At 54.2% G+C, this 69,251-nt stretch overlaps 5 protein-coding genes across 5 annotated transcripts; 3 read left to right on the top strand and 2 right to left on the bottom strand.

Annotated features, from left to right (window-relative positions):
- Positions 1–23,233: 23,233 nt before the first annotated feature.
- On the top strand, positions 23,234–24,295 carry TPBGL (trophoblast glycoprotein like). Its single transcript, XM_054270470.1, has one exon. The coding sequence runs from the start codon at positions 23,234–23,236 to the stop codon at positions 24,293–24,295; it is 1,062 nt and encodes a 353-aa protein (XP_054126445.1).
- Positions 24,296–32,202: 7,907 nt separating this feature from the next.
- PGM2L1 (phosphoglucomutase 2 like 1) lies at positions 32,203–51,941 on the bottom strand. The gene is made up of 14 exons (XM_054270315.1): positions 51,628–51,941; positions 45,476–45,643; positions 42,341–42,447; positions 41,663–41,747; positions 41,012–41,095; positions 39,090–39,283; positions 38,241–38,430; positions 37,980–38,077; positions 37,048–37,228; positions 35,438–35,531; positions 34,902–35,031; positions 34,311–34,500; positions 34,015–34,148; positions 32,203–33,171 (listed from the first exon to the last, which is right to left on the bottom strand). The coding sequence occupies exons 1-14, from the start codon at positions 51,736–51,738 to the stop codon at positions 33,069–33,071; spliced, it is 1,869 nt and encodes a 622-aa protein (XP_054126290.1). The 5' UTR covers positions 51,739–51,941; the 3' UTR covers positions 32,203–33,068.
- Positions 51,942–53,965: 2,024 nt separating this feature from the next.
- Positions 53,966–55,033, top strand: LOC128933359 (pre-mRNA-splicing factor 38A-like). The gene has a single exon (XM_054270316.1). The coding sequence runs from the start codon at positions 53,966–53,968 to the stop codon at positions 54,872–54,874; it is 909 nt and encodes a 302-aa protein (XP_054126291.1). The 3' UTR covers positions 54,875–55,033.
- A 5,250-nt stretch (positions 55,034–60,283) lies between these two features.
- Positions 60,284–61,421, top strand: LOC128933360 (pre-mRNA-splicing factor 38A-like). The gene has a single exon (XM_054270317.1). It carries the CDS (start codon positions 60,284–60,286, stop codon positions 61,190–61,192), a length of 909 nt encoding a protein of 302 aa, XP_054126292.1. The 3' UTR covers positions 61,193–61,421.
- Positions 61,422–66,999: 5,578 nt separating this feature from the next.
- On the bottom strand, positions 67,000–67,362 carry KCNE3 (potassium voltage-gated channel subfamily E regulatory subunit 3). Its single transcript, XM_054270318.1, has one exon. The coding sequence runs from the start codon at positions 67,360–67,362 to the stop codon at positions 67,072–67,074; it is 291 nt and encodes a 96-aa protein (XP_054126293.1). The 3' UTR covers positions 67,000–67,071.
- Positions 67,363–69,251: the final 1,889 nt, after the last annotated feature.

Genomic DNA, 69,251 nt, shown 5'->3' with positions numbered 1-69,251 from the left:
CATCACATCATCCTTCGGGGTCCCTGTCCTGCCTTTGGGAAGGCACACGCTCCCTGTTTGGCAATGGGGAATATGGGAAGGATGAGGAACCCGGTCTGGCATCCTCCTTCAACTCCCACAGGAAATTCCAAAATAACCTTCCAGGTTCTTCCCAAGCCGTCCGAGGGAGGGGGTTTTCTCCTTCCCCTGCTCAGATTCCAGCCAAAAGCAGACTGATGAGAAATCCCTGGGGTGGGAAGGGGACGACCCAGCACTGCATCACCACAGCGCTGCTCCCTGCAGACACATTCTCTGCATGGGAAAACATGCAGAACTTCTTATTTCTATTTCTATTTCTATTTCTATTTCTATTATCTATTTTTTTTAATTTTCTTTTATTTTAATTTTTATTATCTTTTTTCCTATTTATATCTATTTTTCCCTTTTTTTTCTTTATCCTTTTCTTTTCCCTCCTTTTTTTTTCTTTCTTCCTTTTTCTTTATCCTTTTCTTTTTCTTCTCTTTCTTTATCCTCTCCTCTTTCTATTTCTCTTTTCTTTTTCTCTTTCTTTTGCCCTTTCTACTTTTCAACTTTCTTTTTCTCTTTCTCGCCCTGTTTGTCCCCCAGCGATGTTTATTTAATTCCTCGGGCGGTTCCTGAGGTCAGCAGGCCCTGCTGCTCTTGCCGAGGGGATGGAGAGCCCTCTGCTGTCCAGCCAGCCCTGCCCACTCTGTCCCTGCCTGAGTCCCTCTCAGCCTCTCTGGGCTTAACCTCCAGCCTACTCATTTCCAGTGGGGTCATTAAGGAGAATTTCCTGTCATTTAGGTAGAGCAGCAGGCAGCCACTGCCCTTGGGATGTAGGGACAGCTCCCTCTGGAAGGGGGGAATGTTCTCTGTCCTCACCTTGCTCCATCCCCAGCCCTTCCACGGCTCAGATTCCACCTGCAATGTCAACACCCAGCTCAGGACTCTCCGTTTTTCCCCGCGAGAGACAACCTTAGGAATTATAAATGAATAATTAACGCAGTGTTTATCTACGGCATAACCAATGTGTAAAAAACGCTCCTGGCACGTGGAGAGGTGCTAAATTGGATCGTCATCCACACGATTCCCAGCACAAAGGTGGCAATATCCTTCCTGCTGCCACATGGATCACTTCAGCTGGGTTATGCACACACAGGATGCCCCACAAGAGCTTCCTGCTGGGGCGCTACCCGTGCTGCCCCAATTCCTCAGCAGCAGAGGCCATGGCTAGCTGGAATGCAGGGAATCTGGCTGGATTCAATAATTCATATCCCTATAAAACAGGCCTGAGTGGGGAAGGGGAGGATTAAACACCAAGCTCTCCCCAGAGCCGAGATTACTCGCTGGTGCTGGCGGCGGTGCCTCAGACAGGAGGAGCCTTTTCCTGTTTGCTTTATTATTTGTGCAGAAAGGCCTCGTTAGCCCATCCTGCTGGCCATCCATTATTGATGTGTGGCATCTCCTCCGGAGTGCCTGTGGCTCCTCTCCCCGGCCTCCCGCGCCTGTGGGGGTTTCTGTCCCTCCTCGGGCTCCTGGGAGGCACAGGACAGCACAGAAACCCTCCAGCCCCACGGCCAGGGTTATTCCAGACCCAGCACCAGCAGAAGGGTGGCAGGAAGGATGCTGGGACCACCCCATCCCTGACACCTGCATTCCCCCACAGCAGCTCCAGGAGTGAGGATGCTCCTGTTTGCTGCCCCGGATCACCGTGCCGAGGTGGCTGGACCCTGGATGTGGAAATAGAGAGCCCTGGTAATGTGACAAGAATTAATGAAACATAGCCAGACTTTCATATCATTAAAACCAGTAATTGCTGGAAAGATGGCTCATGCAAAACGACGGGCTGGGGGTGGGCAGGGTTGATTAAAACTGGTGACTGGCTACAAATGATTAGATTAAAATCAATTAACTGTAGAATTGCTGTCTGGCATATGGAAGGATAATTCAGTTACGTAACCGACAGCGGGATTTGCACTTTGCAAATGTAGTTTCGGTACATCAGACCGAGCTTAGGCAACCTGGTTATTTAACGGGACACACGTGTGATTCCTGGTTCCGAGGGTGGGATTTGGCAAGGCAGAGCCCGGGGCTGCTCCCCCTCCCTGGGCACAGAGCAAGAACCGGCTGCGAGCCCCTGCTCTGCCCTGGTTATTTGTAAACAGGAGCTCTTTTCATTACTCTTGTAAAGACTGGCTGGATTAAGGCAGCATTAGCGGAATCCGGCGCTCGGCATCCTCCCGAGAGCCCGCTGGTGGCGGTGCCCATTAGCGCTAATGCAGCCGCATTAGCACATTGAAAGGATTCCTGTGTTCCAGCATCCCGGCGGCTCCGGCTCCTCGGCCCTCCCTAAGCCTCGGGAAAAGCTGCGCGAAACCCTGCGGAGGGACAGCCAGGAGCTGCACAGCCCCAGCACCGCGGGTGACCCTGCAGCATCCTCCTGCTCGGGGCTCCGGGGTCAAACAAACCCTGCCATTCCCTTCAGGAACTGTGCCAGGCCAGGCTGGACGGGGCTGGAGGCACCCTGGGACAGTGGCAGCGTCCCTGCCATGGCGGGGGTGGCACTGGGTGGCTTTAAGGTCCCTTCTGCCCCAAACCATTCCGTGATTCTCTTTCTAGGGAGCCACACTGCAAGCCCACGTTGTTCCCAAGGCCTGGAGCTGCACCCCAGGAATGGCTCCCAGAATTTTGGGGTGGTGCAGAAAGAGGTTGCAGTGGTGCAATATTGAATTTGGCCCAGCTGCACTGGTGTCCTCAGGAGGGGAGAGCTCTTGGTTCTGCTGGCTGCAGAGAGCCTGGCATGGTCTCTGGGGTGGGTCACTGTCCTGCCAGGGGATGGCAGTGGGCTTTCCCCATCCCTTCTCGGGAAACCTCTCCTGGAATTGCTCTGGAGATCTCCCACACCAGCCAAAATACGTGTGCTTTCTCCAGAAGAGGCAAAAGTAGATTTAGGTCAAAAATTGCTATGTATAGAGCAGAGAAGCATCTCCTGAGCCATCTGCCATGCACCAAAGCCAAACTCCACTCAGAGCCTGATGAGGCTTTAAAAAATATATAAAAACCTGACTGGCTTCCATTCAGGGCTTTCAAACCACTTGTGCTCTTTATGGGGCTGTCCAGACATGGCTCCACTAAGCTGCTGTCCATCAAAAATAAGCTCTTGGTTCTTGCTGTCGAGGAGAACATTAACCCCACTTCTGCCTGTGCTTCAGGGAAGAGCTCCTTGGAAGAGCCCTCATGACCAGCCCCAGCTCTGCCAGGCTGATGGAGCCCATCTTCCATTTCTTGGGGCTTCCAACGGTGCTGGGAGGAACCTTTGCACACACTGAGAAAATATTTTATTCAATTAACCTGCCCTGGTAATCTCCATGGAGATCCTGCTTCTCTTCCCTTTCTCTGCTCCTGTGCCTGCTTATTGATGCAAAATCCCACTTTTCCTTGTTCTTCACTTTCCCTCCTTCACCCACAGCCCATCTATGATTTCCAGATCCTAGCCAGGATCTTTTTTCCTGCTTCCGTTTCTCCCCTCCATGGCCAGCAGTAATGCAGAGGCCTCTGGATGCAGACATGGCACAGGGGCATCCCTATGCTGCATAAATCCCTTCCCCTTCCATGGCAGGGCTGCAAATCACCAACGGGGCAGGCTTCAGGACGGAGTCCCTTTCATCGTGGAGAGATGAGTAATCATTTCCCTTCCTGAAGGAGATGCAGCAGATTTATTGTCCTGACTCAGCCCCCAGGTCTGTGTGAAGGAGAAAGGTCAGCACAGAGTTTACAAACTCCGTCAATATTCCTGCCCTAGGAGGTTTTCCTCTCCCTGACAACGTGGTTCAGCAATGCTAGTTGCTTGTTTGATGCCTTTAATAAAGGCAGAAGGACACAGATATTTTGCTGATATTTCACTCATCTGCAGTGAATCAAGCAGCAATCCACACCACAGAAATCATGGCTGATGCTGGAAAATTACTCCATTCTCTCCATCCCTGGGGTCACACCCAACCCCAGATGAGGACAAAAGCTTCTCTGAATTCCTATTTCAAAACAATCTCAAAATCTCTGTCCAGGAGCCAAACAGTCTTGTTCTGGTTGTGATTTAAAGAGGGCTGGTCTGGTTTGGGACTTTTTAAGCTATTATCACATGCTTAAATTAAAACTCCAAGCAGAAGTCCCAAAAGGGGAAATGAACCTGCTCCATTCCAACTTTACAAGAACAGTTTGCTCTGGGGATTTTTCAACGAGTTTTCAAAATCAAACATATCTGTGAAACATTGTTGAGTGAACTCATGGCCCACTCCACATCAACATCACATGTGGAACGAGCTCTCATGTCCAAGCCATTCCCTGTGTCTTGTCACTCTAGGCTCTTGTCCCCAGTCCCCCTGCAGTTCTCCTGGAGCCCCTTCAGGCCCTGCAAGGGCTCTGAGCTCTCCCTGGAGCCTTCTCCTCTCCAGGGGAGCAGAATCCCCCCTGTCCTGCTGTCCAGGCTGTGGGATCAGCCCAGAGCATGGGGCATGTCCAGTTTTTCACCCACCAACAGCCCCAAATCCTTCCTGGCAGGGCTGCTCTCAATCTGTTCATCCCCCAGCCTCGGTTGATCCTGATATTTAGCCTCCCCTTGCTCTCAGGTCACTTTGGAGCACACTCTTTACTTATGGGCATGGAAAAACAAGCACCTGGCCCTTGCTGGTGTGTGACGTTTGCTCCTGCTCCTCGGGCAGCTCCACCTGCAAGGCTCAGCCCAGGAGAAGAGCACATCCCTCTCTCCAGATGGTGAGAGCTGCTGTCAGCCCAAGGAGGGGAATCACAGCTGACACGGAGACACAAACTGGCATGTGGGAAGGTGGGCAGCGGAAATCTTTGTGATGGCTGGGCTCTGTCACTCCCCGTGGGTGATTTCCTGTCAGAAACCAGCCCTGCTGAACTGAACTGCACACCTGATCCCACACATTCTGAACAAGGATGCTGTGCTCAGCTCTGGATCCTGACAGGAGCTCCTGGAGCTGAGAAGGGCCTGGAGCAGCTCTGTGCCCAGGAAAGGCTGAGGGAGCTGGGGCTGCTCAGCATGGAGAGGAGAAGACTCAGCCCTGGCTGTCCCTGGCTGTCCCTCCGTGTCCCTGTCTGTCTCTGTCTGTCCCTGTGTCCAGGAGGTCAGAGCAGGGCCAAGGTTATATCCCAGCCCCCTCTGGACATGTTCTGTGCCCTGGGATGGCCCTGCTGGAGCAGGGAGGTGGCACCAGTGACTCACAGTGGTCCCTTCAGCCTGACCTATCCAGGAATTCTGTGATTCTGTGATTCTGTGACTCTGTGATTCTATGGTTCTGTGGTTCTGGGGTTCTGTGATTCCACGAACTGTAGGAGCCCCTCATTCCAGCTGTCTGGGATCTCCCAGGATCCAAGGCACTGCTCTCAGAAGGGGACAGGTGCTTTGTTTGGGGTGGAGAACAACTCCCCGCCACGGTGACTCAGCCACCCTTATGTTCCACTTCTTATTTCCACTCCCCAGTGGTGATGCTGTGGCACTTAATGGCTCCCAGGGCCCTATTCCATCTTCTAAATATACATGCCCATTGTGCTGCCTGGACTGCCTTCATTCTGTCACGAGCTGACTGCAGGCATCAGTCATGGCTGTGATAAACACCAACTGCCCTAATATCATCTCCCAGGCTGTGAAGAGCCTGATCTCAGCTGTGCTGGAGCCAGATGGAAGAGGGAGTTTGGAATAGAGACTTACACTCTGTTAAATGTATGTGACATTTAATTATGACTGCGAGAGCTTCTCTCTCATCCCGGGTAACATGAGGCTGAATTCTGCAAATAACAGGAAAAACCCAGATAATTCCAGCTCTGCTGTTCCAGCCCCAGCCTGGGCACTCGCTGGTGCATTCTGCGGCACAGCCCTGCTCCCGGAGGATTTATTATCTCAAATGCTGCATCACACAAACACCAGGAGCTGCTCGGGTTCAGAAATAACCTGCCTGAATCCCTAATGAGGGCACTGAGCTGTGCAGCCCTGGCAGGAGCTGGTGTCCAGGTGGTCTCTGGGTGTTTCTGCTGTTGCAGAGGTGAGGAGCAGCCCAGGGGACCCGACCCCATCCTGTGCAAAGGCTGCAGGGACAATCAGGGAGCTCAGGGAGGCCCCAGGTGGGTGGAGAGGCACCTGCAGCCAGGTGGAGTGACCAGGAGGCAGTTTTGGTCATTGGTGGGTCACAGATCCTGGGAACCCAGCAGCTCCTGGGACTTCAGGATGGATCACAGCTCCAGACCCAGGAGAGGAGCGAGGACAGCACAAGCATGTGGCTGCACTGAGGTTCCTGCAGAAAAGTGAGGGGAAAATTGGGAGAGTACTCTGAGGGTGTTCCCCAGAAATTCATCCATGCCTGCCACCTGCCAGGCCAAGCTGAGCCTGGCTTTCCATGGCACGGAGAGCAGGGATAGGCAATAAAGGGGCTTAACCCAAGGAGGAACAGCTCGTGGCGCTTTGGCAGTAATGTGTGCTCAGGGAAAGGCTGGCTAATCAAAAGGAACACGCAGCTAAAAATCCTGTTGATGACTTCCTATTTTGTCCTGATATCCTTGGTGAAATCAAGGTCTTTTCTCCTTTTTTTTTCCTTCTCCAGCAAGTGGAAAGTACAAATATCAGTAAACAGGAGCCCATTTAACACCAGACTTTTAGCAATGGCTCAGCCTCTATCCAGCTCTTAAATTCTGATACTGATCTGCTCCCCAAAGGCCTGCTTTCCAAAACAATACAGCCCTTTTCTCCAATAAAGCATAGCCTTTAGGCAGCTTTAAGGGTGCCTAAATGAAATAGGACTAATTTGCTTCATGCCTGGAGGAATATTTCTTTTCTGGCAAATGAATGTCAGAAAGGCAGCATGTGAAAATACAATTTTCCTGCATGTGGGCAGCTCTCTCTCTTCCAAGGCAACACCCCCACACTTCCCAGCCCAGTGCTTGGATGACAAACAGTCTGGAGCAGGTACGATGTCGTATTTATGCAGAACTGAGCCAGGATGGGTTTCTCCACAGCTCAAGGCAGAGTTTGTGGTACCACAGAAGGGTTTTGGTTGAAAAAGACCTCAAAGCTCATTTCATTCCCACCCCCTGCCTTGGGCAGGGACACCTTCCACTATCCCAGGTTGCTCCAGCAGCTCCACCTCCTTCTGCTGGCCCCAGGGCTGCAAAAGATGTCCTGGAGGAGCTTTTCCCATGCAGAAGGCCATTAAAAGCCTCCTGTTCCCAAAAGCATCCCATGCCAGGCAAGTCCCCGAGCGCAGGATAAGATTTCTCTGACTGTAGGGTTTTGATTCCCCCCTGGGGGAAGAAAACTTCCCCATCCCCATCTGACTGGCACATGCTGGCAGATCAGAACAATAGCCAAAGTCAGAAATAAATGGGTTGAATAATTCAGTGGGCTCTGGAACATGGGAATGGCAGAGAGCATCGTCAGGAATAGGAAAGCACAGCTAATAAAAGCAAGAGACAGAGGGAAATTTATTAAACATTTTTCAGACAAGAACATTTTGCCGCTCGCAGAAAAAAATATTAAGCTAGAAATGAGGGAAATTTTGTTCACAGATGGGCACTTTGATAGGAACTATATAAAAAGCTGAAGAAACATTTGATTAAAGATTGGGAGAGAAAAGCTTTCCAAAAAATGAGCAAGCCTAATTTCAATTTTCTGAGGGCCAGATCCATTCCTTTGGGTCCTGCTTGTGGAAAGAAGCCCAGGTCTGGTGACTTTTGGGGTGCAATGAATTCCTCCCCCCTGACCTTGGAGCCTCAGTCCCATCTGGCAGGGAGGTTTCAGCTCCGTCCCTTGGTAATTTTGGAGCCCTTCTGATGCTTTTTGACACTTGGCGACTGCCCAGGGGCAGAGCACTGCTGTCCCCTGGGAGCAAACTTGTTGAGGACTTGTTAACAGGAAAATCCCTCATTAAGTGCAGGGAACATGAAGATCCTTCTTGAAGAGCTGGGGCATTTACTGGCAGACACAGCTCTGTGTTGCAGGAAGGTTTCTCCATGCCTCTGTGAGATGTTACCCCCATTTCTCCTCTTTCTTGTCCTTTTCTCACCCACAATCCCTCCTCTGAACCTGCAAGTCTCTAAATTTACTTCTAGTTCCTGCTCTCACATCAGAATGGGTCATTTCTATCACACTTTCCCTCTCTGTTTGCAAACTCCACCGCTTGTGACATTTAAAAACTAAACAAAGCAGGCTAAAAGCTTCTGGTCTTCGCAGGAATAATGATTGCAAGGGTGATCAAACTAATCGATGCAAGCAAATATGTGTGAATAATCCCAAGTGCTTGCTGGCAGCCTTGTAAAGGCAAACCAGAGCAGGCACGGGCTAGAAACAAAGAGGTGGTACAATTGGAACAGCTAAATGCCCGGCATAAAATCACCAAAACCCAGGAAAATGCCTCCCTTTGGAGCAACAGCTTCACCTGTGCAGTGAGAGGAATGGAGGAGCTTTGTCTTAGCCGGGGCCACGAGCTCTCCAGGAGGCTGTGGTTTGTGGAGCAGGGATGAGTGGGAGGTTTAATTGGTTGTGGATTTATTATTTGGGCTGGCCTGAATGAAAATGAGAATTCCTGTCCCAGCAGCCTCTTTTCTTTTTTATTTTCTTGACTAAATGCCTAGCTAGCAGGGAGGAAACAGAAACCAAGCCTTTTCCACCACAGGTACATATCAATGTAATCTTCCAGGCCATAAATCCAAATTTAATCCGACATGAGAGTACAACTGCAGTCCTCATGAATTCACCTTCCTTGGTTACACGTGTATATAGAGGGCTGCCTGATTTATCCAGCCAGAAGGAGCTGCTCGGTGTTTCTTTTAACAGCTGAGGCTTTATCTACCAATTCCCACTCCCCTGTGTCCATTCCTGAGCAGCTGATTAGAATTTATTGAGATCTGTACTCCACCTCAAAGCAGATCCACTTCCCCTTACAGCTCTTTCCCTTTTACCAAGGGAAATGTGAATATTCATCAGCCCCGGATGTAGAGACATCAGAAAAAATAAGATTGCCACTCTGAGGCCTCTTTTCATTGCTTTTATTTTTTTCAATGGCACTTTTCTGCTAAACCAAGAGTAACATCTCTTTCACACAACTGTGCTGCACTGCAAAGCAGAGGGAAGGACTGATCACATCCAAACCCAGAGCTCAATTCCCTGGATCCCACTAAGAGTGAGGGGAATTAGGGGAAAACCATCCCGATATGGGGATTTTGACTTCAAGGGGCCACTTTACAACATGGAAAGCAAATTAATCAATTGTCTGTATCAGTCTGCTGGCAGAAAGTTGCCATTTGGGGCTGACTGTATGACTGAGGTGCAAAAGTTGCACTCCTTCAGCCCAATTCCCTCACAATCACAGCCCCATTCCCTCAGCCCAATTCCCTCACAATCTCAGGCCCATTCCCTCACAATCTCCTCCTCATTCCCCTCACACTCTGTCCCTCACAATCTCAACTCCATTCCCTAACAATCGCAGGCCCATTCCCCTCACAATCTCAGCCCCATTTTCTCAGTCTCATTCCCTCACAATCTCAGCCCCATTCCCTCACAATCTCAGCTCCATTCCCTCACAATCTCAGCTCCATTCCCCTCACAATCTCAGCCCCATTTCCTCAGTCTCATTCCCTCACACTCTCAGCCCCATTCCCTCACAATCGCAGGCCCATTCCCCTCACAATCGCAGGCCCATTCCCCTCACAATCTCAGGCCCATTCCCCTCACAATCTCAGCCCCATTTCCTCAGTCTCATTCCCTCACAATCTCAGCCCCATTCCCTCACAATCTCAACTCCATTCCCTAACAATCGCAGGCCCATTCCCCTCACAATCTCAGCCCCATTTCCTCAGTCTCATTCCCTCACAATCTCAGCCCCATTCCCTCACAATCTCAGCTCCATTCCCTCACAATCGCAGGCCCATTTCCTCAGTCTCATTCCCTCACAATCTCAGCCCAATTCCCTCACGACCTCAGCCCCATTCCCCTCACACTCTCAGCCCCATTCCCTCACAGCCCCTCAGTTTGGGGGCCTTAGCTCCAACTCCCCTGTCGCTGTCACGGCTGTAGCAGCAGCCCTTCCAAAACCCAGCATCTTCCTCTCTAAACTTTGTTAACTTTAGATTAAATATAGGAGCAAAGTAACATCAAAGTATCTCAAGTGTTTATGGCCTTTTGAGGGGACAACCCTGTTTCTGTGGCCATCTATAATCTCAGCGTGTCTTTTGATTTTTCCAGTTTGCATTTCCAGTCTCCGACCACCTGCCTCATCTTTCCCTTTCCCTGCCTTCCTCCTTCCCCACCTTTTCCATCAGCAGCACAGAGCAAACATGTTTAATTCCTTCACTCTGGTGCCTGTCACACTGTTGTGTAGCCAATTGCCTTTGGATGTGGGATCCCAAGGCTTTTAACTGCCAGAGGGCAGGGTTAGGTGGGATATTAGGAATTAGGAATTGTTCCCTGTGAGGGTAAGGAGGCTCTGAAACAGAGTGCCCAGAGAAGCTGTGGCTGCCCCTGGATCCTGGAAGTGTCCAAGGCCAGGCTGGACAGGGCTTGGAGCTGCCTGATTTAATGGAATTGTCCCTGCCATGGCAGGGATAGAAATGGATGTGCTGTAAGGTCCCTCCCAACCCAAACCAGTGTGGGATTCCATGATTTCTCCCCAGAAGGGCCATTCAGTGCAGCTCTCCAGGCAGAGAACAGTACATCATCCCCATTCCCAGACACTTTCCAGCAGGAGCCAGATCTCTGGGCACTTCCCAATGAGTCCCCTGCGCCCTATCCTACATCCAGCCCCGCAGTGATCACTGTTATTGCCATCTCCAGCACTTCACTTCCTCGTTAGGATGTGTTAACTCATTTAATTCTCTCTCAGGACAGAAAGTGCTCATGTTTAATGAACTCTCTGCAGAGCCAGAGCTGTCTGGGGAGATTTAAAACAAACCCTCCAGCAGCTGGTCAGGGTGTGATTAATGTTGCTGTGGCCTCCAGAGGAGCCAAACTGAGGGGACAAGAACTCCAATACTCCCATGCAGGGTTACACACCTTGCCCTGGTGAACAAACCTCTTTCCTTCCCAAAATGCTGGACAGCTGGTAGTGAGGGATGCAGTCAGCAAGGACATCTATCATCTCTGCTGTTGTCAGAGGGTCACGGTCAGGGATGAGGGTCAGGGTTAGGGTTTTCAAGCAGAAATGGTGACCTATTTGGTGAAAGCTGGGGATGAACTCACCCAGGCACAGACCCACAAGGATTTCCAAGCCTTTGGAAAGGCAGACTGGCCGCTGTGGCACTCCTGACCCACAAAAGCCTTTTTCTATGGAAAGGAGGATACTCTGGGGTGCACATCTGAGCCACAGTGCCATGGGATGGACAACAGGAGGGAATTCCTACCTAGACACTCTTATTTCTACTGTCTAAACCCCTGGAGGTATCAAGACAACCCAAAGATGCCTTTTCTTTGTTCCCCTTTTCACTTTTTCTGCCAGTAAGCAGTTAAATCTTTGCATCCTCCACAACATCCCAAATCCATCTGTCAGGAAGAAAGCAGTGGCCATGCCGCTCACTGGGGCTCACTGGGGTCCAGAGTAGCAACCCCCTCTGCCGTGGGACTGTCACTGAGGCAGGGAGGAGCTGGGGTCACTGCAAGCAGCTCCACGCCTGTGATCCCCCTCAAGGAAAGCTCTGACAGCCATCAAGGAGCACGAAATAACTTGGCAATGATCCCATGTCACCAGCAAAGATAACGAGAAACTGCAGTCAGCTCCTGGCAGATAATGCAGGGAAATTCATTTAACAAGTCATGGCTGTTAACAAATGTAACTTCCCCAGCACCTGGGGCACGCTCCGTGCCTCTCCACCTGCACACCAGACACTGAGCAGCTTTATTCCCTTTTTGTAATGCTGGAGCTTTCCCCCAGCTCTTCCTTTGTGCACTACAAATTGTGTACAGCAACAGATCACGGCCGTGCTCTGCTGTTTGACAACCACGGTGCTGAGGGAATTGTAGCAGTCAGCTGGAAGCACTGGAATATTGCCTGGGACACAGTCGCTGGTCAGAATTTGGGCCTTTTGCCGCAGGGAGTGAGGCTCTCAGAGTCCTCCTCTGAGACTGTACAAGTGCCCCTGAATTTCCAGAGAGGTCAGCAGACTTTACCAGCAGTGGCATTTACCCAGCGCCCTGCCAGGGGAGCGCTGCAGCTCCAGAATGTCACGCTGCGATGCCAAGGCTGTAAAAGCACGGCTTTCCCCTGATAGATCATATTTCCATGTCACAAGCTAGCAAAGTTGTTTAACTCTGCAGTGCCTGGCAGCAGGGTCACCTTCCCACAACATCAGCAGCAAAGCCAAGAGCAGGCATCCCTGCATTTCCTCTGCTGACCCCAAAGGGGTTTTTCACCCATTCTTGTGCAAGAGCCATAAATTCTTTGAACCCACTTACTTCCCCCTCACTATCTCTGCCTCGGGTGCCTGGCAGAGCTGGGGGTGCTCACCTGGAGAGGAGAAGCTCCAGGGAGAGCTCAGAGCCCTGGCAGGGCCTGAAGGGGCTCCAGGAGAGCTGCAGAGGGACTGGGGACAAGGATGGAGGGACAGGACACAGGGAATGGCTCCCACTGCCCGAGGGCAGGGATGGATGGGAGATTGGGATGGAATTCCTGGCTGGGAGGGAGGGGAGGCCCTGGCACAGGCTTGGAACAGCCTGGGATAGTGGAAGGTGTCCCTGCCCAGGGCAGGGGATGGAGGCACATTTCCCAGCAGGCACACACAGATCAATCCCTCCGGCCGCTGCTGGGGCCGGCAGGCTGATGCAGCACTTTCGTTCCCACCGTGAATTGCTCCCTTCCTCCTCATCCCTCTTTATAATATGCAGGCCTCTTTTTTTTCCCCCCCTCGGTTGCTTATTCATGCCTTAATGCCACTTGATTTCCAGTGGGCTCTCAGAGCCCTTTCTGTGCATGCTCTGCAACTCTACTGGGATTTTCTGCGCTCCCTAAACAACCTCTGCCTGCCTTTCCTGCAGAGACACCTCACTGAGCCGGGGTTACACAGCTTACCCCCATGGATTTGCCATCCAGCTGAACGTGGCCACTGTCAAAGTGGGATGGGAATAGCAGTAATGCCTTTGGAATATACAAACAGGCTGAGTGAGCCCCTCTGGGTGGCTGCTCAAAGGCAGGGACACCTCCCAGCAGACCAGCTTGAGCAAGGTCCTTCCTACCCAGGTCCACAGCCTCCCTGAGCAGCCTGTTCCAGTATCTCACCACCCTCACAGTAAAGAATTTCTTTCTAGTATCCAGCCTGAGCTTCCACTCTCTGTTTGTACCCATGGACTGCAGCTCCTGCAGAGTTGGCAGAGTTTATAAGCAGAGATGGGGCTGGCAGAGTCCTCTCTGCCTGACCCAGCTGCAAACGAGGCACCCCTACCCCTGCTCTGCCTTTTGCTGTCTGCTCTGTACAAAGCCCTTTCCATCACCCAGAGGTGCTTCCTGAAGGGATCCTGCCCCTTAAACCTCCGCTTTTCCCTGCTCCTTTCCAGCAGCTGTTCCACTGACTTCCTTTCCTGGATGAGGAGGAAGGAAGGAGGGACCACAAACCCTCCCGTGGATATGGACACTGGTATTTGCTGATCCATTTAACAGGCACTCTTTCCTTGAGCCATTTGCTTTCCAAGGGATTCATTCAGCTGTTGCTGTGAGGTCTGGTGCACCTCCAGCTTTCACTTCACTAAAATTCCTCCTGTGGGAACAAGGACTGAGCCCTTGCACATGCCCACGGCTGTTGCTCCTTTTCTGTGGGGCTGACCAGGGATGGATGAAGATAAAACTCCTATAGAGGCAGCCAAAAGGCCTGTCTAGACTAATGTGATCTTCCAGCTTACTCAGTGAGGCTGTTTTTCCATGCCCAAAGCACAGATATTTTAACTTGCTCCTTAATTTGCTCCTTAAAGCAGTTAGCAGAATTCCAATCATCAATCAGTCCTGGCAGCCTATCCAGAAGGCATGGCCAGGAGCTGTGCATTAATTGTGAATGCTTTGCTGAATTTACTGCATGGCAGCACCGAATTTTTCACCCTGAGATGAAGCATGGATGTGCTACTTGGCACAATCAATACTTTTCTGGGTTGCTAGGAAATTATCAGGGACTCGGCGCCCACGTGTGGGGTATTGCCACCCTCCCTGGAAGGCACAGAAATGTGTCAGCCCCTTTCCTGCACTAGAGCATCTGTGGGTCAGCCTTGGGAAGAGGCTGGGCACAAAATGGGACCCCATCAGCCAGGGCATCTCCCTGAGCTGAGACAAAGCAGTCATTATCCCACTCAGCACTGGTCAGGCCACTCCTGGAATCCTGTGCTCAGGCTTGGCCCATGCTGAACAGAAAAGGTGTGGGACAAGGCCCAGAGAAAGGCCCCAGAGATGACCCAAGGACTGGGAAAGGCTGAGAGCCCTGGGTTTGTCCAGCCTTGAGAACAGAAGAACATTATCACCATACCCTGGGGTGGCTGCTGAGAAGATGGAGATTCCTTGGACAGAAAAAATGAGGGGCAAGGGGTGCAGGTTTTTTCCAGCTAAACACAAGAGATAATTTTTCTCAGTGAGAAGAATCAGCCATTGGAATAATCTCCCCATTAGGAGAAGCAGAGGATTCCTCTGGGCACTTTCAAGATTGATCTGTAAGGGTGCTGGGCTGTCTTATCCCAGAAAGGCTGGACCACCTGATCCCTGAGGCCCCTTCCCATGTCATATTCCAGGGTGTCCTGCACAACCTTTCCTTGACCACTGAATCAGCTCCAGGGGAAGCAGCCTGGGCTGGGCCAGAGGCCTTGAGAGAAGTTCCATCACGGCTGGGTGGAGAGATAGAGAAGTTCCAGACACTTCTTGGTTAGAGTTGCAGGCGTGTTGGTTTTTTAGGACACACAACAAAAACCTTCCCTTCCCAGAGAATTCTTTAAGGGATCACCGGTGGCACTGCTGTGTCCCAAACACATGGGCTCATGCTGTTTTATCCTTGGAGCAGCTGCCAATCCATGCTGCTCCAGTGGGAGATGCTCACAGGAGATCCAGAGGCATCACTCCCTTTTAATCAGCCTTAGCTGGGCAGCTTATTAAATTCTGTTTATCTTAACTGAGCTGCGTTCAGCTTCAATTAAAATTACCCCAAGACTTTGCTCAGCCCTGCCCCACGCTGTGAGTCCCCACGGATGCCCAGAGCCTCCTGATGGTGTCAGTGTGTCCCAGAGGGAGCTGTGTGCTCCTCAGCAGCCCCATTACAGGTCTGCCCTCACAGAAAAGCCTGGCCAAAGTCCACGACCTCTTGCTTTGCACCAAAACTCCGATCATCACAGCCTGTGGATTTTGCTGGTCCCATTTCCAGCACTTCAACACTTTGCTGCTCAGCCTAACAGGACAGAGCAGGCCTTTTTCATTCATTACAGTAAGCAGAGCCTTAATCCAGGCCCTTAAATCTGTCTAGATTTTGAAATAATTACAAGCAGCCTCCTAACTTGTACGGAGTTTGATTTAAGCCTTAATGTAATGGTTTATCTGTAGAGCAGGAAGTAAGCTGCACTGCCAATTAGGAGCCATCTGTTTTCCCCTAATCTTTTGCAGGCCTCAGACCAGTAAACAAGAGCCACCACAGCTGGGCCATCACTGGTGCCAGGCGGAAACAACCCTCCAGGGCTGCCTCTGGGGAGTGTCCTGGGGTCCTCGTGGATGAGTGACCCCTTCCAGCCCTGGGGAGTGGGATAGGGATGGCGTTTGGGGAGCTCTTTGGGGCTGCTGAGAGGTTCCTGCCCTCCCTGGTGCAGGGGCCCTCACAGGTGAGTCTCCCTCAGCTCCCAGGGCAGCAGGAGCAGGGAGATCCCCGGGAAGGTGACTCAGAAACTGCCTTAGGAAAGTCAGAATCAGGGGGCTCTCCCTGCCCCCCTCCCACGCAGCAGCCTCAGAGCAGCCTTTGCTTCTCAGAAGGTTCCGCTGCAACCTTGACCAAGCTTGTTGGGGTTTTACACACCAGCCATCCAACTACCATAAAACAGCAATTAGAGAAGGATCATTTACCAGATGTTATCACCTGCCTTGTCTGCATTTTCTCCTGCAAGACTCCTGGCTGCAGCATTTTGCTCAGGTGCCCCCTGTGTGAGGAGCAGCACAGGGACAGGACCCAGGGCGCTGCCCCAGCCCAGCCTCAGGAAGCTCTGGAGCTCTTTTTTCTGTTTTGGGCTCCAGTTCATGAATCTCCTAAAGCGCCCTTAGAGCCAGCAGATTGCTGTGGTTCGTAAAAGAAGATGGGAAGCATTTTTCTGGCTGGGTTTTTGCTGCTGGGCTGTTTCAGCCAGCAGTGCCCAGCCAAGCCCCGGTGCTTTACAGCCCTCACTAATGCACCGGTGCTTCCCAAAGCACACTATTTACAGCCCTGCCACAGCAGGGAAGCTGGAAGGTCCCCACGGCAAGCTGTTTATCATCCTGCTGAGCACCGGGCTCTGCTTCTGCCCCTGAGCATCCCCTCTGCAGGCAGGACTTTGAAACATCCCAGTGGGCTCTGTCGTGACTCAGAAAACACACCACGGCGAGGGGGTTTCAGTTCCTTAGGGATTCAGGAAGAATTCCCCACAAAGCTCCTTTCTGGGGCCATGTTCCCTGCAGAGGATGCTGCACACACACCCTCCCACCACATCCCAGGTAGATCCAAACCCCATCAAAGGGCTGCTGCCCATGGGAGATGAGGAAAAAGGGCTGAGTTATAATGGAGGCTTTTGGGGACTCTGGGACACCCAGCCTTGTGCTCCTCTTTGCAGAGATCTGACACTGGATTCTCCTCGTCTCCCAGGAGGCCCCATTAGCCCAGAGCAGGACTGGGACTGGTGAGGGTCACCCCCAGTCACCTTCTGCAAAAAGGAACCTTGGCAAGGCCGTGTCTGCCCTTTTTTGCCCTTTTTTTCCCCTCTAGACTCAGGAGATTATTTATGTCACCTGAATAATGCAAAACCAGGTCCTATCACCGTGCTTCGACAGCTGGAGGACAGAAATTCCCTGAGGAATTCTCGGTCCTGCCCTCACCGTGCCCACAGGAGGAGCTCTGGGTTCAGCTCTGCCATCAGGCATCAAAGCCAGGACTTCTCAGCTCCAAGCTCAGGGTGTCTGTGAGCGTTAATTTAACATTCTCCAGGTGCTGTGCACTATCCCAGGTGAGCGTGTAATCTGTCAGATCTCCATTATTAATTGTCAGCTCCAGCATGAGTAATTGTGACCCTCCCCCGGTTCCAAGCTTGGGGAAATTTATATTTTTCCATTTGCTCGGCGCAGTGACGAGCTCAGCTGGCTGGCAGTGAAGAACACCCGGGGAAGCACATGCTGGAGCAGTGGGGGGAGCTCAGCAGCCGTCAGCTGCCTGCTCTCCGGCTGCATCGCCCCCTTGGCTTCCACTTGGCTGGAGGATTTGGGATGCTCGAGCAGCTCTGCATCAGCCACCACCTGGGAGTAAAGCTCAGCCCCGAGTGGGCTCTGGGAGAAGGTCAGCTGCCCCATGGGCTCCAGTGCCATCCTGCTCAGCCTCTGCTCAGCACCAACGTGGCCCCAGCCCACTGCTCCTACTCTGCAAGCGGATTTGACACCCTGAAAAGCAGGAAATAGCAACTCTCCAAAGAAATGCAGGAAGATAAACGGGCCTGAAGGGCCCAGGGAGGAGGGTGGGAGAGGGGGATCACTGATGGACAGAGGTGCCTGCTCTCTGCACTCCAACAATCCCAATTGTTATCCTTTTGGAATGTATCCTTATGGCCTAGGTTGTCTTATTAAACAGAAGCACTCTGGCCATGGCAGACTGGCCCTGGTGCTGGGGATGGCTGGGGGAGATCCAGGAAATACAGTGCACATGGCATTTTATGGGGATGCTTTTCTTCGGCTTTTAGCAGCTCAAATACACAAATCACAGAATCCCAGAATGGTTTGGGTTAGAAGAGACCTTAAAGCTCATCCAGTGCCACCCCTGCAATGGCAGGGACACCTTCCACTGTCCCAGGCTGCTCCAAGCCCCATCCAGCCTGGCCTTGGGCACTGCCAGGGATCCAGGGGCAGCCACAGCTGCTCTGGGCACCCTGTTCTCCTCTCCAGGAGGATGCTGGACCCTGGGATATATCATTAACAGCTGGTACCAGGAAGGTTTGCTTTTATTTGGGGTTTGAGGACCCTTTGGAAGCAGCACAGGACCCCCCTGCTGTGCAAACCCTGCCTGACTGCGACCAGCCCCTCCTTCAACTCCCAGCACAAGCCTCCTCCCGAGATGATCCCATGTCACATCCACAAATTCATTTAATCCCCTTGTTTCTCTGCACATCAGGTGGGTGTTCATGCCACCCCTTGAGACCATCTGTGGACAACAGGGACAATCTCCCCAGCTTGGGAATGGGGCCACCTTCAGCCACAGGGCAGTGACTTTTGGGGACCATATCCAGCCGGCATGGCTCAACGCTTCAGCTGCATCCAGGGGGGATAAAACCTCCCAGATCAGGGGCACTCCCGAGCTGCGTGCCAGGGAGAGGACTGTGACTCCTTGGGAGGGTCAGCCCACGCAGGCAGAGGAGCATCAGCCAAAAACGCTGATGCAGGCGAATCCAGCACGCCATCGGGAGGAAGACTCTGCCCTCGGACTATTTTTGGTTTGTTTTTGCCAACTCTGGAGCCACTGATCTATGCTATTGTCACTGCTGTGACTAAGGGCTCTGCAGTTGGAGGAGCATCAGGCAGGGCTCGGAGAGAGGGCTGCGCTGGCTCTCGGGGGACCGGTAATGGGAGAGAGCCCTTCACCTCCTGTTTACACTTTAATGCCCATCCAGGTTATCCATTATTTATTGCCCTTGTATTTATAGAGCATTCCCAGCACGCACGGGGCTCTGCGGGCGGCGGGGGAGAGGGTGCCCTCTCCTTTGGATGCCTGGGTTGAGCAGAGCAGTTAAACACCCCCGGGCTCAGGAGGGGCCATCCCTCCCCTCCTGCATCCTGTGGCTTTGCCGTGAGGGATTTGTTATTTGCCTGCTGGGCTGGGGTGGCCTTTTCTCCCTTGGGCCCTGGGCACAGCAAAGCTAAGTCTGGCTTCGGGCTCCCAAAGCCCTATTCCCTTGGAAGGGAAGCCAGCACAGCCCAGCACTGCAGGGTTCCACTTATCTGGGGTGGAAAAACCACCCTGGTGTCTGCAGGGGTTCCTGATCCACGGCATTCCCATTCCTCCAGCCCTGCAGGAACCAGCTCCTGCTCCATAGCGCTGTGACCACGAACGAGGAGCAGCCCCCTGGCCCTGCCTTGGCCAGCCTGCAATGGTTAAATGCAGCAGCTCTGATACCATCTGAAACATGCACCCAGCAGCTCAGGGAATCCATTACAGGGGCTGGAGCAGCGGCGCTGACGGCGCCTGGGCCACCAAAAGGAGCCACCCCATTCCCCAAGTGACAGATGGGGCCCGGCTGGTGCCAGCTGGGACACACGGACACCGCGGGAGCTGTGCAGAGGGAAGAGGAGGCGGTGAGGAGCACCCAGCCAGCAGTGGGCCTCTGCCAATGCCACGGATGAGCTCTTCCTGCAGGGATAACCATGGCCAGCCACAACCCACACGGACGTGCTCTCCCCATCTGCTTCTGTCACACCCCAGCCTGGCCTGGCTTTTATTTCCCTCTTTTTATCTGCTGGTGCTGGGGAAGAGAATTTCTGCCAGGTCACAGGGAAACAGGCTGGCCAGGACCAGGCAAGCCCAGCCTGACCTGCAGCCCCAGCACCATCCCCGGAGCAAGGCACAAAATCTGGGAGTTGGCCTCCACCACCCTGGGGACTCTCCCATCTTGGCTTAAAAGCAGATTTTTACTAAACCTTTGGTAATCCCAAGAGAGTGTGAGCAAGAGAGGGAAAGAAATTACTTAGGACTAGGCAAAACCAGGACTTCAGTGCCAAACCTATCCAAACAGAGGTGGAAGAATTTTTTTAAGTGAAAGAAATGTTATTTCCAACAGATTTATGTGGGAAACATTGAAAAAAAAATATTCCTTATTTTCCAGCATTTTTCCAAGCATGGTCCTGCAGGGAAATGAGCAGTTCCAGTGTCACAGGTGTGGGTTTTTAAGGGCAGCTGCTGCCAGCATTGGCTGAGCAAAGGTTAATGGCTGAGTTCAAATGCTGCAGTGCTGGCAGGGACACCTTCCACTGTCCCAGCTGCTCCAAGCCCTGTCCCACCTGGCCTGGGACACTGCCAGCGATCCAGGGGCAGCCACAGATGTGCCAGGGCCTGCCCACCCGGAGCCTCCTCTGGGCTCTCTGCAGCAGCTCCAGGTGCTGCTGCTGTGTCCCCAGGGCTGGGGCAGCTCTGCAGGTGGGGTCTCACCTGGGCACAGGGGCAGAATCCCCCCTTCCTGCTGTCCAGGCTGTGGGATCAGCCCCGGGTTTCTGGGCTGGAGCATGTGGAGTTTTTCACCCATCAACACCCCCAGGTCCTTCTCCTCAGGGCTGCTCCCCATCCATTCTCTGCCCAGAGGAGGACGAGGAGAGCCTTCAGCCCCAGTCTGCAGCAGCAGGAAACACAGAGGGATGAAGAGGGAAGGAAGGATGCCCTCTATCACTAGAAGGAACCAGTCAAAGCATTCACTGCCTTTTTGTTCCAGCCTTCACTAAAAAGCCATCTGCAAACAAGAGCAGCACCAGCAGCAAAAAACCCAGCGTGGGACAGGGTGGGAGAGGAACCAGAGCTGTGCTGGCACATCCCCAGGGTGCCAAACCCAAATAACCCGGGCCACCACTGATGAGGGGTGAGAGAAGCAATGTCACAGAGCAGGTGGCCTGACAGAGGTCACCAGACATGGCACAAGCAATCAATTCTCCTTGGAAGCATCCAGAAGATAACGAGGCAATGAGTAACGGTCTGTGTGGAATTGTAGGAACAAATCACATCAGCCTGACCTAATCTCATCCTGAGACATGGCAATGGCAGACGCAATCTCCCGGCCTTTAACCACAGGAAGTCTTCAATGCTGCCTCAAATGCAGAATTACGGTCAGGGGGGATGGTGGAGGAGGCTCTCAGATCGATGCCAGCCCGCCAGGGGTTTGAAGGTCTGCACACAGCGTGTTTGAGGGGCTCCAGGATCCAGCATGACAGCCGGGAACGAGTAACACCAGCCCGGGGAGCTGCTGCACGCACTGGCACTGCCCTGCTCCCCAGGGCTCACAGCTCTGCCCTGGGGAAGCCCAGGCGGCCGCAGCAGGCAAGGAAGGCACCACGGTGCCACCGGGCAGGAGCCCCCGCGTCCCCAAATCACCCTGCCGCAGAACAGCCCTGGAACACCCTTCCCTCCAAACCTTGGAGCATCTCCGCCCTTCAAAGTCAAAGGGGTGAGCTGCAGAGAGCCTCATGCTCTCCCACAACCTCCAGCATCACTCAGCTGCCGTGTTTTGTGGCTTTTGGACCGGGAGGGAAGGTGCCTGCCCTTTTCATGGCAGCTCCTTGTCCAAGGAGCCTGGAGAAGGTCTGGGAGGTGCCGGGATCTTCACAGCCCGGCTGGTGAGACTTGCCAGGACCTGCTTCACCCGGCCTGACCTCACCCACCCTCTGCCTTGTCTTCCAGAGTGCCATCAGTTCCTTATATATAGCAATTAAATGTGATAAATGGGCTGCAAAGCGCTATTTTGGGAGAGAGGAGGCTCCATCTGGGAGTGCTGCAGTGCTGGCTCAGCACGACCCACTGCACACCTGGCTCTCCCCACTCATCCGCCCTGGATGCTGCCCCACACCTCAGGATGTGATGGCACACAGTTCCTGGCACGTTCCCAGGTCTGTTTCTCTCCCCCACCCTTCCACGAGCTCCCTTGGTTTCTCTGGCTGCTGTCAGACACCGCCACTTTAAATACAGAGTTTGCCCAGTTTCTGGGAGTGCAGCACAGGGCGGTCAGCAGCAGCTCAAGGCACCCACTCACAGCAGCATCCCCGCTTCACCTGGTCCCTGTGAAGTTCAGGAGAGCTTCTGGGGAAAGGAACCCCAGTAAGAGGGGAAATACTTTGGGGAAAGGTCAGGATGAGAGATAAGGACAGGGAGGAGGAGAAAAATCAGGATCCACGAGACGCCCATCCCTGGCAGTGCCCAAGGCCAGGCTGGACAGGGCTTGGAGCAGCCTGGGACAGTGGGAGGCGTCCCTGCCCATGGCAGGGGGTGGCACTGGACGCACTCCAAGGTCCCTTCCCACCCAAACCATTCTGGGACTGTGTGCCCAGGATGGGGTTTATTTAATGTGACCCCAGCCCAGGTCCATGGAGTTATTTAGGCACTGAAGGGGACCCAGCTGCTGCTGCATCTGGTTCTGAACACAGCGCTCCCAGTCCCTGGCTGTGCATCACTCCAGCATCCAAAAATCCCGTGCCCACCCCAACACCACCCTCCGTGCCCTGCTGTTGTGATCCCCCCGTGCCCCCCAGCCCTTGGGCAGCCCCGGGATGCCGGTGGGAACCAAGCAGGCTTGGAGGCAGGGGGAGACAACCCTGCAATGCTCAGGGATGCTGCGGGGTGCCCGGTTTGTGGGGAAGGTCGGGGAATGGGGACCGGGGCTGCAAGGGGAGTGGGACAGCCCCTAGATCCTGAGACACCCCCCCAGCTCCTCCCTGGAATGGAAGGGGTCGGAGGTAATTCCCCGAATCCTCCCTGGGACGGAGAGCCCCCGTGACAGCCCCCATTCCCTCCCCGGGGCTGGGGGCACCCCGCAGCAGCCGCCAACGCCCACCTGGCTGGGAAAGGACCGGGACAGCCTCCAAATCGTGCCCGGGCTTGGCGGGGACCGCGGCATCTCCTGATCCCTCCTCGGGCGGCACGGGGGCCGCGGCAGCCCCGAGCAGCCCCCCGGAGCCCGCAGCGGCGGCGGGGGCTCGGTGGGTTCGGTGCCGAGCCCGGCTCAGCCCGGCCCGGCTCGGCTCCCCCCGACGGCCGCCGCCCGCGGCGCTCCCCAGCCCATCGCGCGGCGCCGGGCAGCCCCAACCTGTCCCCTTCTCCTCTTCCTCCTCCTCCTCCTTCTCCTCCTCCTCGCTCTCCTCCCCTTCCACCCCCCCCGGGCCGATTTGGGCAGCGGCGCGCCCGGCGCTGCCGGCAGAGCCGCCGTGTGCGGGCGCGGCGCCGGAGGCAGCTCGGCCCGGGGGGGCTGCGGCGAGGCAGGCGCGACCCCCCGGCGGCCCCGGCCCCGCTGCATGCCCGCGGGGGCAGCATGGCCCGCAGGCAGGCGCGGCGGGCGGGCGGCGGGCCGCGCTGGCTGCCCTGGCTGGGGCTCGCCCTGCTGCCGCTGGCCGTGCCGCCCGCCGCCGCCCCCGCCGCCTGCCCGTCCGCCTGCTACTGCGTGGCCACCCCGGAGCTGGTGCAGTGCCGCTACGAGCGGCTGGAGGAGCCGCCGCGGGAGCTGCCGGCCGCCGTGCAGAACCTCAGCATCGCCGGCAGCAACCTGAGCGTCCTGTCCCGCGCCGCCTTCGCCGCCCGCCCGCTGCGCGACCTCCGCCTGCTCCGCCTGCGCCACGACAACATCCACACCATCGAGGACATGGCCCTGCAGGGCCTGCCCGCCCTGCGCACCCTCGACCTCAGCCACAACCCGCTGCTCTCGGTGGCCGCCGGCGCCTTCGCCGGGGCGCCGCTGCTGCGCACGCTGCAGCTGAACCAGGCGCTGCTGGCGGCCCCGCTCGAGGAGCAGCTCGCCCTGGCCCTGCGCAACCTCAGCCTGCGGCGCCTGGAGCTGGCGGGCAACGCGCTGCAGGCGCTGCCGGCCGCCCTGCTGCCGCCCGGCCTGGAGGAGCTGGACCTGCGCAACAACTCGCTGCAGCGGCTGGCGGCCGCCGAGCTGCGCAGCCTGGACGCGCCCGAGCTGCGGGGGCTGCGCCTCAGCCTGGCCTCCAACCCGCTGAGCTGCGACTGCGGCCTGCGGCCCTTCCTGGCCTGGCTGCGCGGCGCCGCCGCCAACCGCGTGCTCGACGCGCGGAGCCTGCGCTGCGCGGGGCCGGCGGCGCTGCGGGGCACGGCGCTGCTCCGCCTGCGGCCCGAGGCGCTGGCCTGCGCCGGCGGCGAGCCCGCCGAGCTCGAGACCGCCTCCTACGTCTTCTTCGGCATCGTGCTGGCGCTCATCGGCGTCGTCTTCCTCATGGTGCTCTACCTGAACCGCCGCGGCATCAAGCGCTGGCTGCACAACCTGCGCGAGGCCTGCCGCGACCAGATGGAGGGATACCACTACCGCTACGAGCAGGACGCCGACCCGCGCTGCGCCGGCACGCCCGGCCTCTGACAGCAGCCGGCACCGGCCCGGCCCCGCGGCACCACCGATGAGCCGGCCTCGGGGTGCCCCAGAGCGGGGTGACTCTCCCTGGAGGGCTCCGGAGCGGCTCCGCCTTGCCGCGCCCTCTCCGACCCGACGGGTTCCCGCAGGGCTCCAGGCTGGACCGTTCCCGCATCGCGGTGCCCTCGGGCGAGGAGCACGCCCGGCTCGGCCCCGGAGCGCCGGGAAGCTTCCGCCGGGAAGCTCCGGCAGGCGGGATGCGCGGCTCGGCGCTCGCACCCGGGTGTTTGCTTGGCGCAGCCCGAGAAGCCGCGGGCAATACCTGAAACTGTCCTGGACGTTCCTGGAGCCTCGACTTGACTTTGACCATGTACAGCTCTATTTCCTATTAGATTTCTATTTGACAGGCGCAAAGTTTACCTCGATTTCTTTTTTTTTTTCGCTCCCTTTTCTTCTCGCTGCAAAGAGAACACGTCCAGCTGCTCCCCCCCGGGAAGCGGCGTGCTTTTCCCAGCCCGTTTATCCATTAGTTGTGTTCAATGACATTTCCAGCTCGTTCTAGGCACACGGCGCTGCAGCTGTAGGAAACGCCTCCGCCGGCTGCGTGCATGTTCCCCGGGGCACGCGGGGGCAGCCCTTTGACTCTAGAATGTAGCGTAGACCTGGCTGTCTCGGCACTTTGTCATTTACAACGAGCCAAGCAGAAGCTCCCGCCCTAATTCCCGTGCCTGTGTTTGCTTTAGTGCCTGTTACTATATCCTAGAGCAAATATATCGAAAGCTGCACCCACTCCATCGTCTATTTTCTCTAAAGCTCCTTGCAAACGATTTCCGAGTGTCCCCGCGGCTGAGGCGAAGTTACTGTGCTCGGTTGGCCCGAGGAAGGGAGCTCTGGGCTCCGCTGCTTTCATCGGTGCTTAGGAACTTCTATTGCTGCACTGGTTTGGTGGCCAGGCATGCAGGGGGTTTTTGTGTCGCTTGGACACATGTCCTTCCCTGGCAGCAGCACAGGGGCTCGGGAAAATTACCCAGGTAGCAGCTTCCTAAAGCCATTTTTGTCTCCCGGCTGGTTTGGTACCTCATTCACGAGGTGCCGGCGCTCTGAGCATCTCCGGCTGCGGGGCTTCCCCAGAGGAAGCCGCGGCTTTTGGAAGGTGGCATCTTAAAGAATGCCAAGTTTCGGTGCCGGGATGAAAACCGGAGCGTTTGTCTCTCCCCGCAGCGGGAGGGTGATGCGGGCAGGGCGGGGAGCGCGGCTGCCTCCGGCCGTGCCGGTGTTCGGGGATGCTCGGGAGCAGCCGGTGCCCGGTGTGCCGGCTCCGAAGGGAGAGTTCTGCAGGAGCTGCGTTCCTGGAGCTCCAGTGCGTGTGCGCTCCGCTGTCGGGTGGAAAGCACGGTTCCTTCCATGCCTGGAGGCTCCGGGAGCGATGCAGCCTGCTGCGCCATCCTTTGCATTTTCCCCCTTTGGAATTCCTGGCCATGAAATCCCGGTACCGAGGTGGGGCGGCTGGGAAAGGAGAGCGGGAGCAGAGCCTGCGGCTGGGCTGTGTTCGAGTTACGGTACTGAGAATAGCAATGATTTTCCTGGATGTTCTGAGCAGGGAGCTGGTTCCCCTCTGTCCTGGCTCCTGGGGAACCCTGAGATCCCCACGGCTCAGCTCCTTGTGAAACCTGTTGCATTTTGAAGACCTTTTCCTAAGGTTTCCCCCCAGAGCTTGAGCCCTCCGGTCCCACCTTGTCACTCCATGCAGCCAGCTACAAGGGGAGAAACCTCAGCCTGCCCTCACCTTCACCCACTTCCCCACCTCCCTTTCCCACCCCAGTGCAGCCAAACCGAGCCCCTGAGCAAAGGAAGGGGCAGCAGGGTGGGTTTGCACATCTGGCAGAGCACACCCCAGCTGTGACTCCGGCATCCATTCATGGGGACAGAGATGGGGAGGGTGAGCATGGTGCAGGGAGAAGCCTGAAGGAAGCAGGGAGAAAGAAGGGGGATGTTGGAGCAGGGAACACAGCACCAGTCTGGCAGCAGGCGCCAGGCTCTGGGATAGATAACAGGAAGGAAATCGCCTCCAGACAAATGGAGAAGTGGCCAAACACTGCCTGACCCCAAAGCCCTTTCTCTGAAGGGGTGGCTGGTGTGGGCATCTGGTGGCTCCAGCTTTTCCCGAGGCCAGAGGGAGGGAGGTGGTGGCTTTTGGTGCCCTGGCATGAGGACACATCTCCTTTGGGCACCAACAGGTTCAGACCAGCCTGGCCCTCCTGACTGGGTGCAGTGAGACCCTTCCGGCAGGGGGTAGGATGGGGATGGATAAAGCTAAAGCTGTGCGAGCACAGTTCCTGTGGCTTGTCAGCATCAATATTATTCTGTACAGCACATACCCCACACATGACAAAGGGGCAGGAGTAGGGAACCTCTGGATTAGGGCATGGTCACTGAGCTGAGACTCAAAATGTGCTTTTTGGGCTCTCAAAGACAGCTCCGTGTTTGGAGAACCCCAGCTGCCATCACATTTACATGCTGTCCCTTTCCATGAAGCAATGCAGACCTCCCCGTGTCCTGAGCTCATGGCAGGAGCACAAAGTCACCCCAGCAGCTCCTGGAGCCGAGGGAAATGCAGGATAGAAACAGCAGCCGTGACGGGAACCAAGCAAAGCATGCTCAGAGCCCCCTGCAGTGGCTCATCACCAAAACAGAGGGGGAAAAAAGCTAAAACATGTCTATTTTTATGCCCTGCATGTGAAATGGCACCGGTGCTTTGCAGCCAGCACAGGCTTTGAGATGTGCTTTTCCTTCCTTATTTTCCAAAGCTCAGAGGTTCCCTGGGCTGATCCAGCGGGTGAGCAGGAAGGTTTGGCTAGGGAGGGGATGTGGGTGGGCAGCCCTGGCTGCACCCAGCCCACAGAACATCCTAGGGACATTCAGGTGCTCCTGTCACCAAACCAGGGTATTCCTGGCAGCCCAAGGCGCCCAGGGCTGCAGGCAAGAGGCTGAGTGTGGGTCTCCTGTAGTGCAGAAGAGGCCAAAACTCCCTGTGTGGTGATGGCAGCTGGATTTATCCAGGAGAAAGAGCTGGGCTGGAGCATCACCCTTGTCCTTGCTGAGCACAGGGCTGCAGTGCTCCTGCACTGGGGCAGGGAAGAAAATCAGCCACGAGCTGCCTTGTCCTTACAGAAACACAAAATTAATGATAATTAATTCTCCCCAAGCAACTTCACCCCTCACAGCCTACACACCAGGGTCCTTATTCCTCACATTCCTTCCTCCCTCCTCACAAATTAACCCAAACCATCAGAGGGAGGAAAAAGACCCTCTGCTTTTCACTGATTCCTTTAGGAAAAGCAAGACAGGGATGCCACCTTCATACCTTGGGGAAACTGAGGCACAAACAAAGCAGAGCGGAGCTCCTGATAGCAGGGAAAGGTTTGCACAGGGGGAAAACCGCACAGAAATGGATTTCAGTCCTCAGCAGGGTTCCCTTCAAACACTGGTGGTTTGGGATCACCTCGCCCAGGACAGCGCTCTGTTTGTCCTTCCTCTGCTTCAGGGGTGGCTCCTGTGTCCTGCCAAAGGAAGCGGGATTGTCAGTAAGGATTTCTCCTGTTTGCCTGTGGATGTTTCTAATTAGCCAGGTTGGGATGTGTCTGGGAGATGGGCATTCCTGGCTGAGCACAGACCTGTCCCCAGCAAGAGGAGGGACTGGAGGTGACACCACCAGGGATCAGGGGACTCCTCCTGAGGGGCTGGGGACACTCAGCTGGGCCAGGGTGCTCAGGGGACAGGCCAAAGCCCCTGTATGCTTTCCCCAAGCCTGGCTGCAGGCAGCCCCGCAGGGAGCTGGCACAGCAGCGCCCAGGCAGATGGGGAAGGACGTGTTTCCACTAATCTGCCCCAATCTGGATTACTTTTCCAAATAAACCTCTGTTCCCAGCTGTTTGAAGCAAGTTTTTGGCACGCTGGGGACAGGTGGGGTTCTGGGGATGAGGGAGAAGCTGGCAGGGGTGGAGGAGATGGAGGGGATCACATCTGCTGGGTGTCCCTATGCCAGCAGGCTCCCATGTCCGCACAGACAGGGGATTTGGATATCTGAGGCGGTTGTGGCAGCACAGCACCCAGATCCTGAGGCTGGGGTCATCCATGGGGCCTCAGGCCTTTGCTGGTGTTTGCTCCTATCCAAAGTCAGTGGAAAATTACCTGTGTCCAGGGCCTGGTGTCCCCCTCCCAAAGCAGGGCTGGGATCCTGTGCAGCTCCTGTCAGGATCAAACAGCCAAAAGATGCCTCTGGTGCTGGGTGTGCAGGCTGACCCCCATCAGGCAGTTCTGGGGGGTTCGGGGAGCTCCCAGGGAGCCAGGCTCACCCCAGATCCCCGTCCTGCCTGAGGACACACGGGCACAGAGAGGCTGCAGAGCTGCTCTGTCCTCCAGCACGTGCCCAGCCACTCGCCAGCCTGACATTTACAAATCCCTATTTTTAGATGCTCCTCATCACTTCTAATTGTTCAGGCCGGACAGCCTCAGAAATGCTGCTCTGCACGGGCAGGATGGTCCCTGAGCCCATTTCTCTCTGCCCTGTGCCTCAGTTTCCCTTTTGGCAAGCTGCACTTGAGGGGCTCCCCTTGACTCCCTCTGGGGACCAGGTTTTGAGCTAGGGTCCCACTGCCACCCCAGGCCCTCAGGTGGGATCGCAGGTGCTCCAGCAGGCTCCAGACAGCACTGCTCAGCTTTCCCAGAATGGGACAGCAGGGAGCACCCAGCCCTTCCCCAGCCACATCCTCCCCCAGCAAGGAGCAGCCAAGCAGGGCGAATCCAGAGAGCCCAGCCCACGGAGGCTGGGCTCAGCCCATTGGTAATTAATTTAGTTACCGAATTAACATTTAAATTGACAAGACCTGAAGGCGAAGCCAGCGCTGCTGCCTGCCAGGACTCATCAGCTTCCAGCCACCCTGGCCGCTCCCTGGTGCATGTGCCAGCAGCACAGAGGGACCCTGCAGCCTCCAGGAGATGCTCTGCTCCCCCACACTGCTCCCACCAGCCCCGAGGAGGCTGCACCAGCACAGTCCCGCTGTCCTGGAACAAATGTCTGTGTTCAGCAGGGACAAGGACAGCAGGTGCCGGTCCGGGGCTCCCCCTCTCCCTGCTGAAGCGCAGCCCAACCCTGAGCTGCCAGGGGTCCTGCCTGGCCCTTGGCTGTCCCCACGCTGAGCTGGGAGGAGGAGAGGAGCTCAGGGAGAGCAGCCTTGGCAGATAAAACAACAGCAGATACACAGGATCCCCCGGGATGAAAGCTGCAACCATCACTGAGGGGACACCTTGTCCCCATCAGCCCCAGGGACATCTCAGTGCCACCAAAAGCAGGAGGCTCTGAGCAGTCTCCTGTTCCCAGGCCTTATCCAGGAGGCACATGGATACCCCTCCAAGCCCAGCTCAGCCTCTGGGGCACAAGTGTTTGGCTAAAGAAGACAAGGAAACCTGGTTTGAGACTACAAAGGGAATAGTTTATTACTTATAACACTTCTTTCAGCTAATTCCACATAGCAGTACACAGAAAGTCTCCAGAAAAGTGCAAATTCTCACTCTGTATTTGTAATACACCCCAGTTTTACAGAACAGACACCAGGTAAACAGCAGTACAGATCCAGAACTCCCCCAGGTGCCAGGCAAGGGGAATGATGCAACTTGGGATGCCTCAGTCACCTGTACAAAGCCATTCTTGAGCAGAGGGAACCAAGCTGGACTGTAACCACCCAGTGCCACCATGCAAGGAGCCCTCTCTCAGCTGCGGAGAGGACAAAAAGGGGAAGACAAAGTGATACCAGTTTTAAAATGAGAGACCATCCAGTGCTTCCTAAGGCAGCACACACATCCCAGCCTGCCCAAGGGACACAACCAATCGCTCCTTGCCTGGCTTCCACCAGAGTCACACAAACACTTGTGCAAGGAAATGGGAGCTGGAACCCCCAGCACCCTCAGGAGCCTGGCAGGGAGGGCACACAAAGTGATACCTGAGCACCACCAGGGATGTGGGCATGGAGACAACCAACAGAGCCCTGAACTCAGAGAGCTCCTGTCCCAGGCCCACGGACACACAACTTCAGAAATTAAACCTGGGGGACAAACCCCAGCCCTCTGGATTTTATCAAACACTAAACCCAACACAGTAGTATCTGTATGACCACAGCCTCAGCCACAGCCCAGCTCTGACAAGGTGTGTTTTACCTGGAAGCACCTCAGAAACAACATCCACGGCACCCTTTGATCTGTGACCCGCTTGTACTCAAGGCAGGAAGGCCTTTGTTCTTTTCTGAGAAGTGGCAAAGAACAGCTGACAGCTCGAGGAAAGGCTGTGCACAAACCCAGCGAACTCTACCACGATGCATTACAAAGTTACAGGGCAAGGAAACAAGAATTCCAGTCCTTCACAGAAACAGAAGTAAGGGATGCAAGAACAGAGGGAGGAGATAAAGGAGTTCCACAAATGGAACAGTATAAATATATCAAACAGTTCCAATACAGTAGGAAAACAACAGTAGCAGCAGTTTCAAAACAGCAAATAGTAATTATACCCTGAAAGGACATTCAACATGTTGTGCCTGCTGCTGTCCTCCCAAAAGCATCACTACAGCTCCAGCTCCCTGTCAGACCCACCCATGGGCAAAATCCCAGACACAAAACACCCCACAGCTGGGTTTTCTTCTTTAATTAAGCATAGTTAGACTAGGAACAGCTTCTAACAATGCTCTTTGAAAACATTTTCTCCATTTCTAGCACTTGCCTACTGACACAAAGCAGATCTCTGGGAAGCTGCAGATTCCTGCTCTTTGTGGGAGCACAGCCATCACTCACAAGACTGCTACAATAACACACAGCTGGGCTCACCACACACACACTACGCTTTTTACAGTGTTTGTTTGTTCAAAATTATGTCCCAAGTCACTTGTTCTCTTCGCTGCCTGGAGAACAGAACCCTCAGCGCCTCAGGGTTTACTCTGCTGCCAATGGAAGGCATGGCAGGAGCTCCTTCGAGTTCAGTGCAGTGGGGATCCACATCTGCACCCTTTCTGGGAGAGCTGAAGGCAGAGCAGCAGTCAGAAATGCCTTCCCAGCCCTAGCCAGCACTGACAGCAACAAAATCCTCCTCCGAGTGTGTCGGGGTTTGCCTGTTTTCCCCACCATGTCAGTCAAATGTACAGTCAAGGTAGAAGAAACCCAAGCTTTTGGCATGAGATACATTTCACTCACGGGCAGAACAAGCTGGAGATACTTTCTCTTAAAACACAAAAAAATAAATAAATAGCAGTGACAGGTCAGAACTTGTGCAACACAGACCTTCTCTAGTACGCGTACATTCATAGACACTGAAATGCTTCTCCATGGACATAGTGCAAAGCTGCTGGCAGCAGGAAACCCCAAACCCTCAGGGCTCTCTGGAGCCATGGAGAGGCAACACACACACCAACCCACCCTGTGGCACCCAGCAGAGGGAGGATCACTTGGGAGAGGCAGCAATAGTGGCAAAACAACAGCTCCAACTCCAGGGCACCCTGGGCTCTTGCCCCATCACCTCCACACAGATCAAACCCAGCTCTGAATTGCTGCTGCTTCTCTTCACTTGCTGCCAGTGACAGCAGGGAGCTGCCAGGACCAGCTCCCCTGTGCCAAAACAGGGCCTTGATTGCCCAAAACCCAATATAACCACAGGGAGAACTTGAGCATCTGTTTGGGTGGTGTTTTTGGAAAATGTGATTACAAGTCCCACTTGCTATTTGAGCAAAGGGAGGAAACAAATGAGAGAAGCTGTTGAAAATTTACCCTTGAATAACAGTATTTGCAAAGTGCTATTCTAACAAATTACCTGACAGGACGTGACAAAAAAAAATTAAGAAGTCACAATTTAGTAACTGTGTTAGTCTTATCTTCACTTTCTTCCTTGTTTTTTTGGTTGGTTTTTTTTTTTTTTTTAATACACAGACAATATAAATACAGGCCAGCAAAAACCATAAAGTCACTGACTAGCATTTAAATCAAGTAATGAATACAGAAAATCAAGAAAGCTTAAAGCCCTGCAGAGATGTGTGACAAAAAGTAGCTGCAGAGCCTGTGGTAGTCAGAAGGGGCAATTTTACCAAGGAATGACCAAGTTCCTGCTCCTTTGGAAGCCTTGGAAAGGCACCAGGCAACTCCAACCCCAAGCTGCAGCTGTTGCCACTACTGTTTCACTGCCAATTATTTTAAGACACACACAGGAAAGCTACAATGCCCAAGAACACCTTTACCAACAGAAGAACTCTTAACTAGATGAAAAATGCCAACCATTTGCCTACACAAGAAATGCTGAGCTCTGCTTGGATGCTTTTGGAAGTGCAGACCTGTAAGGAAGGTCTCAGAGCTGCAGGGAAGCAGCAGCCTTTGCTGTCAGTGTGGAGTGATCACTCCTTTAAAACTTTAAAACCTTTTCTCACACACAAAAAGAGGTGTTTCAGGTACCTGAACTGAGTTTAAGACAAGATGTGGCAGCTAAGCTCAGCTGCCTCAAAGGTACCCGGGCAGTTCATTCGCATTGGTGTGGGTTAATTAAACTTTTGGTCAAAAGGACTGAAAACTGCAGCAATAAATCCCACCCTTTCCTCTGAGCTCCTCTCCTTGTCCCAGTTTGGTGAAAAGCCTGACAAAAGAAAGCTTCTTCTGCACAGAACAAGAACGCAGCTGTTTGAAACACACACACAGACACAGAGATGGGACTGGTTCTGCTCCTGGGTCCTTTGTTCCAAGCCTCCCTGCCCGGGCTCTACGCAGAGCGCCAGGTCAGCCCGTTCTTGGCAGGCTCCAGGAACTCTTCAATCAGAGCCTCTATCAGCTTCTGCAGCTCTTCTTCCAGAACACTTCTGTCACTGCAGGAGAGAACAGGCCCGGGTCAGAGGGCTGGGCAATGCCCAGAATTAAATCAACAAACCAACAGTGACACCCGATGGGGATGGACTTGCTCTGTTGTGTTTCCCACCCCGCCAGGTGCGGGGACTCCTGCTTTAACAAGCTCCTTTCCAGCACGGTTATCGTGGCTTGGCTGGAAGGGACTGGAAAAGATGGTGCCCAGAGCCCTCTAGTGGCCTTTTTCTCCTCTAATTAAATTAATTTCAATTAATACCACAATAAACAGGTGGTGAGGCCCGGGCACAGGTTGCCCAGGGCAGCCCCACCCCAGGAGCGTCCAAGGCCCAGCTGGAGCAGCCTGGGATGGTGGAAGGTGCCCACAGCAGAGGGGTGGAACAAGATGGTCTTTAAGGTCCCTTCCAACACCAGCCATTCCGTGATTCCATAATCATGAAGAGGAGGTTTCTGTGCTGTGAACACACCCTCGATTCCCCCCCCCGTTTTAAACTGGAGGTGGCTCAGCCCAGGTGAACAACACCTGGTTGTTCTCCCACAGCTCAGGGTGACACAGCAGATGGCCAAAGGCAGTGGGAGCCCACCTGGCTGCAAACACAACCCCAGCAGAGAGAGAACAGCCTGGATGTGACGCTCTGGTCCCACTGACAAGGTGAGGGTTGGTCACAGGCTGGACTCTGACCTCAGAGAGCTTTCCCAGCCTGAACAATTCCGTGACTTTGTCACCTGAGCACTTGTTAACCCTAAGTAACGGGGGAACCGGGTTTGTTAGAGAACCCTGCTGCAGCAGAGGCCGAGAGCCCCCTGTGGGTGTTCTGCTGAGGGCAGGAGCAGGCTGGCACACTGACCTGTGCCCGGGCACAGCACACATCTCAGCGTAGTACTTGATCTTGGGCTCGGTGCCGCTCGTGCGCAGCGTGGCCACGCAGCCGTTCTGGAAGGTGAACGTGATCATCTGGCTGCTCTTGCTCACTGGCAGCACCTGCAACACAGCAGCAGCCCCTCAGCGCCCCAGCAGCAGCCCCAGGCTCAATGAGTGAACAGCAGCCAGTGTGTCAGAGTAAGCACCACGTCCCACACCTGCCTCCTCCCCAGGCATTTGGGTCTGCGCATCCCTGCCCTGCACAAACACTCAGTAACTCACAGACTTGTGGTTCAGCTGGCTGCTGTCGTAGCCCGTGGTGATGTCCCTGACGTGCAGGATGCTGTAAGCCCCACAGCTCTTGGGGTACGACTCGGGGCCCTCAAAGCTCCTCAGCCTCTCAAATATCTTCTTGATGGTGGCAGGGTCGTAGCACAGGAAATAGGAGGTCTTGGAGATGTGATAGCCATACCTGCAAGCACATTGATGCTCTCATTGTGACATTCTGAGGGGTTGGGCTCATTTGGACCCAAAAGATCTGAGTACAGGGCTTAATTCTGACAAACAGCACCCTTGTTTTATTGCTGGATTGCATCCCCAGCCATTCCTGCTCTGTTACAGATCCATTCTTGCACTGGGAACCCATTCCCTGTGTCCTGTCCCAAATCCCTCCTCCAGCCTGCCTGGAACCCCTTGTGATATCTGCACCCATGATGGGCTGTAATCCATCCTACACCAAAACCCCAAAACAACTTACAATGTGAAAGCATTTGAGGGACACAAACATTTACTCATATTTAAGTAAATATTCCTTAGAGGATTCCCAGCTCCAGAACAGCAGAGTAGAATATTCTAATGAAAACCACCACTCACATTTCAAAAATGTCAACGAGTTTCTGTGCCAGGGTCAGGCCCTGGCTCTGCAGATAAGTTGCCATTTCTGCAATGACCACGGCTGCACTCACTCCATCCTTATCCAGCACTGATGTGCTACACATGAAGCCTAGGAAGAAAAAAGGGATGGTGGGAAAATAACCTGACAGGTTATCACTCTGATTTACCTGACTGAAGCTCTAACCTTTGATCCTGCAAAGGAAAATTGGCCAGGACATGGAGGCTGCTTTATTGCTGCTTAGGCAGCAGAAATCTAATGATTTCTCATCTAATCTAATGATTTTGTGGGTTAGAGGGCTGGAAAGATAAGCAAACACCAGAATCAGCAAGTCAGGTACAATTTATAATGGGAGTTGGCAAGTCAATTTGGTGAGAGCACAATATCAATGCTATTAGCTATTAGGATAAAAAAAAGTCCACTTTCTGTGTGGTTTATTTCAAAGGTAAGATCAGTCCCTCCTAGTCACACTCCCCTCTTAGTTCTCAGCAGTTTAAAGGGATACCAGCACTCATACCAATAGACTCCTCAAATGCAAAGAGAACTTCTTTTCCATTGTCTAGGAGATCCTTCACTCTGCTTCCAATCCATTTAAAACCAGGGAGTGTTTCCTAAAAGAGGAAGGGAAAAAAGGGAGTGCTTAAAATATTTATTTTCAATTTAGATTCAATTACAAGAAAAAAAGTATAGCCACTGTTCACTTCAGACTAAAAAAAAAAAAAAAACACCAACCAAAAAAAACCACCAAAACACCAAAGAGAAAATATAACAATATATTTTGAATTTTAGGGTCAATGGGAAAGACTGCTGCAGAGTCAAAACACTAAAGCTTAAGGAAGTTTTTCTGGGGTTTTTTAAAGTGATTTCCTTAAATTTAAATCTAATTGACCAGCAGAATAGGGACAGTAAAGAAGCATCAGACAATTTGCATCTTCAGTTTATAATGAGTCCAAGGCAAAGAGCCACTGGAAAGGATTTTCCTAGTGGATACTCAAGTAGGACACGAGTACCAAACCAAGGGAAAAGTGTGTCAGGGGCTGTGGTGCTCAGATCACATCAGATCATCTGTGCTGCTCACCAGATGAGACACAGTTATTCAGGAGGAAAAGCCACAGAAATATAAAAGTAACACTTTTAGCTGCTGGCAGGGGAGAGCCATGTTCTGAGGGTGTTTACATAAATCATGCAAAAGCAGCCAAAAGCTTGGAAACAGCTTTCTTGGAGAGAAGGAAGTTAGAAATAAAAAGGAAGGGGAGATTTTAGAGAAGGACAAGCGGTTCTGTAAATTCTTAGCTTCTCTTTTTCTTTCAGTCAAGTATGTCATTTTCCAATTAAAAAAACCCAAAACAAACAGTATTTTAGAGAGAGAACTAAACCCAGTACAGGGAACTGACATTCACCCTGATTATCTGGCCAGTCACTCAAAATGGTTTTCAGAGCTCCTTTCAATTTTAAATTCCTCATTTTTTGGCAAAACATTTATTCCTATTGCACATGGCATTAATTAAGACATGTATAAACGAGGCCTGGCCCTTTGTATGTTTGTGCCATGATTTCAGGCACTTAACTCTCTTCTGGCTAACATCTTCTGGCTCACAGAAATCACATTTAATTTGGATGCAGGAGCTGGACTGTCAGTCTGGGGGGAGCACCCCAGTTTCTTTTTCAGCAAGTTCTTCACAAAGCTGTGCATTAAAGGTCTGAACACAGGAGCACCTCTGCCTGAAGCAAACCCAAATCACAACCCACTGGCACAGGGCACCTGAAGGGCCATTGTGTAAGCTCCAAGTGCTCCTTACAAACCCATCAACACTCAGAGGGAGCAGGGCAGGCTGCACAAATCCCCCTCTCTCACACAGCAGGATTTCAGATAACCACAGCTAAGGCATTGCTGTTACATGCAATCCAGGTGTTCATTCGTGTCCCTGGGACTGAGCTTTGCCCACACTGATCCCCCAGTCCCACAACAATGAGGAGACTGAGATCAGGCTCACGTGGGTGCAAGAAGACCCTCTGCAAGCTGGAATCCCTACCAACTCACAGCCAGAAGCCCTGGATGTCCCCTGCCCACTTTTCACCCCATGAGCAGGGTTTGGATGGGGACAGCCCCACAGCACCCACACTCACCTCAAAGTGAAACCCCTCTTTCAGTGCAATGGCCCTCAGGATCTTGGAGGAGACCGTGGTTGCCATCATGTAGACATTGCTCACGTCAGCGTCTGGGGGGCAGTTCTCCTTCCAGCAGGAGAACATCCACCAGCCAAACAGGGCTGCCAGCTCATTGCCCGTGAACACCTTCCAGCTGCCGCTGTGGGGAGAGCCAGGGGAGGAGGGCTGAAGGCACTCAACACCCGGAGAGGCAGGGTGAGGAATTCTGCAGTCCCTGAACAGGGAATGTGAGCACAGCACTGCCAAGCTGCTCTAGGCAAAGCCACCCTACTGACAGACTGCACAGCCATCACACCTCAAGGGTTTACAAGGCCAGGGCCCAAAGAGAGCCCCAGGGTCTGCTCTCTGGGTGACCCAGCAGCAGGGAGCAGGCCAGAACTGACCCACGCCGGGCAGGCCAAGCAACCTGAGCATTGCAGGCAGGGCCTGCTCAGCCTTTACTTACACAGCCATCAGAACTGGGGCCTGTTAGTGGGAGAAAAGTAACTCCTGTTCAGTATGAACAAGCAGGGGAAAAGAAGGGATTACAATTAAAAATAACAAAACAAACAAAAAACCCCACTCCACCAAAGAAGCCCATGAGAACCACCAAGGAAGGTATGGCTGATATAAATGAAAACACAGCAAGCAAAATGATTTTACTGCCTTCAGCAACCACTCAGTTTTCAGCTCAGCTTTGTTTGGCCATTTACCATTACACCATTAAGTATTTAATCTACTCTTTGCTGGGTGAATTGACTCAAAATACATTTGGAGTAGTACCAAATGATAAAACTCGAAGGAAAAAGGAAAAGAGTGGATTGAAGGCCTGTGCCTGGCAATTTGGGGATGTTCTGTGACTGCCACCACCTTTTCTGCAGGGAGACACAAGAGAGGGTCCCACCACTCACTTGTCCTGCCGCTCCGCCACTGCCAGCCTATCTGCATCTGGATCAGTGGCCACCACCACTCTGGCACCTTCTTTCTCTGCCAGCCTCAGTGACAGCTCCTAGGGGGAGAAGGAGGAACAAAAAACACCGAAATGCAAAAGTAAATAAACAAACAGCGTTCCTACTTACATCTAAAAGAAATCCCCCCATGGATTTCCCCCTGTTCTCTCCCTCAGATTGTTTTCTCCCCACAGAAATCAGATGGAGTAGAAACCAGCATACCAGCACAGACTCTCCTTCCTCAGGATTGGGGCACTTGACCGTGGAGAAGTCGGGGTCTGGGTCCTTCTGCTCGGGCACTGGGATGGGGGGCTGGAAGCCAAAGGCCCTGAAGGCCATCTGCACGTAGTCATGGCCCACGCCGTGGAACGAGGTGTGCACAAACTTCAAACTGCTCTGCACGTTCAGCTCCCTGCGGGGGAAACACAGCTTCAGCTGGACCCCTGAGCTCTCCAACAGCACTGCTTTCATGAGGGAAGGCAAAGTAAACCGCAATTCCTCTGTGCGCTGCCCTGCTGATTGCTGCATTAATTTCAAAGGAATCACAGAAAGTGCTTATGTTGCACTAGAAATCGCTGGGTTAGAGCTGCTTCTCCTGGAAGATGAAGTATTTACCTTCTGCTGAGACAGATCAAAGTCTCCCAAGAATAAACTGTTGATTTCTACATCAAACTCAAGCTCTTCCACCACCTTAAAATGTTATTCCAGCTCTGCTTCAAGCCATCCATCCTCCTCCTTTCATTCTCATCCTCTGCCCCACCAAACCTTCAGACTCAATCTATTTTATGCATGTGCACCTCACTTTTACTCTGAATTTCTGCATTTTATTCAGAACTCTCAGAGCACATGCACTTGCATTAAATGGTTTCCACTGGGATGTTTCACAGAACCTTAATTCCCAAGGGCAGATTATTCTCATTATTATTCTCAACCAAGAGGTTTAACCCTGAGGATGGTGACCCTTGAATTTTATGACACCTCAGGGAACACAGGGCAGTCTGTCTGCAGTCAGTTTTTCCACATGCAACCCAAAGCTCACTTAAACACATAACTTCTTGCTTTATACCATACCTATGATAGCAGATCTTGGTCAGGTCCTCCATGTAGCTGTCACAGATTTTCTTCAGAGGATCCTGCCTGAGGGGACTGGTGTCCACCAGGTTTTCATTCCAAGAGCCATTCCATGGCTCCACACACTCTTCTATGCATTTTATAATTTCCTTATCGTGAGGAGAGGTGATCTGTGCTCCATTTTCCCAGTAAACCTGGGGTAAGAGGCAGGAAAACAAGACACAGTTTATTTGCAAAGATGATTAACCTGATAAATTCTTTGAGCTAAAGGATTCCACCTACTTTGTTCCTAAGCCATACAGAGCATTCAGCATCAGACTGGCTTGATGCTCAAGACATTTGGAGTCATCCAGCATGAACATCTGAGCTCACAACTGATAAATGGAGATCACACAGCAACACAACTGTTTTCACAAAAGCTGGTGTTGAACTATCACAGCTGAAATATCAGGATGTGAGAAACCAAAACCATGCACTTTCATGTGGGAGTGCTGTGCACACTGTAACAGAGGGAAAACACCACCTTCCCCAAGGCTGGCATTCCTCTGGAGAGAGGAACACAGCCTGGGTTTGAACCCAGAGCAGAGCAGATAAGCAGGGTGCCAAGGCCTGTGTTTTTCCACAGCTGAACAGCCCTAATCTCTCAGCTGCAAACACCCTCCAGAGTGGAAACTCCATATCTAGCCCCAGCTATAATAAAGCCTTTGTTACAGACTCGGAGGCCACTTTTCCCACACTCTGCTGCCAACAGGCTGTCTGGGCTCACAGGGCAGGCTCTGCTCAATCATCTGCCTCTGCCTGCTCACCTCTGCGTCTGCCACCTCCAGCTGGCATTGCCCAAAGCCTTCAGAACCATGAAATTCCCATGGGAAACTGGGAAAGATGAAACAGCTCTTGGGAAAGACTGGGAAACACACCAGGAGCATGGTAAAAATCAACCAGGAAACACACCAGGGTCCTGGGCAAAAATAAACCAGGAAACACACTGGGATCATGGCAAAAATAAACCAGGAAACACACCAGGGTCCTGGCAAAAGCAAACCAGGAAACACACCAGGGTCCTGGCAAAAGCAAATTGCTGTTTACTTCTTTGTGAACTGATTATATGTTTGCAAACTCCCGGTATGTTTGTATCAGAAGACACAAACACTAAATTGCTTCTTGACAAATGGAGCACCTGGGAAATGCCTGCGGCTTCTCTCCTCACTCACCGCTCCAGCTCAGCACAAACAAAGGCTGGTGAAGAACTACTCAATGTGTTCCAGGGAAGGCAAGAGCAGCTCAAGCACCCCCAGGAGCTCTCTCTGCCTTCCCTCACACTGCCATCACTCACTGATCTGACACAGGGCTTCTAGAATGCTCGGCTGAAGTTGAGAGTTTGGCTCAGCTTCTTATAGAGCTGAGGAAGGACACGCTCAGTTAAAACACTGCACCTGCTATTGTGGATGGTTTTACTGTCCCAAGCTTGCCAAGGGAAGCCACCCACCCCTCTGCAGTGCCCAGAAAACCAATAAAGCCAATGCTCCTGTGTTTTATTGATCCACTCTTCAATCATCCCCACCTTCAGCACAGTGCCCTGCTGTGTGCATGGATCCACCTCAGCTCTGGCTTAGTGAAAAAGTGAGTTCTAAGCCTCAGCAGCAAACACACAAAGTGCTGGGGCACTTCTTCAGCTGCTGGTTAGGCTCTGTGGGATTGCACTGCAGATTGATGCCCAAGACACACAAACTGTGTGCTCTTATCTCTCACCACAGACCAATGCGTCAGCCTGTGGAAGGATGAGTTATTTCACATGACTTATCCTTCCAATGGACACACACACCCCAGGGGAGCCCTGGCACACCCCAGAGGGCTCCAGGGCCCGGCTGGAGCAGCCTGGGCCAGGGGAAGGTGTCCCTGGCCGGGCTCCAGGGCTCACTCACCTTGTAGCCGTTGTCCTCCTTGCGGTTGTGGGAGGCTGTGATCATCACCCCCGCCACGGCCCCCAGCTGCTGCACGGCGTAGGGCTGCAAGGGAAGCAGGGACAGCTCAGCCCAGCCCTGCTCCACACCCTGCCACAGCACCCAGGGGGCCCCAGCCCAGCGGGAGCCGGCAGCACAAAGCCGGTGCTAACTCCGCTCCATGAAAACCTTCTTTACATCAATTACCGAAACGCCATCCTTCATTGGCCACCTGAAAGCCTACACTCGGATTGTGCAGCCCTCGGACACAGAACAGAGGGATTCACAGAAAGGCTTGCTGGAAAACCAGTCACAGGTTTCTGCAGGCAGTCCAGTCCATCCCCTCAAAGCAAGGACACACAGCACGCTCATGGAATGCAAGCAAGGATTTAAAGCCATGCTAGGAAAAGCTGCTGCGACCAGGAGAGCCTGGTTTTGAGGCATTAAAAGCAGAGGCACTGAGGAATTTGGTGACATCCTTGTTACAGCCTCCTTGAGGAGCCAGGTGTGCCAAGCAGCCTCCATTTTTCTGTTAAATCACAGAATTTAAGGAAATTTCTAACTCTCTTACTCAGTAAATTCAAATACCCCCATAAGTGTGTGGTGCAACAACAGGATGGGAAGGTGACTCACCACAAAGGGGGTAGGGACATAGGTGGAGAAGAAGTACACAAGCACATCCTTTGCCAGCAGGACTGCTGCAGTGAGCTTTGCAAGCCTACCAAGGGGAAAAAGAAAACATCCAGTCAGCCCAGCTCCCCAGGGCAGCCCAGCAGCCACATGGAATTCCTGCCGCCTCCAGGCACTCGTTTCCTCAGGCACTCCACTGCTTTTTGGCTTATGCTTGGAGTGTTATCCCACAAAGTGCACAGTGAGGGTCAGAGCTCTCAGCTGCAGAATGCGAGCCAGCACCTCCAGCTGCTGCTGGGCAGGGCAGCCCCTCAGTTAACAAAGCAGAAATCCCACACACAGACACACAACACACATCCCCTGCCCAAGGACAGGCCCAGCTCCCCAGGGAGTTCCAGATGTCAGCAGCAGCAGGTTGGGAAAGGATTGGGAATCCCACACAGAGCTCCTCTGCCAGCCCTGCCCAGCAGCTCCACACCATGCCCAGGAAGCAGAGATACTCCTAAAAAATATCCCTGCAAAGCAGCACCCCTCACCCCACAGTGTTTAGGAACAGTGCCCAGAGAGAGGAAAGAGTGTGCCCAGCTCATCCCAAACCAAAAGACAAAGTGCTGACAGGACAGAAAGCATTCAAAGCCACAATTTCATTTCTAGTCTTGCAGATGTAATCAATACTCATACTTCTTACTGCTGCAGTTGCTGGTGACCTGACCTCGTGTGTCATATCCAACAACAAAGCCCCTCTGCTTAAAGTCTGAAAAGTTTCTCTCCAGGTAAGTGTAGATCCCCTGGAGAAAACAAAAAAACATGAGAAAAGGAGAATTAGCTGGGCTGCAGCACACACAAACACTGAAGGTGATCTTGCACAAAGGATGGATCATGTCAGCAGGCAAGACCCAGCTCAAACACACCAATATATTCACAAAATTATTCCAATAATATTCACAAAAGCAGCAGTGGTTTTGCCCCAGTGATCACTGAAACAAAGCAAGTTGTTTGAATGGTGGCAGCTCTGGAGGCTGTGACTGCCTGCTGCAGCCACCTGAACCCAAAACTGAACCCAAAACACACCAAGGGCTCACCCGGCCAAAGCTTCCTCTCACAGCTGTGAGGAGAGGAGACAGCAATGGGGAAAACTCTCCAAGTTGACCTGAACAACATCTGAAGACATGAACAGCAGATTTCTTATAGCAGACACCTTATTTGGGCTAAGATTTGGCATGAAGGAAAACAGCAATGTCTTCACTTTCTGCTATGGAGCATTTTGCTCAAAATCAGCCCCAAAAGCTCAGCCCCAGAGTGCACAGCTGAACTTAACTCAGTCCTTTGGGACTTACTATCCAAACATTGTCACAACAGCTGCAGGAAACAAAAGTAAATCAATAAAAGCCAGTGAGGAAGTGAGTGCAGAGCCTCTCCACTGCCCAAGCCCTCTGCCTGAGCTCGCACCAATCCTCCCCCAGGTCCCCCGAGGGCAGTTCAGAATTCCAGCACCTCTGGGGTTAACTCCTCCCTTGGGAAAGAGTCTCAATTTAAAGAATTTCTATTTCCCCTTAACAAGACTCAGGTTTTGATAGTGTCCCAAATTACTTCAGCTGTTAAACCCCCAGCACTTCTAAAGGAGGCACAAGTGCATCTGGTGGTGATAATTAACGGCTCATTAGCAGGTGTCAGCACTCAGATCTAAGCCAGAATTCTCCTCAGGTGCCTCAAGTACCACAATTGCCTCTCCCACGGCGTGGTTCAGGTGATTGCCTGATGCAGAATCCATGGAAAAGAGCAGGATCTGGTCCCACATCTACAGCATGGCCGGTCCCAAATGCTCAAGTTCAAAAGAGGTGAGGGAACAGTGATGGTGTCGAGAATAAAAGAAAGATTTTTGGTTGATGAAATCCAGAGGGGTAGGAACAGCTTTATGAAGCCCAGCATTCACATTTTTCATTTTTTACCTTTAGCTCTGCTTTTTAAGCAGCAGGAAACCCCTTGATGCAAAGCTGGCTGGTTTTGTCACTCATCACTGACAGGTTCCTTTCCCTAATAAAAGCACCTGGACATGCATCAAAGGAGGAGAGAAGCCAGGGAATCGGGGCTTTACGTGGAGTTTAAAACTTGCAATTTTCAGCAGAGCCCTGAGCAAGCACTGAATATTCTGTGCCTTCCTGGACCTGACTTGTCATAATATACATATAATCAAATCAAGCAAAAAGAAACCAGCTCAAATGAAGGACACAGAACACTCGTGCAACTTCACCACAGCTTATTTTAACTGAAGGAAGTATTAATTACAAGTCTGATATTTGACTGGCCAGTTATTCCTGTCGCAGGCAAGGGCAAGCCCAGAGCCAGGGCTGCCCATGCCCACAGCAGGACTGCTCCTGCTGTCAAAGCGCTCAGAAAAGGCTGAACCGTGCTGCAGTTTACTCCAGAAAGCTCCAACCCACCCCCAGAGCCACGTGCCCCAGCCCATTAGCCCTGCAGCTCCAACAAACACCCAAAAATAGCAGCTGTGCACAGGGAGCACAGGCACCACCCCGGGCTGCAGCTCCCAAAAACCAGCAGGGCCACCCAACCGAGCCTGCCAGCACACTCCCTGCCCAGGAAAAGGGAATTCCGCTCCCTCTGTGCCAGGAGCCTGGCTCAGCCAGCAGCACCCCAACCCCACGGCAGGGAAATCACCCCAAAACCCCCTCTGCTGCCAGGGACACGGGGCTTCTCTGAGCAGCCTGGCTGCTTTTAACCACCCCACCCCTGGCAACACAACACTGATTTTAAACCCCTTTCATCACCCATTGCCCCCAGAGCCCAGCTGGAGCTGCTGATGCCGCTGCAGCCTCTGCAGAGCAGGCTGGCACACCTGGAGCAGCAGGGGAGGAATCACCATCCCAGGGTGTGTCCAGCTTGCAGGTCACACACCTAAAGGAGGCTTTTTGTTAGGGCCAAGGAGATCATGCAGAGCAGAACCAGCAGAGGGAAGGCTGGGATTCAAAGCAGCACTTGGACACAAAGCCTCCCAAACATCACTGGAATTCGGCCTCTCCACAAGAGCGTGGGCTCCAGCTGGACGGCTCACACAACACAATGTCAAGCAGCTTTGGGGAGCCCCAGCTGCTCCAAGCACAGCCCTCCACCCTAGGCCAACAGAAATTGTCATTTCAGTCACACGTCCTGAGGGAGGGGAGAGCATCAGCCTGCAAAGAGAAACCAGCTGGAAAGTTCAGGTGCACAGTACTAAATGAAAGGCTGTACCAATCTTTGCTAAACCATGTCATAAACTACCTTTGATTATTCTTTTTATAGAAATGGAGTGTATCCGTCAAAACAGGTAAAACACAGTACTTTTGTCATAACAAACATTTTATTGGTTTCCCAAGCACAAGTGTTCCAAATACCCCAGCCCGTTCTATTTTCAACATTCAAGACTAGAGCTGGGCACAAATAAACTGTTTATGTCATTTACTCAGCCCACAACTTGTGCTGAAAACAAAAGGACAGGCTGGTTTGGTTGGGGCTTCGCCTCTTTCCTTTGGGTTATTTTCGCCGCTTTGTTTTTGTAGTATAACACAAACACAAGTGTTTATATATTAAATAGATAAACATATCTTATGAGCTTAAGGCAGCTCATAAGACCTCCAGCTTCAGGGCTGTGAGGCAGACTGAGCAGGGGCCAAATTCCAGCCCAGCCCAAGCTCTCCAAGCCACCTCATCTGCCCTGAGCACTGAGCTTGCCATGCTTCCCCCGCCGCAGCATCCCAGCTCAGGGCTTCCAGCAGCATCCCAGCAGGATCTCCCCGCGTCAGGGGCTCCCCCAGAGCTCACCTGTGTGGACTGGATGACGGTGAGGTCGTTGATGTAGCAGAAGCCCGCGCCCATGGCCGAGCGCAGCCCGGCCGTGCCGAAGCTCAGGCGGCAGCACAGGCGCTGGCGCAGCTCCCGGTGCTTCCCGTCCTGCAGCAGGCTCTCGATCTGCTCCCTCGTCCTCGGGTTCTGCAACACACACCCAGGCATCCCCCCAGTTAGGGCTCAGCTGTGCATCACCATCGGTGCCAGGCGATTCCTAGGGCAAACCCCGCCTATGCTATAAAACACCTGCACCGGCCTCCACCGTAACTCGCTTCTCCCATTATTCCCACATTATCCTTATTAACAAAGGATTCAGGAGCTCCTGGTGCCACTCATGCAGCTGTCCGGTCACTAGGACACCTCCCAGCCCCTCTGTGTGAGGAGCAGAGCCTTTGGAACAGTTTTTCCCAAGGCAGATAACACAATTCCATTCCTGATCTTTGCCCCTGGAGGACAGGCAAAAACCCAAACCTCGAAGCAGCATTTCCTTCCTCCCCACCCACAGGAAACAGGCACAGTAAAACCCTAGAAAACATAGGATGGTTTGGGCTGGAAGGGACCTTGGAGACCACCCCATTCCATGGGCAGGGGCACCTGGCACCGGAGCAGGCTCCTGAGCCCCTCCAGGGTGGACAGGCTGGGCTCTCACCCACTGATCCCCCTGCTCAGGCAGGATTTCCCTAAACCCACAGCCCCAGCACAGCTCTGCTGTTGGTTCCTCAGCCACCCAGCTCACACTGAACCCATCTGGCCACCAAGAAATGCAGCCAGCCTGCTGGGCAGGGCATTTCCAGATCCCACCCACCCAGTGCTCACACAGCTGGGAACACACAGCACCTGCTGTGGGAAAACGCTGCTCTGGAGGCACAGGGGTGCCACTGACATCTTTTATAAATCCTTCCACTAGGATCCTTCTCCTGGGAAGCTTCAGCTTCTCCCTGTTTGGCTGCTTTGCAATGTGATTTGGAGAACTGTTTACCCAGCATGTGAATTGTTTTTGCTTGATGACCAATGGCAGCCACCTGTGTCGAGGCTGTGAGCAGCCACAAGATTTGACTATTTCCCTTTCTAACTTCCTGATGTCCCCTCTTTCTTCTAATATAATATATCATAAAACAATATATCAGCCTTCTGAGACATGGAGTCAAGATTCTCCTCCCTTCCCTCGTCCTGGGGACCCTCAATCACCATCCCACAAGGGCCCCTCCAGAGCAGAGCAGCCCCGAGCAGGGTGGCAAGGAAAGGTCAGAAAAGGCAGATGGCATCTGCAGGGCAGGGCTGAAGCTGCCCTGACATTTAAATCAGGGGTCAGGCAGCACTGGGAAGCACACTCCAGGGGGAAGCTCTGCAGGAGGAAAAACAATCCATAAAATGCATTGAGAAATCTGAAATTATTTCTGCAGTTTGACAGCACACCCTGAACACCAGACATGTGAATTTCAAACAACTTTTTGTTTATTATTTTTGTATCTGTGTGCTCTGAAATAAAAGGCAAGGCATTATTGTCCAGGCTCCTGGATGGGCTGGCAACCCGAGCAAGGCATTGCTCACCACACAGCCCAAAAACAAACCACAACAATGGGGCACAACAGGCACCAAACTGCAAAGAGAAAGCGTCTCCCTCAGCTGTTCACAGGCAGCCAGCCAGAAAGCAAATGACTGATGCGAAAAGAGTCTGAGGGGCAGGAGCATTGAAAACCTCGTTTCACACCAGCACAGGGCATGGCTCGGCTTTAAAACACAGTTATTAAATCACACAGCATCCTCTGCAGCTCTTGAGGGCACACTGCACTGCTCCCCTGCACAAACAGCACAGAAATAATCACACATCCCACAGCTCACGGAGCTCTGCAAAACTCGGGCAACGCTCCAGCAACAGCACAAACATCCCATTTAAAAATAGATTAACAAGCATTTTTGACTGAAGCTACTTAATTTCCTAAGGAATAAAATGCCAGCCTGGCACCACCTTTACTCCTTCCCAGCTGCTTTATCCCAGCCTGGCACCACCTTTACTCCTTTCCCAGCCTGGCATCACCTTTACTCCTCCCCAGCTGCCCAGCCTGCCTTTCCCCCCAGGCTGGAATGTCACAGGCAGATTTCCCTTCCTGCAACACCCAGCCTGGCTCTGAACACCATCTGCCCCCCCCCCCCCCGCCTTGGGAATTCCACAACCCTGCTGGCACTTAACCCCACTGCAAACCCCCAAAAATCCCAAAAACACCCCAAAAACAGGGGTTCTGCTGGTTTGCTTGGCAGTTACGAAATCAAGTCATACAGCTGAAGGGCTCACGGGGGCTTTTGTGATCGCTCCTCTTCCCAAGAGCAAAAAAGAAAAGTTCCTTAGAGATTTTAGGCCAAACTCACACCTTCAAGCCATACCATCAGCATCAAAATTTCTGTAAAAAATCCAGACATTTGTTTATTTGACCACCCTCCTCAAGCACTAGGAATACTTCAACTTCTTTATACAGGTATAAAAAAATACATGACACCTCTCTAATAGACATACATGTACATAATAAATCTAGGCTACCTAATATAAATGTGTATATAATAAATGATACCAAACCAATATAAACGTATATATAATAAATTACACCAAACCAATATAAAGGTGTATATAATCAATAATTTTTACTAACCAATACATGTATATAACTAAATGATACTGACCTAATATAAATGTGTCTATAACAAATTAATAATCCTGAACCAATATAAATGTGTATATAATAACTAAACGATACTGACCTAATATAAATGTGTATATAGTAACTGAATGATACTGACCTAATATAAACGGATATATGGTAACTAAATGTCATATATAGTAACTAAATTATACATAATATGATATATATTATTACATATAATAACTAAATTAAAATAACTTATATTATATATTAGATATATTATATATGATAATATATATGAGATCAAATTATATATGATCACATATAATCGATATTGTATACCAATATAATAAACGATATTGTATATTATGATATATAACTAAATGATACCGACCCAATATAAATGTGTCTGTAATAACTAAATGATACTGACCCAACACAAATGCGTATTTAATAATTAAACTAAATGGACCCAATATAAATGTATATGTAATAACTAAATTATACCAACCTAATATAAATTAATATCTAATAAATAAATTACACCAACCCAATATAAATTAGTAAAAAATAAATTATACTGACCCAATCTACGTAATGACACCTACGTAATCCATCTCCCTGGTGTCTGTAAATGTTCAGCACAGCCCACCAGGGCCAGGCCAAGGCCCCAGTCAGGAGCCACCAGCTCCCTGTGGAAGAGGCCGCTGCCCTTGTGCAGCTGCAGCAGGAGGGGGCAGATAAGGGACAGTGGCCCTGGGAACACACCCTGCTGGGGCACACAGGGACAGCAGCACTGGCTCTGTTGGGGTTTTTGGGTGAGCTGGCTGTGCCACAGGGCATCCCTGCTCCTCATCCCTGCAGGCCCCCTAGCAGCCCTGCCTGGATTGCTTACATCATTTAAATTATTTAAATTATTACATTTTATATATAAACATATAACCAGCTATTTCTAGGAAGTCACTGCCAGAAGCAGAGCGCTGGGGTCACAACCTGCAGGAGACTCTGCAGCACATTTCAGAAACGTCTGAAGCACTATTAAGCAAAAAGAAAAAATATATATATTCCCTGCCATGTACTTTCAGCTTGCCGTGTACTGCACAGTCACCTGCTGGGGCCAAAACCACACTTTTTGTGGCTCACCAGGGTCCAACACTTGGAATAAGCAGAGAAGTAAAGACAGGGGCATTAATGAGTATGTCTTATGGCTCCTTCACACCTAATCATGTTAATCACCTGCACTTAGCACCAGAGTTCGGTTTCAAAGGTGATACCCTGGCAAAACAATTTACCACTCACAGCAATTTGGTTTTGTTTTGCACACTCTATGCACGTACAACTGAAGGAAGGGGGAACGCCTCAAGCTGGTTTGAGCGTCAATGAAGATTTTGCTGTGGCCTCCATTTTTTCAATGTTACCCTTAGAAATTCACTTAGAAGTCTTAATAAGCAAAGATATTGCAAGGCAAATGGCTGGAGCCAGTTACTGGCCTCAAGCTATTGACTATCAAGTCACTTTCCTCTTGGAAAGCATCTCCAAAGCCACAAAAATTACAGGAACACCCCAAAAGCGCATTATCAGCAAAGAGGAGGTTTCCACTGAAAAAATGACATTGAGCCATGAATTAGGAAAATCCAGAGAGGACACAGTGAGAGGGGCCTGCCCAAACAGCTCCTGGGCCACAATTCCAGGTTTTCCGCCCATGGGAAGCTCCAGCTGAGCCTTCAGGAGCCCAAGGCTCTGCAGGTAACCCAGGTGTGCCCTGGGCAGCCTGACACAGCCCAGACCCTCTCAGGAATCCCAAGGCACACCTGGAGGTGCAATAGGAAAATCAGGACGTGGAATAAAGGGAATCACAGGGAGAAAGGGGAGAACAGTGCCCAGTTTTTGGCACACCTCGCCAAGGAGGGCTGCACAGGAGCTCTGCCTCCTCTGAGCACCAACACCCAAACCTCAGAGCACGGCCCTGGTAATTAATGACAGCCAGCAATTCCCAATTAAGCCGCAGGGCAGGGGCCTCCCCCAGCTGGGAACGGAGTGCATAATAGATTTTTCCTTTATCAGGGCACCAAAACCGCTGCAGCTCAGGAAGCTGGGGGTGCAAAGGGGGGGGCTCAAGGCTGTGAGGGGCACTCCGCAGCAATCCCTGCTCCTGCCACATTCCCCAGCCTCCCACACCCAGGGAAATTCACACGTGTTTAGGGAAGGCAAAACAACCCGATAAAAGCAGCAAAAGCCTTTCAGTGCACTCACGAGACGTCATAAAAATAAAATATTTACCGGGGTTCTCGCCGGGTTATCACACGTGTTATCAGGAATGCTATTTCCTCCCTGCCCTCCTTCCCTCCCCCGGATATTTCCACAGCAGCAGCAGCTCCGGGTGCGGGAGGTGCAGATGGCACCTGTTAATTTCTGCAGGGCTGGGAGGAATAAACCACATTGCCAGGAGGAACAAACCCCACACTTCCAGGAGGAATAAACCACATCTCCAGGAGGAATAAACCACATCTCCAGGAGGAATAAACCACATCTCCAGGAGGAATAAACCACATCTCCAGGAGGAACAGACCCCACATTTCCAGGCAGGAGAAGGCTCCATCCTCTCAGAGCCATCAGGTGCCACCTGCCTGCAGCTCTCCCCCTTTGATCCTGGCAGGGTGAGGCTGGAGAGGAAACAGAGCCAACACCGCCTGCTGTGGCTGATAAAAATAAAGGCAAAAGGGGCTCAGGAGAGAGAAAGCTAAAATAAAAATGAAGGAAAAGCAGCCAGAAGCCCAAACCCCTGGTGCACTGGCAGCTCACCCTCCCCCAGCATCAAGGTATTTATTTAAAGCACAGGCCACGATAGTTGGACAAACCAGCCGGAAAAAAACCCTCAGAAAACCCAAAGTAACCCTTTCAACCACAGGACAGGCAAAGCACCCTCCAATACCACACTGTTACCATGGCTTGGGTGGTTTAATGTGAATTAACCGAGCCTGACACCGTGCTGGGGCTGACAAGAAAAGGGGAATGCCAGAACCTGGGCTGTGCCTTTCCTGGGAAAAACACACTCACACAGCATTTTCACCAGTCGCTGATCCATCCCCAGCCCGAGGAGGAGCAGGTGGGGCAGGTGCAGTGCTCCAGGTGTGCAGAGAGCACCCTCCGTCCCCATCCTTGCCCAGGTGAGCACCAGGCAGTGCTCCAGGTGTGGAGAGGGCACCATCCATCCACCCCCAGCTCCATCCATGCCCAGATGAGCACCACGATGGCACCACCCCTGCCCAGGTAAGCATCAGGATGGCACCATCCCCATGCCCATCCCTGCCCAGGTGAGTGCCAGGCAGCGCTCCAGGTGCAGGGATGGCACCATCCATCCCCATCCCTGCCCAGGTGAGCACCGGGCGGTGCCGCAGGTACCCGGACACCCCACCCCGGAGCCGGGGCCGCGCTGTGCCCGGCCGGGCGGTGTCACCGCTGTCGCTGTCACCGCTGTCGCCGCTCGCCCACCTTGTCCCAGCTGAGCCACTGCCACACGGCCTTGTCCAGCTGCGCGTCCCCGGTGCTGCGAGACACCAGTACGTTGGAGTTCACGTCCCCGGGCGCGCCGCTGTCGCCCATGGTGGCGGCGGCGAGGAGAAGGAGGAAGAGGAGGATGAGGACGGAAAAGGCGCCGCTCCTTCACTCCGCCGCCGCGCCGCGCATCGCCTATGGAGACAAGAGAGGCGGAGGAGGCCGAGGGGCGGTCGCGGCTCCCGGGGCTCGGCTTTTATCGCTGCCGGCGCTGATTAACGGGAGCAACGGCGACTAACGGGAGCGCCCGCCCCCGCCCCGCCCCGGCCGCGCCCCGCCGCGCGGCACCACGGGAATTGCAGTCCTCGCGGCGCGCAGGGCACCACGGGGCACGCCGCGGGAACTACAACTCCCGGCAGCCTCCGCGAGCGGCACCGCCAGCGGGGACCGCGGATTCGCGTCCCGCCTCCGCCGCGGGGCGAAAACAACGCCCCGAAAATGTCCCGTGTGTGCCGGGTGTGCCCTGCTCCCGCCGACCGGCACTGCCCGGCCCCAGGGACGCCTGCAGCCCTGCCCGGGACCGCCCGGCAGCGCCCGCAGCGTCCGGTGCTCCCCCGGGAGGGCAGCGGGCAGCGAGCTGCCCTGGGGGCGCGCCGCTCGCTGAGAAGCGATTCCAGATGGCAATTCCACAGCCATTAGTGGGGATCACAGCCCTCCCCGGCGGCACCAGATCCAATTGCACTGCCTGACACTGAGCAGCAGGCTCGGAGGGACCACATCCCGCTGGGCATCTTCATCTGAGCATCCTCATCCTGCAGAGCATCCTCATCCCACAGAGCATCCTCATCCTGCTCGGCATCCTCGTCTGACACAGCATCCCACCCCACAGAGCATCCCAGTCCCACAGAGCGTCCCAGTCCCACAGCATGTCCTGGTTGAGGTTGCCATAGTGACAGTAGGTACTGCACGGGGATAGAATCATGGAATCACAGATGGTTTTGGCTGAAAAAACCTTAAAGCTCCTTTCATTCCCACCCCCCGCCATGGGCAGGGACACCTCCCGCTGTCCCAGGGTGTCCCAGCCCCAGTGTCCAGCCTGGCCTTGGGCACTGCCAGGCATCCAGGGCCAAAGAATTCTTCCTAACCTCCCATCTAAATCCATTCTCTCTTGGTTTGAGGCAGACTTGTCCTGAGCCCTTGTAAATAGTCTCCATTTTTTTGTGTAGATCCCTCCAGGTGCTGCAGGGCCACACTCAGCTCACCCTGGAGCTCCTCTAGCCTGGCCTGAACAATCCCCATCCTCAGCCTTCCCAGCAGAGCTGCTGCATCCCTCTGCTCACCCTGGAGCCCCCTCTGGGCTCTCTCCAGGTGCTGCTGCTGTGTGCCCAGGGCTGCAGGTGGGCTCTCGCTGGGCTCAGGGGCACAGGGGCACAATCCCCCTGTCCTGCTGCCTCCAGGAGCGCTGGGGCACACCTCAGCATCAGAGGCAGGTGTCTCCCACCCCATCAGCATGCTCAGGGCTGTCCCACACCCAAACCCAGCGCACAGCACGGGGACCAGCCCCGTGATGGAGGAGCCCTGTGATGGGAGCAAGTCACTGGTCTCAAGCAGTAGATCTCAAACCTCAGCAGATCCTGAGGTTTCCATGGCAATTTTCACCATTTATTCATTTATTCCACACGGTGCAGCACCAGCCCGGAGCTCCAGAGCCACCCCAGCTGCTTTTCCAGCACTCCCAGTCTCTCCAGGCTGTGCAGGGTGTCAGCAACAGATCTCTATGAGTTCTTTCGATGGGCAAAGCTTTTTGGGTTCTTTACTGATGTCCTGTACGCTTTGGATGTTTTTGTCTGGGAATGCCTGAATTCCATTATCCAGTTCGTCTGGAGGGAGGGGCGTCTTTTGCCTCCTGTATACCCAGCATTCATAAAGCTCTTCCCAGTGCTGAAACGCAGAGCAGCCGCCTTCCAATGGATTTCTAACTGCTACGGGCAGGCTCCGTTCCCACCGTCCCCGGGTTGGGGTTTCCCGGCCCCCCCGGCTTCGCGGCGGGGCGGGCGAAACTTGGCCGCGCGAAGAAGCTTTTTTTGCTTTTTCTCCCGAGCCTTCTCCTCCCTCCCTTCTCTCTCTCCGGGGGATGGGAGGGGGCGGCGCCGCTCAAGCCAGCGCCGCCTCTCCGGGCGATCCCGTCCCCGCCTCTCCGGGCGATCCCGTCCCCGCCTCTCCGAGCGATCCCGTCCCCGCCAGCCCCTGCGGATAAAAAGGCAGGAGCAGAAGCGGAAAGCGGCGGAAAGCAGCGCGGCGCGGACGGGAGCGGGGCTGAGCTGGGGCGGCCGCCATGGCAAACCGCACGGTGAAGGACGCGCGCAGCATCCACGGCACCAACCCGCAGTACCTGGCCGAGAAGATCGTCCGCACGCGCATCTACGAGTCCAAGTACTGGAAGGAGGAATGCTTCGGCCTCACGGCCGAGCTGGTGGTGGACAAGGCCATGGAGCTGAAATACGTGGGGGGAGTCTACGGAGGGAACATTAAACCCGCGCCCTTCTTGTGCCTGACGCTGAAGATGCTGCAGATCCAGCCCGAGAAGGACATCATCGTGGAGTTCATAAAAAACGAAGACTTCAAGTATGTCCGAATGCTTGGAGCGCTGTACATGAGACTGACGGGCACTGCCATCGACTGCTACAAGTACCTGGAGCCGCTGTACAACGACTACCGCAAAATTAAAAGTCAGAACAGGAACGGGGAATTTGAGCTGATGCACGTGGATGAATTTATTGACGAGCTACTCCACGAGGAGCGTGTTTGCGACATCATCCTGCCTCGACTGCAGAAACGGTATGTTCTGGAAGAAGCCGAGCAACTTGAGCCTCGTGTCAGTGCTCTGGAGGAAGACGTGGATGATGTAGAATCTAGCGAGGAGGAGGAGGAAGAAGATGAAAAGCTGGAACGGATCCCATCTCCTGACCCCCGCAGAAGGGGCTGCAGGGACCCGGACAGGCCGCGCAGGTCTCCGGGGGTGCGCTACCGGCGCAGCCGCTCCCCCCGGAGGCGCAGCCGCTCCCCGAAGAGAAGCAGCGCATCCCCGCGCCGGGAGCGGCACCGGAGCCGATCCCGGGAGAGGCGCCGCAGAGCGAGGTCTGGATCTCCAGGGCATCACCGCAGTCACAGACACAGAAGTCATTCCAAATCACCTGAACGATCTAAGAAAACTCACAAAAAGAGTCGGCGAGGAAATGAATAAGAAACAAAACCCAGCCCACTGTTCGAGGACCTTGAGCTGCAGTCTAATGCTGTCCTGTTTGCTCCACAGGACAGCTGACTCTCTACTGGCTGCTGTAGCAGTCCCTTTCTTTTATCATCTTTCTCATTTTGTTGTCTTGAATTTTTTTATTAACAGTAAGCTAAGGATACTTTTTATGTAGTTAGTTATACGTCCTTGTGATAGAATTTGAAAGTTGTTTTTTTAATTGTTTTTCTTGAAGCCTGTAAAAACTTAAAGAGCAATAAATAAAGGTTTGTCTTTAAAAAAAAATTAAAATTAAATAAAAAAGATTGAAAATAGCGGGCAGCAGGTCCCTGTGGAAGAGGCCGCTGCCCTTGTGCAGCTGCAGCAGGAGGGGGCAGATAAGGGACAGTGGCCCTGGGAACACACCCTGCTGGGGCACACAGGGACAGCAGCACTGGCTCTGTTGGGGTTTTTGGGTGAGCTGGCTGTGCCACAGGCAATCCCTGCTCCTCATCCCTGCAGGCCCCCCAGCAGCCCTGCCTGGATTGCTTACATCATTTAAATTATTTAAATTACTACATTATATATATATAAAAAACAGCTATTTCTAGGAAGTCACTGCCAGAAGCAGAGCGCTGGGGTCACAACCTGCAGGAGACTCTGCAGCACATATCAGAAAGGTCTGAAGCACTATTAAGCAAAAAGAAAAAATATATATATATTCCCTGCCATGTACTTTCAGCTTGCCGTGTACTGCACAGTCACCCGCTGGGGCAAGAATCACCCTTTTTGTGGCTCACCAGGGTCCAACACTTGGAATAAGCAGAGAAGTAAAGACAGGGGCATTAATGAGTATGTCTTATGGCTCCTTCACACCTAATCATGTTAATCACCTGCACTTAGCACCAGAGTTCGGTTTCAAAGGTGATACCCTGGCAAAACAATTTACCACTCACAGCAATTTGGTTTTGTTTTGCACACTCCATGCACGTACAACTGAAGGAAGGGGGAACGCCTCAAGCTGGTTTGAGCGTCAATGAAGATTTTGCTGTGGCCTCCATTTTTTCAATGTTACCCTTAGAAATTCACTTAGAAGTCTTAAAAAGCAAAGATATTGCAAGGCAAATGGCTGGAGCCAGTTACTGGCCTCAAGCTATTGACTATCAAGTCACTTTCCTCTTGGAAAGCATCTCCAAAGCCACAAAAATTACAGGAACACCCCAAAAGCGCCTTATCAGCAAAGAGGAGGTTTCCACTGAAAAAATGACATTGAGCCATGAATTAGGAAAATCCAGGGAGGACACAGTGAGAGGGGCCTGCCCAAACAGCTCCTGGGCCATAATTCCAGGTTTTCCGCCCATGGGCAGCTCCAGCTGAGCCTTCAGGAGCCCAAGGCTCTGCAGGTAACCCAGGTGTGCCCTGGGCAGCCTGACACAGCCCAGACCCTCTCAGGAATCCCGAGGCACACCTGGAGGTGCAATAGGAAAATCAGGACGTGGAATAAAGGGAATCACAGGGAGAAAGGGGAGAACAATGCCCAGTTTTTGGCACACCTCGCCAAGGAGGGCTGCACAGGAGCTCTGCCTCCTCTGAGCACCAACACCCAAACCTCAGAGCACGGCCCTGGTAATTAATGACAGCCAGCAATTCCCAATTAAGCCGCAGGGCAGGGGCCTCCCCCAGCTGGGAACGGAGTGCATAATAGATTTTTCCTTTATCAGGGCACCAAAACCGCTGCAGCTCAGGAAGCTGGGGGTGCAAAGGGGGGGCTCAAGGCTGTGATGGGCACTCCGCAGCAATCCCTGCTCCTGCCACATTCCCCAGCCTCCCACACCCAGGGAAATTCACACGTGTTTAGGGAAGGCAAAACAACCCGATAAAAGCAGCAAAAGCCTTTCAGTGCACTCACGAGACGTCATAAAAATAAAATATTTACCGGGGTTCTCGCCGGGTTATCACACGTGTTATCAGGAATGCTATTTCCTCCCTGCCCTCCTTCCCTCCCCCGGATATTTCCACAGCAGCAGCAGCTCCGGGTGCGGGAAGTGCAGATGGCACCTGTTAATTTCTGCAGGGCTGGGAGGAATAAACCACATTGCCAGGAGGAACAAACCCCACACTTCCAGGAGGAATAAACCACATCTCCAGGAGGAACAGACCCCACATTTCCAGGCAGGAGAAGGCTCCATCCTCTCAGAGCCATCAGGTGCCACCTGCCTGCAGCTCTCCCCCTTTGATCCTGGCAGGGTGAGGCTGGAGAGGAAACAGAGCCAACACCGCCTGCTGTGGCTGATAAAAATAAAGGCAAAAGGGGCTCAGGAGAGAGAAAGCTAAAATAAAAGTGAAGGAAAAGCAGCCAGAAGCCCAAACCCCTGGTGCACTGGCAGCTCACCCTCCCCCAGCATCAAGGTATTTATTTAAAGCACAGGCCACGATAGTTGGACAAACCAGCCGGAAAAAAACCCTCAGAAAACCCAAAGTAACCCTTTCAACCACAGGACAGGCAAAGCACCCTCCAATACCACACTGTTACCATGGCTTGGGTGGTTTAATGTGAATTAACCGAGCCTGACACCGTGCTGGGGCTGACAAGAAAAGGGGAATGCCAGAACCTGGGCTGTGCCTTTCCTGGGAAAAACACACTCACACAGCATTTTCACCAGTCGCTGATCCATCCCCAGCCCGAGGAGGAGCAGGTGGGGCAGGTGCAGTGCTCCAGGTGTGCAGAGAGCACCCTCCGTCCCCATCCTTGCCCAGGTGAGCACCAGGCAGTGCTCCAGGTGTGGAGAGGGCACCATCCATCCACCCCCAGCTCCATCCATGCCCAGATGAGCACCACGATGGCACCACCCCTGCCCAGGTAAGCATCAGGATGGCACCATCCCCATGCCCATCCCTGCCCAGGTGAGTGCCAGGCAGCGCTCCAGGTGCAGGGATGGCACCATCCATCCCCATCCCTGCCCAGGTGAGCACCGGGCGGTGCCGCAGGTACCCGGACACCCCACCCCGGAGCGGGGGCCGCGCTGTGCCCGGCCGGGCGGTGTCACCGCTGTCGCTGTCACCGCTGTCGCCGCTCGCCCACCTTGTCCCAGCTGAGCCACTGCCACACGGCCTTGTCCAGCTGCGCGTCCCCGGTGCTGCGGGACACCAGCACGTTGGAGTTCACGTCCCCGGGCGCGCCGCTGTCGCCCATGGTGGCGGCGGCGAGGAGGAGGAAGAGAAGGATGAGGACGCAGAAAGCGCCGCTCCTTCACTGCGCCGCTCCTTCACTCCGCCGCCGCGCCGCGCATCGCCTGTGGAAACAAGAGAGGCGGAGGAGGCCGAGGAGCGGTCGGGGCTCCCGGGGCTCGGCTTTTATCGCTGCCGGCGCTGATTAACGGGAGCAACGGCGACTAACGGGAGCGCCCGCCCCCGCCCCGCCCCGGCCGCGCCCCGCCGCGCGGCACCACGGGAATTGCAGTCCTCGCGGCGCGCAGGGCACCACGGGGCACGCCGCGGGAACTACAACTCCCGGCAGCCTCCGCGAGCGGCACCGCCAGCGGGGACCGCGGATTCGCGTCCCGCCTCCGCCGCGGGGCGAAAACAACGCCCCGAAAATGTCCCGTGTGTGCCGGGTGTGCCCTGCTCCCGCCGACCGGCACTGCCCGGCCCCAGGGACGCCTGCAGCCCTGCCCGAGACCGCCCGGCAGCGCCCGCAGCGTCCGGTGCTCCCCCGGGAGGGCAGCGGGCAGCGAGCTGCCCTGGGGGCGCGCCGCTCGCTGAGAAGCGATTCCAGATGGCAATTCCACAGCCATTAGTGGGGATCACAGCCCTCCCCGGCGGCACCAGATCCAATTGCACTGCCTGACACTGAGCAGCAGGCTCGGAGGGACCACATCCCGCTGGGCATCTTCATCTGAGCATCCTCATCCTGCAGAGCATCCTCATCCCACAGAGCATCCTCATCCTGCTCGGCATCCTCGTCCGACACAGCATCCCACCCCACAGAGCATCCCAATCCCACAGAGCGTCCCAGTCCCACAGAGCGTCCCAGTCCCACAGCATGTCTTGGTTGAGGTTGCCATAGTGACAGCAGGCACTGCACGGGGATAGAATCATGGAATCACAGATGGGTTTGGCTGAAAAAACCTTAAAGCTCCTTTCATTCCCACCCCCCGCCATGGGCAGGGACACCTCCCGCTGTCCCAGGGTGTCCCAGCCCCAGTGTCCAGCCTGGCCTTGGGCACTGCCAGGCATCCAGGGCCAAAGAATTCTTCCTAACCTCCCATTTAAATCCATTCTCTCTTGGTTTGAGGCAGACTTGTCCTGAGCCCTTGTAAAGAGTCTCTATTTTTTTGTGTAGATCCCTCCAGGTGCTGCAGGGCCACACTCAGCTCACCCTGGAGCTCCTCTAGCCTGGCCTGAACAATCCCCATCCTCAGCCTTCCCAGCAGAGCTGCTGCATCCCTCTGCTCACCCTGGAGCCCCCTCTGGGCTCTCTCCAGGTGCTGCTGCTGTGTGCCCAGGGCTGCAGGTGGGCTCTCGCTGGGCTCAGGGGCACAGGGGCACAATCCCCCTGTCCTGCTGCCTCCAGGAGCGCTGGGGCACACCTCAGCATCAGAGGCAGGTGTCTCCCACCCCATCAGCATGCTCAGGGCTGTCCCACACCCAAACCCAGCGCACAGCACGGGGACCAGCCCCGTGATGGAGGAGCCCTGTGATGGGAGCAAGTCACTGGTCTCAAGCAGTAGATCTCAAACCTCAGCAGATCCTGAGGTTTCCATGGCAATTTTCACCATTTATTCATTTATTCCACACGGTGCAGCACCAGCCCGGAGCTCCCGAGCCATCCCAGCTGCTTTTCCAGCATTCCTGGTCTCTCCAGGCTGTGCAGGGTGTCAGCAACAGATCTCTATGAGTTCTTTCGATGGGCAAAGCTTTTTGGGTTCTTTACTGATGTCCTGTACGATTTGGATGGTTTTGTCTGGGAATGCCTGAAATCCATTCTCCAATTCGTCTGGAGGGAGGGGCTTCTTTTGCCTCCTGTATACCCAGCATTCATAAAGCTCTTCCCAGTGCTGAAACGCAGAGCAGCCGCCTTCCAATGGATTTCTAACTGCTACGGGCAGGCTCCGTTCCCACCGTCCCCGGGTTGGGGCTTCCCGGCCCCCCCGGCTTCGCGGCGGGGCGGGCGAAACTTGGCCGCGCGAAGTTTTTTTTGCTTTTTCTCCCGAGCCTTCTCCTCCCCCCCTTCTCTCTCTCCGGGGGATGGGAGGGGGCGGCGCCGCTCAAGCCAGCGCCGCCTCTCCGGGCGATCCCGTCCCCGCCTCTCCGAGCGATCCCGTCCCCGCCAGCCCCTGCGGATAAAAAGGCAGGAGCAGAAGCGGAAAGCGGCGGAAAGCAGCGCGGCGCGGACGGGAGCGGGGCTGAGCTGGGGCGGCCGCCATGGCAAACCGCACGGTGAAGGACGCGCGCAGCATCCACGGCACCAACCCGCAGTACCTGGCCGAGAAGATCGTCCGCACGCGCATCTACGAGTCCAAGTACTGGAAGGAGGAATGCTTCGGCCTCACGGCCGAGCTGGTGGTGGACAAGGCCATGGAGCTGAAATACGTGGGGGGAGTCTACGGAGGGAACATTAAACCCGCGCCCTTCTTGTGCCTGACGCTGAAGATGCTGCAGATCCAGCCCGAGAAGGACATCATCGTGGAGTTCATAAAAAACGAAGACTTCAAGTATGTCCGAATGCTTGGAGCGCTGTACATGAGACTGACGGGCACTGCCATCGACTGCTACAAGTACCTGGAGCCGCTGTACAACGACTACCGCAAAATTAAAAGTCAGAACAGGAACGGGGAATTTGAGCTGATGCACGTGGATGAATTTATTGACGAGCTACTCCACGAGGAGCGTGTTTGCGACATCATCCTGCCTCGACTGCAGAAACGGTATGTTCTGGAAGAAGCCGAGCAACTTGAGCCTCGTGTCAGTGCTCTGGAGGAAGACGTGGATGATGTAGAATCTAGCGAGGAGGAGGAGGAAGAAGATGAAAAGCTGGAACGGATCCCATCTCCTGACCCCCGCAGAAGGGGCTGCAGGGACCCGGACAGGCCGCGCAGGTCTCCGGGGGTGCGCTACCGGCGCAGCCGCTCCCCCCGGAGGCGCAGCCGCTCCCCGAAGAGAAGCAGCGCATCCCCGCGCCGGGAGCGGCACCGGAGCCGATCCCGGGAGAGGCGCCGCAGAGCGAGGTCTGGATCTCCAGGGCATCACCGCAGTCACAGACACAGAAGTCATTGCAAATCACCTGAACGATCTAAGAAAACTCACAAAAAGAGTCGGCGAGGAAATGAATAAGAAACAAAACCCAGCCCACTGTTCGAGGACCTTGAGCTGCAGTCTAATGCTGTCCTGTTTGCTCCACAGGACAGCTGACTCTCTACTGGCTGCTGTAGCAGTCCCTTTCTTTTATCATCTTTCTCATTTTGTTGTCTTGAATTTTTTTATTAACAGTAAGCTAAGGATACTTTTTATGTAGTTAGTTATTCGTCCTTGTGATAGAATTTGAAAGTTGTTTTTTTAATTGTTTTTCTTGAAGCCTGTAAAAACTTAAAGAGCAATAAATAAAGGTTTGTCTTTAAAAAAAAATTAAAATTAAATAAAAAAGATTGAAAATAGCGGGCAGCAGGTCCCTGTGGAAGAGGCCGCTGCCCTTGTGCAGCTGCAGCAGGAGGGGGCAGATAAGGGACAGTGGCCCTGGGAACACACCCTGCTGGGGCACACAGGGACAGCAGCACTGGCTCTGTTGGGGTTTTTGGGTGAGCTGGCTGTGCCACAGGGCATCCCTGCTCCTCATCCCTGCAGGCCCCCTAGCAGCCCTGCCTGGATTGCTTACATCATTTAAATTATTTAAATTACTACATTATATATATATAAAAAACAGCTATTTCTAGGAAGTCACTGCCAGAAGCAGAGCGCTGGGGTCACAACCTGCAGGAGACTCTGCAGCACATATCAGAAAGGTCTGAAGCACTATTAAGCAAAAAGAAAAAATATATATATATTCCCTGCCATGTACTTTCAGCTTGCCGTGTACTGCACAGTCACCTGCTGGGGCCAAAACCACACTTTTTGTGGCTCACCAGGGTCCAACACTTGGAATAAGCAGAGAAGTAAAGACAGGGGCATTAATGAGTATGTCTTATGGCTCCTTCACACCTAATCATGTTAATCACCTGCACTTAGCACCAGAGTTCGGTTTCAAAGGTGATACCCTGGCAAAACAATTTACCACTCACAGCAATTTGGTTTTGTTTTGCACACTCCATGCACGTAGAACTGAAGGAAGGGGGAACGCCTCAAGCTGGTTTGAGCGTCAATGAAGATTTTGCTGTGGCCTCCATTTTTTCAATGTTACCCTTAGAAATTCACTTAGAAGTCTTAATAAGCAAAGATATTGCAAGGCAAATGGCTGGAGCCAGTTACTGGCCTCAAGCTATTGACTATCAAGTCACTTTCCTCTTGGAAAGCATCTCCAAAGCCACAAAAATTACAGGAACACCCCAAAAGCGCCTTATCAGCAAAGAGGAGGTTTCCACTGAAAAAATGACATTGAGCCATGAATTAGGAAAATCCAGAGAGGACACAGTGAGAGGGGCCTGCCCAAACAGCTCCTGGGCCATAATTCCAGGTTTTCCGCCCATGGGCAGCTCCAGCTGAGCCTTCAGGAGCCCAAGGCTCTGCAGGTAACCCAGGTGTGCCCTGGGCAGCCTGACACAGCCCAGACCCTCTCAGGAATCCCGAGGCACACCTGGAGGTGCAATAGGAAAATCAGGACGTGGAATAAAGGGAATTACAGGGAGAAAGGGGAGAACAATGCCCAGTTTTTGGCACACCTCGCCAAGGAGGGCTGCACAGGAGCTCTGCCTCCTCTGAGCACCAACACCCAAACCTCAGAGCACGGCCCTGGTAATTAATGACAGCCAGCAATTCCCAATTAAGCCGCAGGGCAGGGGCCTCCCCCAGCCCCAGCCCCAGTGCCCAGCCTGGCCTTGGGCACTGCCAGGCATCCAGGGCCAAAGAATTCTTCCTAACCTCCCATCTAAATCCATTCTCTCTTGGTTTGAGGCAGACTTGTCCTGAGCCCTTGTAAAGAGTCTCTATTTTTTTGTGGATCCCTCCAGGTGCTGCAGGGCCACACTCAGCTCACCCTGGAGCTCCTCTAGCCTGGCCTGAACAATCCCCATCCTCAGCCTTCCCAGCAGAGCTGCTGCATCCCTCTGCTCACCCTGGAGCCCCCTCTGGGCTCTCTCCAGGTGCTGCTGCTGTGTGCCCAGGGCTGCAGGTGGGCTCTCGCTGGGCTCAGGGGCACAGGGGCACAATCCCCCTGTCCTGCTGCCTCCAGGAGCGCTGGGGCACACCTCAGCATCAGAGGCAGGTGTCTCCCACCCCATCAGCATGCTCAGGGCTGTCCCACACCCAAACCCAGCGCACAGCACGGGGACCAGCCCCGTGATGGAGGAGCCCTGTGATGGGAGCAAGTCACTGGTCTCAAGCAGTAGATCTCAAACCTCAGCAGATCCTGAGGTTTCCATGGCAATTTTCACCATTTATTCATTTATTCCACACGGTGCAGCACCAGCCTGGAGCTCCCGAGCCATCCCAGCTGCTTCTCTCTGGGGCTCTCCCTGCTCCCTGTAGTGTCACAGATGTGTTCTATGGAAAACACTTTCGTCAGGATCTTTTCCTCCTGAGAAGCTGAGGGCCCTCAGGAATGAAATGTAAACAATGGTTATCTGCTGCTGTGGAACGCAAGAGGTCCATGTTTGATTGGTCTCATTAATTAATGGCCAACCACAGTCCGGCTGTCTCAGACTCTCTCGTCAGTCACATGGTTTTATTGTCATTCCATTGCATTCCTTTCCTTCCAAGCCTTCTGGTGAAACCCTTTCTTCTATTCTTTAGTGTAGTTTTAATACATAATTTTCCTTTATTATATGTATATCATAAAATAACAAACCAGCCTTCTGAAACATGGAGGAGTCATGATTCCCATCTCTCCCCATGCTGGGATTGCCTGCAAATTCAGCACTGGAGCTCAGAGAAGTGTGCCAGCCTCTGCTATCCAGCAGGAGCCAAGGCAGCCCTGCTGGCAGCCCCATGCCCTGAGTGCTACTCTGGTTTTTAAAGATTTTCTAAGTTTTCTGATGTTGGCATTCTTGTAGCTATCTTTCTCATACGCTTTCTGTAAGTAGCTCATTGTTTTGCTTTTTTTTATGGAAGAGGAGAAAGTTGATGGGCTGTTGGCTTGTCCAGTGTCATTGGAGAGGTGGCACTGACACTTTTGGAAATCTATAAATGTTGGAGTCAGAAAATAAACTTATTTTTATCTTCACCTTGAGAACAGCGGCGTGCGCTTGTGTTCCTTCGTGCCCTACAGCGACGCTGAGCTGTTATCGTTTCCCCTGGTGCTTTCCTTATCAGCATCACAGCAGCGGCCCCAGAGCGGCTCCGGAGGCTCCTGCTGCCCCACAAGCCGGGCATTGATCCGCTGAGCCAGGCCAGCCCCACTCCCACAGGTTCCATGTCCTTTTCCAGGCACCCTGTGACCGTGATCTGCTGCTGCGTGCCAGCACACAAATCTCCGATGGATCGGCCTCCCAGGAGCCTGGTGGGTTTTCCTATCGGTTAAACCCCAAATGCAGCCAGCTGCAATTTGCTCAGCTGGATGTGGGGATTCAGCCGAGGCGTGCGACACCGGGACCCCGAGGCAGCTGCCACAAGGTGGCACTGGCACCGTGTCACCCGGCCTGGTGGCACCCAGCCGGGCTGGGAACACCGGGATGTCCCCCCTGCCCTGCTCCGGGTTTCCCGAATTTCCGCTCCTCTGGATGGACAGTGGAGCACTCCGTGGATCGCAGATCGGGTGGGTAGCCACTGCTGACCTCCTGCGTCTTGCAGGAGGGATTTGCACCCTCAGAATCTGCCAGATTAGGGATGAGCAGCATTTTAATTATTTTCTCCCAAATTTTTATGGTATGCTATCCTTCAACAAGGATTTCCCCCTTGGGCCACAGCATCGGAAGAGATTCTGGAGTCATCAGATGCATCCCTCTGTCCTAGAAGTGGGGAAAGCCAGAATTCCACCTGACTGGGGGGATGTGGGGGTACCATACTCACCATCCAGCCCTCATCCCATCCCATCCCATTCCATCCCATCCCATCCCATCCCATCCCATCCCATCCATGTCCCACATCCCGGCCCTGGCTGCTCCACGGCCCATCCCGCTGGAGGTGCAGGTGCTGGAAGAGGCCAAACCCCAGCAGGTGCAGGAAAAGGACGAGCACAGCGTGTCTCTGTCCCTCCTGGCCCGGTTCCCCTGCTCTGTGTGCAGATAAAGAGTTTTTTGTTCTCCTTTCCCAGCAATGCAGGTGCCGGATGAGCAGAGCGGAGCTGCTTCCCCCTGGGGCCAGGTGCCCGGGGACACCTGCACGCATAAAACCTGCCTGCCTCGGGAATCCCGCCGGGATCAGCCCTAGAAAGGGCTCCCCATTCCCCTGATCCATGGTTTGTGCCCAATCCAAGGGCACAGCAGACCAGGAATGGTCACCGGGCTGCTGCCCTGCCGGTGCCAAGGTTTCCAGCCCTGCCCCAAACACTCTCACATTATTCCTTGGATCAGGGCTTGGCGTCACTGTTTGGGCTCAGCACTGCGGCCGTGCCTGACCTTGGAATGCAGGCGGAAAGGCTCCCGCGGGCCAGCTAATCTTGCTGCAATTAGAGGCACTTTAATTATGCCATTAGCGACAGGTTGGGACGTGCGGGACACGGGCGCTGCCCCACAGCCCGCGCTGAAGGACAGGGACAGTCACTGCCCTGGCCATTCGCACCCCACGGCCAGCCCCGAACCGGGGGAGCCCGAAGCCAAGGAGGGCGGCAGGACCCCAGAACATCCCCTTCCCGCCCGCCCGGCCCATGGAAAACGCATTTGGGAGCCGCATTCGGTACAAAAGGCCAGAGCGGCAGCTGACAGCAGGAAGGAAGCAGGAAAGAGCCCGGCACGGCCGGATCCGGAGCCCGCAGAGGCGCTGGGACACGCCGGGAGCCGCTCGGCCGGATCCGGCAGCGTGCCCATGGCTCCGGCAGCGCCGCCCGCGCGGCGGGGGACAGAGGGACACAGGGACAGACAGAGGGACACAGGGACAGACGGACAGACGGACAGAGGGATAGGGGGACAGACAGAGGGACAGAGGGACAGACGGACAGGGGGACAGGGGGACAGGGGGACAGACCGACAGGGGGACGGAGGAACGGACGGACAGAGGGACAGAGCGTCCGGCTGGGAATGCTGGGCTCCTCCAGGCCGGGCATGTGTCCCAGGCTGGGGATGTGGCCCATCCCTCTCCATCCCGGGCGTGTGGCCCATCCCGCTCCATCCCAGGGATGTGTCCCATCCCGGGGGTTTGTCCCACCCCAGGGATTTGTCCCATCCAGGGCAAGTGCCCCATCCCGCTCCATCCCAGGGATGTGTCCCATCCCGGGGCTGTAGTGCCCCAAAATTCTGCCCTTGAATCCCCTGGCAGTCCATAGGCAGAGCTTTGACCCTGTCAGCATTCCCGGGCTCTGGCACACAGCCGTGCCCCACGGACTGCCCCAGACCCCCCCTTGGCTCAGGGGACAAACACAGGAGCCCTGAGCGACCCCAGCAGCTCCTTTAATTCCCTGCAGGGCAGCAGGGCCAGCCCAGCTCGGACTCCGCAGGGATTCAGCATCAGGAACACCCCTGGACACTGCTGGAGCCCAGGTGGGGCTGCAGGACCAGCACCGGCTTGCAGGTCACGTTCTTCCAGCTTTGGGGGGTTCTCAGCAGCTCTATGGGGTTCCCAGCAGTTTTGGGGGGGATCCCAGGGGCTTTGGGGGATTCCCAGCAGCTCTATGGTGTTCCAGCAGCTCTATGGGGTTCTCAGCACCTCTGGGGGGGTTCTCAGCAGCTTAGGGAGGTTCCCAGCAGCTCTATGGGGTTTTCAGCAGCTCCACGGGGTTCTCAGCAGTTCCATGGGGTTCCCAGTAGTTCTATGGAGATCCCAGCAGCTCTATGGGGCTCTCAGCAGCTCCATGGGGCTCCCAGCAGTTTCGGGGTGTTCCCATAATCTCCGGGGTGTTCCAGCAGCCCCACCGCATCCCGTGGCGAGCAGGGCACGCCCGGCACGGTGCCCCCGGGCCCGGCGCTCCCGTCTCAGATCATGGAGACCCTGTTCTTGATGTAGACGTGGTAGGGGTCGCTGCGCTTGTCCACGCGGCGGGAGCGGGTGTAGCCCAGGATGAGGCTGCCCACGGTGGCGGCGAAGAGCGTCATGACGAACAGGATGTACATGTAGGCGTTGGCGTCGCGCCGCGGGTCCCGGGGCACCGGCGCGGCCGGGGGCTGCCCCGGGCACGGCCCGGCCCCGTGCAGGCTCCGGTTCAGCGCGCTCAGCACGGCCTGCAGGCTGCGCTGCCACGGCTCCGTGCCGTTCGTGCGCTCCATGGCCTGCGGGGACGGGCAGCGGGGGCAGGGGCTGCGCTCACAGCAATGGGGGCACAGCACCGACCCCAAAGCGCTCCCCTGCCGCGGAGCAGGGTGCCCAAACCCTTTGGCACCAAACCCTGTGCAACCCCAGCGCCAAACCTGTGCAACCCCAGCACCAAACCCTGTGCAACCCCAGCGCCAAACCCTTTGTAATAACCCCAGCGCCAAACCCTTTGTAACCCCAGCACCAAACCCTCCGTAACCCCAGCACCAAACCCTCTGTAACCCCAGCACCAAACCCTCCGTAACCCCAGCACCAAACCCTCTGTAACCCCAGCACCAAACCCTTTGGCACCAAACCCTGTGCAACCAAGCCTCTGTAACCCCAGAGCGCCAAACCCTCTGTAACCCCAGCGCCAAACCCTCTGTAACCCAGCACCAAACCCTCTGTAACCCAGCACCAAACCCTCTGTAACCCCAGCACCAAACCCTGTGCAACCCCAGCACCAAACCCTCTGTAACCCAGCGCCAAACCCTCTGTAACCCCAACACCAAACCCTCTGTAGCCCCAGCACCAAATCCCTTGTAATAATCCCAGCACCAAACCCTTTGTAACCCCAGTGCCAAACCCTCTGTAATAACCCCAGCACCAAACCCTCTGTAACCCCAACACCAAACCCTCTGTAACCCAGCACCAAACCCTCTGTAACCCAGCACCAAACCCTCTGTAACCCCAGCGCCAAACCCTCTGTAACCCCAGCACCAAGCCCTTTCATTCCCAGCAGCCCTGTCCCTAAATTTCAGTCCTTCCATGGAGGAGACAAATCCCCCAGGGCTCTGGGGCAGCTGCCTGCCCCTCTCTCCTCCCTGTCCCCAGGGCTGGGACAATGTGGGGACACTGCTGTCCCAAGGGCTCACAGTCTGCTTTCCCCCGGGATATGTGGGCATGCTGGGCTCATGTCCTGCCCCACTGCAGGCTGCAGAGCTGGCACAGCTCCCCACAGATTGCTGTGAACCCATCTTGCTGCCCTGAACCTCCCTGGTAATTTCCCTTCCCTTTGGGTGCCACCCCTCCTTTGGTGCCCTCCTGCCAGCCCCCCTGGGCTCCCCTCACAGCTTGCTGGGACCCCGGGGCAGGCATGGCCAGGGAGGGACACGGGACACGGTGTGCCATCCTTTGGGACACGGTGTGCCATCCTTTGGGACACGGTGTGCCATTCCTTGGGACACAGTGTGCCATTCCTTGGGACACAGTGTGCCATCCTTTGGGACACGGTGTGCCGTCCTTTGAGACACAGTCTGCCACCCTTTGGGACACAGTGTGCCATCCTTTGGGACACGGTGTGCCACCCTTTGGGACACGGTGTGCCATCCTTTGGGACCTGCCAGTCCCCACTGTTGTTCCCCCAGGGCTCCAGCGTGTCCCCCACCTGCTCCCCTTGCTTGCTGCACCTCCTCCTACCCTTGTAGGGCAGCTGATCCCAAATGGGCCGCCCCAAACTCGGGGCGCACCTCCCAGAAGGACACCCCAGCTGTGAGGAGGAGGAGGAGGAGGAAGGGGCTGAGCAGTCACCGCGGGGATGAGGTCGGACCCGGCTGCATTCCTGACTGAAGCAGGCTGAACTGGGGAGCTTTGGGGCAAGGTCTGGGTTTGTCCCAGGAGGGCACCCACGGATGGGGCAGGGCTGTGAGGAGGGGGCACCGGGCATGGGAAGGGGCTCGCACTCACCTCGCGTGCCCTCCGTGCCCTCCGTGCTGCCAGGCCGAGCGGGACTGAGCGAGCATCGCTGCCGGCGGGGAGGGACCGAGGGAGGGAGGGATGCGGCGGGCTGGGAGCGCCGCCAGCCTCCTCCCCTTCCCGGGCAGAGCCACCTGCCCCGGCCAGCCCAGGCCCGGCCCCGGGACAG

Source organism: Melozone crissalis, unplaced genomic scaffold (assembly GCF_028551555.1).
Source record: "Melozone crissalis strain CALT ecotype California unplaced genomic scaffold, PUWL_Pcris_2 ptg000009l_1, whole genome shotgun sequence".
Classification (NCBI taxonomy): Eukaryota; Metazoa; Chordata; class Aves; order Passeriformes; family Passerellidae; genus Melozone; species Melozone crissalis.
The sequence above is the reverse complement of the archived record's forward strand: the minus strand, read 5'-3'. Positions and strand labels throughout refer to the sequence as shown.

What these genes read in the sequence shown, in the direction of transcription:
- PGM2L1 (XM_054270315.1), bottom strand. Translation starts at nt 51,738, where the DNA reads ATGGGCGACAGCGGCGCGCCCGGGGACGTGAACTCCAACGTACTGGTG. An exon ending in ACCAAGATCTGCTATCATAG is followed by an intron (nt 38,431 to 39,089) that starts GTATGGTATAAA and finishes TTTCCCCCGCAG; the next exon opens with GGAGCTGAACGTGCAGAGCA. An exon ending in AGGAAGGAGAGTCTGTGCTG is followed by an intron (nt 38,078 to 38,240) that starts GTATGCTGGTTT and finishes TTCTCCCCCTAG; the next exon opens with GAGCTGTCACTGAGGCTGGC.
- LOC128933359 (XM_054270316.1), top strand. Translation starts at nt 53,966, where the DNA reads ATGGCAAACCGCACGGTGAAGGACGCGCGCAGCATCCACGGCACCAAC.
- LOC128933360 (XM_054270317.1), top strand. Translation starts at nt 60,284, where the DNA reads ATGGCAAACCGCACGGTGAAGGACGCGCGCAGCATCCACGGCACCAAC.
- TPBGL (XM_054270470.1), top strand. Translation starts at nt 23,234, where the DNA reads ATGGCCCGCAGGCAGGCGCGGCGGGCGGGCGGCGGGCCGCGCTGGCTG.
- KCNE3 (XM_054270318.1), bottom strand. Translation starts at nt 67,362, where the DNA reads ATGGAGCGCACGAACGGCACGGAGCCGTGGCAGCGCAGCCTGCAGGCC.